Genomic DNA, 72,089 nt, shown 5'->3' on the forward strand with positions numbered 1-72,089 from the left:
GGATATATAGTAAAACATTCTTAAATAATACTTTTGAGTAATAGCTCTATAACTTTTTAAGCCTCTGATAAATTGTCGAAATGTCCCTGTGAAAAATTTATTCACTAGAAAGAGAGAGCGCATCGGATTCAACAGCAGAGATCAAGAAAGGGGGCTCATAAATTTGAAATAAGCTTTAGCAATAATTAATATTTAAATTATGAATAATGGTAAAAAAAAAAAAAAACACCTAAAAGAGGGAAGAGTTCAAATAATTACAATTATCAACATTAAATTGATTTGACGTTACAATAATACAAATAAATAAATAAATATACAAATGAAACAATTAGTTAACATCATGGAAACAAAAATAATGTACATAAGATATGCAGAAAGGGAGATCTAGAGCACCATCATCATGACGAGGTAGTGTTAAAAATATCAACGTGAAAGATCCGAGAGCATTGATAAAATGAGCAGAACACTTCCATGGCCATTAAGAGAAAGAGCAAAATGGCGGCCAACATGGTGAGATATTGCCATGAACAGAACACAGACCGCTTCATGAATCTTTTCATCCTCACCATCCATAGGCCATCATAATACTTGTTCACGTCTTCAATCACCTTATCTAAGAATGGAGCTTTCGTCAACCTAATGCACTTGCAGTTGCTCATCCCATTGAGCATGTTGGCCACTTCTTCATCGCTCTTCAAACGGTTCAAAATAATGCCGCTTTCTCTAAGCAATCTTGCATCCTCCTCCGTGTCGACGATCCCGTTCATCAGCTCTATGTATCGAGTAAAAAGCAAGGGCCCTGATGCACTTGATATTTCATATGCTACCAAGTTTCTGAACATCACCTCACTGTTTGAATCTAAACTAATTGTGGGCAGGTGAAATGCAGCCTTCTCTTTGTCGAAAGCAATGGTTGAGATGTTACCCTTTGTAGGGATGAAGGAAACGCCATATTTTGAGAGCTGGGTGACTGAAGGAATTGTGATCTCTTCTACCAGTGGTGGCTTGCTCTTGCCTGTACTGGAGTCCTCATTTTCACGGTCATCAGGATTTTTGAGTTTAGATAGGATTGTCCAAGACAATTTCAACTTGATCGTCATAGATGATGAGATGTTCTTGAGCAAACGTACTGGCGTTATCTTTAGCTGTGAAACCGTATTCCAAGTCACGGTGAGGAGTTGTTTCACGTAACTTGAATCTACCTCAGATCGTTCTTCTTCTTGCTGACTATCGCTTTCGATCTGGTCTGCAACTTCTTCAAGTACTATCTCGAACGGTCCTTCCACTTTGGGCACGATAATGGCATACAAGAAGTCTAGCAAGTGGGAATGCTCCAAGACTTCCGTAGTCTTTGGCAACTCGATCATCTTGAAAGGGGAGAGCTCTTTAGCTAATCCTATAACCATGGACAGCAGCATTTCATCAGCTAATTCAGCTGACATGTATTGAAACTCGAGCACCTTTCTCAATATAAACTGTGGAACTTGATTCTCGAGCATCACCATATCTCTGAGAATAACATGGTGAGCTGATTTCCTCTTCGAATAATCAAGCAAATGAGACATTCGTGACGGGGCCCTCGATAACATCTTAGTTTCTCTGACAGAATAAATTTGAAGAAACTCAAGCAAGAACGAAACATCCAAAGCCATCATCCACGCTAGCGTTTCAGCGTTGAAATCCAAGTACTTGTGGTAGCATGCCCTAATCTGTGGTTCGAGCTTTATCAACTGCTCGACAAGATTTTCAAATCTGTGGCTTTGAAGTTGGTTCTGCAGTTTCTTGGCTGCTGACAGCTTATACCTCTCCATCTCATGAAGACCAGCACGCCGGTAATGGTACGGGCCTAGTGAAAGTTGTTGTGGAGTATAAGATTCGGGATCGGAAGACATCAAGGTCCTGGGGACAGTAAAAATGCACACCGGGCTTTCATCATCATCCTCTTCAAGCTCTTTCTCGAGTGCTCGTCCGATGTTAATGACCCACTGATACTCGTCGAAATCCGAATTCGAACGAGTACTGCATGGCATGGTGGGCTGGTGAGAAGACATGTCTGTTGATGTTGTGATAAACAGGGAACGACCGCCTTGGTTTTTATACGGTTCATGAGCACCACCGCCACTGATTTTGTGCTTATCACGATGCCCATGCAAGTTTCTTCGAATTTTCATACAAGATGAGTGTCAAAAGGAAATTCCCACATTGGCTTTGAAAGTCAAGATTGTCTCAATTTCTATTGGCAATCAACCACGACCGCAGCACGCAATGGGTTTATCTGTGGTACACAGGTATATTCCATTCCTCTTCTCTTAATGATTTTATATTAATTAAAATTATACCCCTTTTGCATGATAAGGCAGGTGCCGTGGCAGGAGAAACCCTAAATGAAAATACACGGAAAATAATATAATCTTAGCGATGCAGGGACTTCATTGCTAAGAAAACAAGAGTAAAGGGGTGAACTTAACATCAAGGAAATATCAAGAGTGAAGGACGGGTCACACGTACGAATTTTTTTTATTTTTATATATATTCTGGCCACAGTCAAAATACACGATTTGAATAATCAAGGGAAAATAATATAATCTTAGCGATGCAGGGACTTCATTGCTAAAAAAACAAGAGTAAAGGGATGAGCATAACATCAATAAAATATCAAGAGTGAAGGACAGGTCACACGTACGATTTTCTTTTTTATTCTGGCCACAGTCAAAATACACGATTTGAATAATCAAGGGAGAATAATATAATCTTAGCGATGCAGGGACTTCATTGCTAAGAAAACAAGAGTAAAGGGATGAACTTAACATCAAGAAAAAATCAAGAGTAAAGGACGGGGCACACGTACGATTTTCATTTTTATTCTGGCCACAGTCAAAATACACGATTTGAATAATCAAGGGAGAATAGTATAATCTTAGCGATGCAGGGACTTCATTGCTAAGAAAACAAGAGTAAAGGGATGAACTTAACATCAAGGAAAATCAAGAGTGAAGGACGGGTCACACGTACGATTTTTATTTTTATTTTTTATTCTGGTCACAGTCAACGCAAGCATGATCAAGCCCACATGGTGTATTTCTCTCCACAAGCTCAATCTTCATGAAAGTTCCTTGTAACGCAGGGAAAGGGCTTAACTATTTATATTTTTCACTCTTCTAGGGTCAGAATTAATTACTTGACTGCTTCTTCTTCCTCCTCCTCCTTTTCTAGGATAAGGTTTCTTTTACTTTTAACAACACATGCTAATTATTCGAATGACTCTTCTTTATTTATTTTTATTCCAGGATAAGATTTCCTTGACTTTCCACAGCACAATAGGATTATTTAGAATGAAGATTCTAATTTACTTCCTTTTTTTTATTGTTCATAATTCCTTGCACACTTTATTTGTCTCATCTGTATCTTGCAAATTAACTCGTTTTAATACCATCAAACTTTAAAATTAATAAACTAAAAACTAGAACAAGGCTGATGTAAGTGATCCAGAGAGTTCATATAAAATTATTTTTTAAAATTCCATATAAAATTATTTTTAAAAATTCTCAAATTATAATAATTTTTTTTAATATAATATCAGAATTTTAATCATCTTGGACCTACCTTTGCACACCTCTGCTAATCTTTAGGAGGCATCCGCCCCAAATAAACTACCCACCTCAAAGTGTCCCCCCTCCCCCCAGAAAATTTTCGATACGGCGGTTAGGCATCCTTAGATGAAAGAATGGTCTTTTAGGATTGGTCGTTGTGTGTCACCACCTCCCGCCTATCCTACACATTCGATCAATGTTGTCATTGCGAAGCTATAGCAAAGGTGCATGGGGTCTTACCGTCTAGCCGTTGGTACTCCGTATCTTCACGGAGAATTCAATTTCACCAAGTCCATGCCGGAGATAATAGGGCAGTCGTTGCACCATTCGTGCCGGTCGCTATTTATTCCAAATAAATTCGAGATACAGAATTAATATAAAACAATTGTGTCAAGACTTTACCTAGCCACTTAAATAATGATCGTTAAAAACTTGACAATGGTCGATTTAACAGAAATATTTAATTTAATGGTTGTATATCCAATAATTCTTTTAATAGAATAAAATTAGAGTCTCTTTGAATTTTATTTTTCTTAAAGTTAAAATTATGTATTGAGAGAAAATTTCTATTGCATAGCTCAAGACTTGATGACCTAGAAAAAAGATTGTTGAATGTATATAGATAAACTAGCAGGTCATAGCACTTATTCTCTTCATCTCCTATTCATGAATTTGTAAATTCGTGTCGTTTCAACAATCACCAAGTAGTTTCCTGTTTATAGATTCAAAGTAAGTTCCTGGTATCCAAACACTTCTATAATTGAGACAGATTAACTGGATGACTGCACACGCATGCAAAAATTTGTGTTTTAACACTCAAACGAGGAAAACCACAAATCATTATTTATTGAATTAATTTGTGCTCTACATTATTGTTTCAGCTCATTTTTTATACTTGATTTTTCAATACTTTACCTGGCAACTTAAATAATAATCATTAAAAACTTGACAAGGGTATACTTAATAGAATTATTTAATTTAATGGTAATTCAATATTTCTTTTAATAGAATACAATTCGAGTCTCATTAAATGTTATTTCTTTTTAATTCTTTGAGACAAATTAATAAATATGATGTATTATTGATTCTATAATTATACTTACATAGATGTTTTTTATGCAATATTTTTAACAAAGACATTTTTAATTGCAAGTAATTGATGGAATTACCAATAAAGTTGGCTTTACAATTTCTTTGCAAAAGAAGGCATAAAATATATAGGAGATGTAGTATCTTGTATAATCTTTTTATTAATTTCTTCATTCATTTTTTCTTCTTTGTGATTCTTTTCTATTATTATTGGAAAGAGTCTCTTTAAATTGAAACTTGTTTTTGTAACAAATTCATTAATTAAGTTCAAGAAAAAACCCATTTTAGTTCAAATGATTTTTTTTATTGTCTTCATTTAAATGTATCTATTTTTTGTTCAAATTCTTGATAATTAGAAATAAAAAGGATAAGATAAATTTTATTTACCCGTAGCCTCTATGTAATTTTTTATGGAAATTTCATTTATAATTGAGGGTGAAAAAATAACTTTTCCATGATAGAGCCCACTCAAAAAAGGATCATATATTTTAAGTGTGTATTTTTTTTAGTTTCATCATTACACAATCTAGTTTTTTTTTTTTTCAAGTATATTTAGAATATGAAACTCCTTATCTAGAACTTGTACTCTATTTATAAACTCGTAATTTATGTTTTTTTTTTTTTGTTCATTGTTATAATTCCAATAATTATAAAAGGAGAGTTTTTCTATTGTGAACAAAAACATCTTTCTTTGTATCATTTCCAAAACAATTAATAATTGGGTGGATATGTGAAGGATATTTTTTTTTTCTATCACTTTGACATGTAGAAAAAAAAAATTATAACATTTTTTTCTTACAGCATTCTTAAATTAATTGTTTTTTATAAATTTTTTTTTTATTATTTCGGCTTTATACTCTTTCCTGAATGATTGCTGTGAGCGAGCTATGAAAATGCTGTTTTTTGTTTTTCTTTTTGATAAACCAAGCAAGTACAAGCGGCTAGTTACAAACAACACAATATAATAAAGAAGAAATAAGAACTAAACAATTTTTGTTTTTGTATTTGAATTTTATTTCATTTTTTTATGACTCCGCAGACTAAGTTATAATTATGTACTGAGAGAACCTTTCTATTGCATAGCTCAAGACTTGATGACCTAGAAAAAAGATTGTTGAATATATATAGATAAACTAGCAGCTGGTCATATATAGCACTTATTCTCTTCATCTCCTATTCATGATTTTGTAAATTCGTGTCGTTTCAACAATCACCAAGTAGTTTCCTGTTTATAGATTCAAAGTAAGTTCCTGGTATCCAAACACTTCTATAATTGAGACAAGATTAATTGGATGACTGCACACGTACGCATGCAAAAATTTGTGTTTTAACACTCAAACGAGGAAAACCATAAAGCATTATTTATTGACTTAATTTGTGCTCTACGTTATTGTTTCAGCTCATTTTTCATCCTCGATCTTTCAAATATTTCTAAAACAAATACATAATTTTTTTTTAAAATGTAATTTTTTTTGAGAAATTTCTCTAATTCTTCAAAACCTAACGGCCATTTTCTATACTGTTTATATTCTTAGTCTTTTTGTATATTTTATTTTTATTTTGGGACTTTATATTTATGCATTGTCTGTGGTTGTGCTAGGTCTCTCTCTCTCTCTTTCCTCGTGAAAATCAATTTTTGTAGCTGAAGATTTCAAATTCAAAATTGCTCAATTTATTGTAATTTTATTTCCAAAATTCATGAAAATTAACTTTTATGCGTGAGTTCTAAATTTGAAATCACTTTTTTAAATTGCCACTAAATTTGGTTTTATGAGTAAAGTTAGGGGGTACTTGAAAATGTGGTAGCGATTATTTTTTAAAGTGTTTTTTGCTCAAAAATACATTAAAATAATATATTTTTTAAAATTTATTTTTGACATCAACATATTAAAATAATCTGAAAACACAAAAAATATTAATTTAAAACAAAGAAAAAAAAAATTTAATTTTTTTTCAAAATACTTTTAAAATATAAAACAAATAAAGATAAATTTCTCATTACACAACTTTGGCTCCAAAAGCAAAAACTTGTTTCTCGTACGATTTTGATTTTGATTTTCATATTTGGAGCAATTTAATTCTCTTCAATGTGAAAATTCCTCTTCGAATCTTTTATCTTATTTGTTTTGTTTGACAAATATACATGATTTGTGTGCTTGTATTTACTCATCAATGTTTTGCCTGCAATTATTTTCTTTAGATCTTATTGTTTGTCATATCTGTGTGTTCTGTTGTTTTTGTTTCTTTGCGTTAATATTTTCAATTTACAAACATCCATGATTTGTGTGTGCAACATTACTTGTATTCCATGCACGCACGCGTGTGTAATCAAATAAAAACTAAAAGAGATGGTGAAGACAGATGATGGTGGTTTGAATGTGTGTTCAAATGATTCAGTCAAGACGTGAAACTGACTCTGTTTTGATAATTTAAAGCTTTGTACGTATATGTTTAGTATTATATTGTGTGTGTCATAACTCCAGAGTTTTCTTCAAAATTATTATTATTTTTTTTAATAAAAACCATCAACATCAAAGATTTCAAATGCAAGAAGAAACCAAACTAAATTTTTAAACAAAATTAAAAGTCCAATTGTACCCCATTGTATCCAAAATTAAAAAACAATGCAAATTCAAGATTAAATCAAATGATTATCGGATGAATATATACAAAAATTAAGTCTGAAGACATAATTAGATTTTTAATTGATCAATTTGATTAAATCATGAGTCTAATTAAATTTTAGAATTAATTTGGATAAAATTAAAAGAACTTAATTAGGTTTTTAATGAGTGAAATTAATTTTATTATGAACTTAATTGGTGAAAATTTAAGTTTGAAAGCTTAATTGAGAAAATTAAAATTAAACTTAAGAACGTGTTTGTCAAACATACCCTTAAGGTACTTTTAATGCCTTTGAAATTAGGCTAAAGCCATGTCTGACAAACACGTCTTAAGCCATTTTTCTTTGGTTTTATTTTATCTTTATTTGTGTATCTAGCCAAACAAACCTTTAAAAATTAAAAAAAAAAAAAAAACCTGAAATAATTCAGGGACTATTCTAAAAATATTTGTGGGTCTCTCGCATATTTTTCTAACAATTTTGTTTAATATTGGGCCGCAAACTTACACTATAAGATGTTAATTCAATATTAAAAATACCTGATTTTTCTCATTTTTTTTTTTCAATATCCTAAAAACTACAAAAAAAGTTTCTTATTCTAGAAAACACAAAAATAGGTTTTTTCTCTATAAGTTCAATTAATATTGGCTATAAATTTACACTATATGATACAAACCTGATATTAAAATACCTGATTTTTCTATGAAATTTTAGAAAATCTAAAAAATTCAATAATATTCCCTCATTTTAAAAACACAAAAAATATGTTTTCTTCTCACGCATATGACCAAATCATAAATATTTTTCATGCATATTTTCTACAAAAGATAAAATTGTATTTTAATCATGTTTTATAAATGCAAAATTAATATCATAACCAGTTTATAACTATACGTTAGGGTTTGATCAAAATACCAAAAATCTCTCAACAATATTTTGTTTAATTAATATACAATGTTAGGAAGTAGCTGTGGACTTTTATTATCTAGTGGTATAAAATCACACTATAAAATATACCCTCAAGTTTTAAAGATACAAAATAGAAAATAAATGCTATGGTAAAATTTGAGCCTTATAACAGTTATGATTTAACTTGATAAAGTAAAAACTTCCTCATGAAGGGAGATTTGCCTCAAACCGTACATGGGAATGAGACTTAATCTTGTATTATCTATTTATTTATAGAATGCCTCTATGTTGTCACGACCCTGTTTTAGGTTTCAGTAAAATTATTATTTTTTCTTTTATGCAAAAATAAAAAAGGGAAAAGGGTTGAAAAATAAAAATAAAAATACAGGAAGACAAGCGACTTGGTTGGCAAGAACAGGTTGAAGAAGGATCTAGATTTACAAAATGAGGGATGTTGAGACCAAATTGGGTCTTTGACAATTATAAAAACTCAATTGCACCCTTGAATGACCTAAATGTGAAAGACAATGCAAATTTAGGGTTAACTTTAGTGGATATTGGATGAATTTGCATAAAAATTAAGTTTGAGGACTTAATTAGATTTTTAATAGGTTAATTTGATTTAATCATTGTTTAAATTAAGTTTATAAATTAATTTAGGCCAAAATTAAAAGAATTAATTAATTGCTAGTACTTAATTAGACTTTTCATATGTCAAATTAATTTTATCAAGGACTTAATTGGTGAGAATTTAAGTTGGGAAACATAATATGAGCTTAATTGAGAAGATTAGAATTTTATAGGACCAGACTTAATTTTTACAAGCTTAATTGGATGAAATCAATGGTGAAATCGCATGAAAATCAAAGTTTAGGTGGTTAATTAAAGGCAAAATTGAATAAATTTAAGATCACAAACCTGTCTCCAAAAGGTGCGCAACATTGGGGTTGTAATGAATTTTTACAAGGACTAAATTGAAGAAAATTAAAGTTTAAGGCTTAATTAGGGACCAAATTGAATAAATTAAAAAATAAGAACTGCTTTGAAAAAGACATTAGCTTTGAGGGATCTCAATTGATGTTGGACAGGGGCCTAATTGCATAAAATTAATTAGTTTTGTCTCAATTAAGGACATCTAAGCTTAATTTAAACAATAAGGATCAAATTAAATTTGATTAAAACCCTAATTAGAAAACCTTAATTTTTAGGGTTTAAATAGATGACATGTCACTTGTTTTTAATGAAGGAGCATGGTAACACATTGTATATCTTTGTTTTATTGTCTTCTTTAGCCGAGAAGGTTGATCGAGATACCACCTTCAGGCGAATGAATATGGCATCTCCGATCACCTTAGAGACTCCAACCACAACCACTCGACTAATAAACATCTTCTCTATAAGAATAAGCTATCCTTATCACACATTTATACCTCTTTTTTCTTAATAAACTCAATAACATCTTGTCTCTGATCAACCTCCCCAATATTTGATAGATTCAAGCTAATCGATGAATCACCTTCCAATCAAGAAATATGGAGTTTTAAACCTCTAAATCATATGAGATTTGATGTCTGTGTTAGATATGCATCCCCTCTACATGATCTGTATCTTGGTTGGCTTTAATGATCTCCTATTTTCTATAATTAATCCATGGAAGGTGCACCTCTGGTCTATCATTTTTGGCAAGGTTTTAGTTATAAGGATCCCAATATTTTTTAGAAGTTCTAAGAGTTTGTTAGAGATCCAGTGAGAAAGAATTTCCTATGATCTAGTTTTGAAAAACCACTTTCAAACCCATAAATTGTTTCATAATCACCTGCCATTTTAAGACTATAAAAGGAAAATAAAACACAATGTTATAAGAGTAAAGAGGAGGATAGAAAAAAAAAGAAAGCATATATAAGATTAAACCACTAAAGCTTTTTGATAGAAAGTCTAGGAAATATTTATAAGAAGTGGAAGGAAAGATGTAAAAGGCAAAGCTATTGGATCCAAGATTGAACACAAATATACCAAAAGATTTGAAGCTTAAGGAATGAGCAAAAGATTCTAAACAAAGGAAGCAACATTGTTAGCCAAGTTATTCTTCAAACTTTGATGAGGAGGTGGAGCTTAATGAGCACACCTCCTCCCCTTTTGTTTTGTCTTTTAAATTGCTGCTCATAATATTGTTAAGCCATGATTCTTGTTTTGAGATGTTTAAGCATGCATTGAATATAACTTGTATATGTTTAAGTTTTGCTTAATTGCCTTGTTTTAATATGTTAGAATGTGATCATGGTATAATATATGATAATCTACCATATTGTTTTGTATGCTTTAATGTTTGGTTAATCATTTGTGATGCCATGACAAGTTATGTTAAGTTTTGATGTTGTTGTGGATTAGGTTGTTTTAGGATAGCTTACTGAGTTTGTTGAAGTTGTAGGTATGTTGTTTAAGTTTCAAGACAATAAATTTAATCAATAAAACATTGTTTATGTATATATAATTCTACTTTGCTTGCTGTCATTGTCACACCCGGACATCGCAGCGACTAATTAAAAAAAAATCTTGATTGGAAAATAATAGACATCTGACATCTTGTTTTTTTAGGAGAAAATGTCTTGCTTAAAGAGTCGCCACCTAGTATTATGGTTACTATGACTAGGGAAGGTATTAGCACCCCTAGCGCACCCTACCTGAGGTAAGCTACATTGCTACTCTTGTCTTAAATTGCTAAAATTTTGTTGGTTTATGTTATGACGGTTCATCGGTAATATTCCTGACTCTAGCGTTAGTGAATATTTAATTACGGATATTTTCAACTCTAGCGTTGGTAAATATTCCTCTACGAAATAATTCAAAGTTTGGTGTTGGTAAAAATTATAATGTGAATAATTCCAACTCTGGCGTTGGTAAATATTCCACTACGAATAATCTTAATTCTGGCGTTGGTAAATATTCCACTACGAATAATCTCAACTCTGGCGTTGTTCGTAGCTAAAATAAAAAAAAAATTAAAATCATTTTTTTTTTCATTTTGACATCATTAAATAAAATCAATAAAAACATATTTATTTTCTTATTTCTAATGCAAGCTCAATTTCTATTTCTATTTTTTATTTATCTTTATTTATTTTTATTTTTTTTAGGCTGGGTCCAATTCAACCCATGTTGGTTAGGCTTGACCTAGTTGACTTGGCCAAGTCACTAGTCTAGACCAGTGACCCAGACCCGGCTGGATGGCAAACGTGTGCAACATGTTGCCCAATGAATTTATAATTCACTTCCTACAGTAGCAAGTGAATTATAATTCGTTGTTATTGTAGCAGTGAATTAAAATGCAAAGGAAGCGGGTTGTACTTCAATGCAGGAACATAGATGATAACTGAAGCATGGTGGCCCATTATTCTTCTCTCCTCTACTTTACTATGCCTCTGATTCTTGTTTTCCTTTACTTTATGCTGTTTTTTTTTTGCCCACTCCAGGGTTTTTCTCTTGTTTTTTTTTTGTATACACTGAGATCTATATTTATAGTGCAAGAATCCATTTGCGTGTGAGAAACCAAGTTTCAATCAAACTCATTCTCTTCTTTGAAGTTTGATGTTGATTAAGAATCAAATTTGAAAGTTGATAACTATCATTATTTTGAAGACATGAATTATCTTGAAAATAAAGATTATCTTGAAGATAAAGATAGAATGACAAAAGCAAATTGTACTTCTTAGTTTTCACGCAAGTTGACAAATCACACTTTTCATTAAAATAATCTCTAATCTTTTAATTTTACATTTTAAACCGTGTAAAATTAAATTAAAAGTCAATGAGTCAAAATTGGGTTACATCAGTCATCATGGACTTTGCTCATTGTTTTTTCTATCGATTTTTGTTTTTTTGTTGTTGTTTCGATGATTCAAACAATTTGATTTCAGCATGCTTTAAATCTGTTTGCTAGGTTTAACTTGCTTTTTTGGGTTAAATTTCATTTTTTTAGAGGCTTTGTTGCTACATTTCTGGGTTTCTGGGTTGGTATTCTTCAATTGAACATTGCTTTAGATTTTTTATTTCCACATCTTGTTGTTCGATTGTTAGTTCTTATGCATGCACACATGACTTTTTTACCACTAATCTTGAGTCTTAATGATTTAAAAACATTTAAATCCTATCATTTAACTTTTGGTTCTTCTTTCATGTTCTTCCCAAAAATTGAATAATCATTACAATTGTTGGATTGTTGTCCTAATCCAGCGTCAAAATCTTGCTTGAATGTTAGTTTCTTATACATCTGTGCTTTAAATTTGATGTAATCTAGTCTGCATTTGGAATCATGTTTCCGGGTTCATCCTTCTTGTTCATCATGTTCTCAGCAGAGTTTAGGTGCTTTTTCATGTTTATATGCTTGGTCCTTTAGGTCAGTAAGCCCAACACAAGTGGTCGGGCTAAGTCCATTTTCAATAAGGTAGTGTTTGGCATTATCAATTTTTATCAAAGAAAAAAAAAATGCAATATTTTGTCTTTAAAGCATGTTTGCCATATTTTTTAAGCTTCTGATTCCACGGGCCCTGAAGTTAACGATCATGTAAGCCTCTAGTGGCCATCACATGAGCAACTTAGAGTTTGAACTTAGGCCACCACCTAGATGGTTAAGCTTCTGATTCTTAGTTAAGGGCGTGTTTGATAAACACGCCCTACTGACTTTCCAACAATGTTTCTTTTCTTATTTTTTGTGCTTTTGCTAAACATACCTCAAATATTTTCCAAAAGGTTCTAAAAAAATTAAGGGACCATTTTAAAATTATTTGTAGGTCACTCGAGTATTTTTAAACTTTTCACTTAATAACAAAACTGTAGATTTATACTGTAAGATACTAACCTGATATTAAAAATGCATGCTTTTCTTTAAAATCTCAAGAAAAAAATACAAAAAAAAAAAATGAAAAACTCCCAAGTTTGAAAAAAAAATATAAAAAACAAAACATTTTTATTTATATTCTAAAAAATAAATCATTTTTGCATAATTTAGCAGACTAAAAATTACAAAAGAAAGTCTTTTTATTTTACATGCATTTTAGATTTAATAATTAGCTTATTAAAACCATGAGAACTTGACCTACATTTCAAAAAAACTAAAAATATATATATATATATATTTTAATATACGAGATTATGAACTTATACATAAATATATTCTTAATATTAAATAAAAAGACATTTGTTTTCTCTTTTTTATGTTTTTATTTTAGAACAACTAGTATTTTAACCTAATAAGATAAATACTTCTTTACAAAGAATAACTTTTCTTAAATCTTAGCTAAACTAATAAGTTAAAAAATATAACAATATTTTAATTTATATTAGACAAATAAATAATACAATTATCATAATTCTCTTATTCAAACTTTTGCAGATTATTAATTTTTTTAATCATCATAATACATAATACTAGGATATGAATCTTAAACTTTTCAGATCATATATTTTATAATTTTTCAAACTTATCCATAACAACTATACTTGCCATTCGGCGCCAATCACGTCACGACATAACACTATGACCCTTGATTACCGTGTCCCTCGATGCTACGACCCTCAATCATCATGTCTCTTAGTTATTTGGTCTCTCGTTAATTATGTTCCTTAATAATTATCTCATGGATTTATAAATAAATAAAGCATTGTTTTATTTTGATTAATGTTTTTATTAACTCTATACTATGATCAATATATCTAGATATGTGTGTTCTACGATGCCTCTAGTAATACCTTTTTAAGCTGCTCATTCAGTCTTTTAGTTAGCTAGGTCACTTATATGGTGACTTTATTTATTTTTATCAATAATTAATACTTTGATATTTGATTTGATTTTTTTTTTATTTTTATTTCTAATTATTATTTATAATTTTTATATTTAATTTATTAATGCATATAATTTTTAATTTATTTAATTACATATATGGATAGATTTTTTAATTTTGATTTAAATTTTTTTACAACAAAAACGTGTTAAAAACACTTGTATATATCTTTTTTATTTGAAAAAATATATCTGACTTGCAATAAAATACAAATCAAGTATCTAGTGTAAATAAAGATCTCATTTGTTTTTGTATTTTAAAAATATTTTTGAAAAAATTTAATTTTTTTTATTTTTTATTTACTTTAAATTATTTTTTTGAATGTTTTCATATTATTTTAATGTATTTATATTAAAAATATATTTTTTTTAAAAAAAATTATTTTAAAATATTTTTAAATTAAAAATATTTTTAAAAATAATCATTCCTCCTGTATTCCGGAGCACCCACAGAAATGAAAGTTAAGAAGTCTTAATGGGTCCTCCACATTTATTAGCATATATCCCTATACCCATCTTGTTTGGAGAAGGGACAGAGAAGGAATTCTGAAGTTGTACATATAGGATTTGTTAATATAAGAATATTGTAAAGAAAGCAGTAAATAATACAATAAATCAAAAAAGCATAATTGAAAGTCATAAAGGTAAAAAGAAGGGTAGAGCATAATTGAAAGTAAAGTCATAAAGGTTAAAAAGAAGGGTAGAGCATAATTGAAAGTCATAAAGGTAAATTTGAAGAAAAAGTTGAACCATAGTGGAAAAAAATTTAAATAGAAATATGAATAATTCTAGATTTTTTTTTCTCTTGTAAACATTAGTTATTCTGGAAAAATCTCACTGGTGCCGTAAACATTTAATTATTGCCTTACTATTGTGAATTAATCGTTATCCAATTGTAAAGAATGATGTGTTTGTTTTCTAAAAAATAATTTTTTAAAAATTAATTTTTAAATTTTTTTGTATTTGTTTGTTATTAGAAAAGTTGTTAAATCAACGGAAAACACTTTTCAGTTCAATGAAAAATACTTTTCCAGTAAAAAATAATTTGGCTTGGTTTACAGGAAAGTGTTTTCTTTTTATTTTGATCGGAAAACACTTTCCGGAAGTTGTGAAAAATTTATAAATATCATATTATTTGCTAATTATATCAAATTTGGTCCTCGAATTTTTGATTGCTATATATATATATATATATATATATATATATATATATTTTGTTCTGAATATTTGTTTTTCAATTTCATCCTTTAGAATTTAATTTTTATATTAACTTTGGTCTTTATTTTTATAATTGCTATTTGATTTTCCCTTATTATTTTTTAATTAAAGTTTTTTATCTATCAAATTTGGTTCTCATTCTTTGGATTGTTACTTATTTTATTTGAAATAATTTATGAAATGTTAATTATTATTATTTTAATTTCTTTATCTTCCAATTTTTTTATTTTTTAAATTTGATCTCTATTATTTTGATTATTATTTATTTTATTTGAGATAATTTATGAAATTATATTTTTTTCAATTTTATTCTCATTCAACTTTTTTAATTTGTAAGATTTGTTCCTTGTTATTTTAATAAATTTAAGAAAAATAAAATATTAATAAGTTATTTTCCAGGTCATTTTTCATGACATAACCAAACACTGGAAAGTGTTTTCCAAACATATTTTTCATTACACTACCAAACATTGAAAAAATACTTTCTCGGAATTCACTTTTTTAAAAAATAACTACTTTTCAGCAAACAAACGGGGCCGAAAATTGAGGTTTTCCCCTCTTTAGTATTGTTTGTTAAAGTTTTGAATTTGATCTCTAATAAATAAATCATTTTCCAATTTAGCCCAATTGCTCGTAATTAATTGGAAAATATTTATTTTAAATTTATTGGGTTTAGTACTAAACTATCGTGTCCTTTAAATTTATTTATCATCTTAAATTTCCCATGTTTCTTATATTAACTAAACTTGTACTTCATATGTGATAAGCCATATAATATATATAAGAGGAGAATATTTATTGTATATGAGATTTTTGGGTTAGAATATAAATAAAAAAAATCCCAGACAAAGTTCTAATAATAATTAAAATAGTTATGTCGTTATTATTGCTACTATTATCTAATAACACTTGTAATCAAAATAAATATAATTATTATCACATTATTCATCTTTAATGACACTGTCATTACTTTTATGTTAACTTTAACTGCTATGTAATATTATTAAAGTTTATTTTGAAATATAAATACAATTATTTTTTACTTAAAAATATATTATTTATAATTTACTTTTATTTTTGTTTTACTTATTAAAAATAGAATAATATTTTCAATTTAACTTATATATAATTTCTTTATTTAAGTGATCTAAAAAATTTTTTAGTATAAATAAGAATTTTTTTTTTGTTCGTTTATGTTAATCTAAATTAATTTAACAGCACCGGACACCGGAACTAGTGAGAGAAAGCTTCTGGGAATTCAGCAAACCAGAATCATAAATAGAAAACATCTTCACACTACTATTAGAACAAACACAAGTAAAACAAGATAGATTGACACAAACTCCTTCGTGCCATCAATCTTAGAAACAAGAAAAGAAAAGCCAAACGAGCATAGATATGTACAGATAAATAGATAGATAGACAACACTCAAACTAGACATTTGAAGCAATTTTGTCCATGATGTTTCCCAGAACATTGCTGGACTCCCTCAACAACTTGATGCTCACATTCAGCTTCTCACGCTTTGCAGCTACAGCTGGAGATTCCTCTAACATTCTTTCTATCGCACCATCATGTCTACCGACAAGCTCCTGGACGATCTCCTCTTGCAATTCCTTGTTCACAAGATTTCGAACACAAAACTGCAAATGCAGAGCCATAAAATCAACCAACCTCCTCAAAACAATTTTCCAGTAAGCAGTCATTCTCATTTTCAAGTCGAAAGCTTGAAGCAAAACATGCTCCTCATACCCCCTGAGACCTGCAATTGGAACCACTCCCAAACCTTCAATCTTGAATGTAGAAACGTACCCATTTTCCAGGACATCACGCGTGAAATCATGCTGTTGAGCCATGAGCTTGTTCCAGTCATTCATGTATTCAGGATTGCTTGTATAATCTGTCAGTTTCTCCATTTGAACAATCTCTGTGACCCAATTTCTAGAATGCTCTTTCATTCTTGCTATGAGATTATGGCTTGCTCGTCTAGTGGATAGCTGAAGCCGGTGGTAGTTTTCCGAGTGATGCATCAAAACAGATATGACCACACCTTCAATGTAAGTCCATACTTTGTCAACAAAGGCAACTGGTATGTGCGATATCTTTTCAACCTTTTTCTGCAGAATAGCAAGGAAGGTGGTGCGGGAAAGGAAATTTGGCAATTGAATCCCTTTGGCTTCCTCCAAAACCTGAATCTCATCCATCAAAAAGTTCCCTGTAAGGTCATTTTCAGAGCACTTATGAAGTTCATCTGAGTATTGGTCGAGCATTTCAACCAATCTGGCAGTGCAATGCATATTTTTATCTTCTAGATACTCATCATAGTCTCCTCTCACAATGATCTTGTTTAGCGACTCTTTGGCGGATCCAACAATGCCCATGAAAGTTGTCAGGGCTTCACCAACCGACGACAAAGTCTTAGGCATCCTGTTCAGTTCCGAGACACTTGCATTCAGCTTCTCATTACTCGTCCTCACTATCTCTGGCAAGCATCTTGCTATTATAGTTGCTTGAGTGTGAACCAGTTTTTGAGCCAAAACTGGGATGCCCACCATGGATTTATCAAGAGGATGATTTTCAAACGAGTCAGCTTCTTCCTTGCGTGCTTCCTTGTAAGATTTATCACCAATGATCTGTGGAAGTGATTCCACTTCGTTTTCCGAGCTATTCGACATTTCTTCACTCACTGAACCACAATGATTAAGCACTAATTTTGTTGACAGAGAGAAACTTCGAATAATTGCCTTGCTATTTTTTAATTTGTTATGCTTCAAATGAAGAGGGGAAAGTGAGCATTTAGTGAGTCAGGTGGGATGTGAAATAGTGTGGACTCGGGAATCTTTCTTTTTGCGACGACTGAAGATTAGACTTTCTTTTTCCAAAAACGAGAAAGAGATGATCCGTACTAGGGTGGTTCCTTTCAAATGAGTGGCCTTCCCATGGAATATTTAAAAGAGGTTTGTAATCTTGCGTGATGGATGGCTCTCCTTCTCTTGGAAGTTGTGACCGAAATATCTTTAGTCCAATCTTTGAAAAAGTGATTGAGAGCTCAATTTAAGCTTATCAAGTAGAAATCAAAATGATACCATGACGAGGAAACAAGAGAATAAACAAAAAATCACACATAATTTTATATTAATAGAAAGAATTAAATAACTTTTTAAATAATAAAATATCTTTTTTAAAATAATATTATATAATTGTTTTGGTATAATTTTGGAAATTTATTTAATTAAATAACTATTTGATTTTTCTAATTATATAACTATAGTATTTTATATTAATTACATTCTAGTCCTCCATTTTAAAAAATTATTTATAGTCAAGTCACACTTATTAGTTATATGAATTTAAATTTTGACAAAAAATTTTTAATATGTATAACCTATTAAGTCTTTAATAGTTGGTTTAAATATAAATTATTATTTTCATGAAAATAGAATTACTAAATAAATTAACTAATTTAATTTATTATCAATTTAATAATTAATTAAGTTATATTTGAAAATCAAGTATATTATCTAGCAACGTGTTATGATCCTCTAAATATTACAAAAGTCATATATGGTTTAATGTAACCTTTTGTTGACTAGTTTCTCAGTGTAATTATTATCCATTCATAAAAAACATTCTAATTTAGATATCACTAGTTAGGTGGCCCGCGCTACGCCATTGGCCGACATTTTATTTTCATAAAAATATATCAAAAAAATATAAGACAAAAAATGTTGGGTTTGGTTGCAATGCTGGACCCAAGAGCTTTGAGTCTATTTAACTTGTCTACTCAAATTCTTATACTTTTTAATCTTTTTTTTAAATTGATTTTTCTTCAATACTCATAATAGTATTTTTTAAAATTTTTTTATTAAAGATAATAATAATAATAATAATAATAATAATAATAATTTTTAATTTTATCCTTCAAATCAAATCTAAGGTTGTTTTTCAATATTGATAGTAATTTTTTTTCAAATTTATTAATTATTTTATAAATAATATTAATTATAATAAAAATAACAATATTTATAATACAAATAATAATAATTTTTATATTAATACTTTTAATTATATTAAAATAATAATATTTATAATATAAATAATAATATTTAGAAACCTAAGACTTAAGAGCATTAGGTCTTGAAGCAGGACGCATTTTGATTGGGTTTGGAGGCAGAACCCAATTGAAATGGGTCCTAATATAGGATACAATCGTAATGGATCTTGATAGAGGATCCATGAACCTTGGGTCCTAGCGCAGGACCCAAGATAATTGAGTGCGGCTCCTATAGGACCCAACTCTAATGGATCCTGCTAGGGACATGACCTAACACATGATTTATTTATATATTTAATAATATATATAATTCAAAACTATTGAATAAAAAATCTAAAGACAATAAAACATTGATAAAATTTTGAATCTCACACTAATGTCATAAAATTAAAATATCTTCTATTACCCAAAATAATATTATATTATAATATTTCTAAATTATTTTTAATAGATTTTATTATTAAAAAACTCTCTTATATAATACAAATATATAAAATATATGATGTGAATAAAAAAATTATTGAGAGCTCCATCAACTTTAATATGATAATATGAAAGAAAAAAATAAAAAAATTTTAATTTTTTTTTTTAAATTATATAAGAAAAAAAAATTAAAAGAATTGGGTCCTGTTAGGGGTAGGACCCAATGCTGATGGGTCCTACTAAGGACAGGACTCATGCTGATGGGTCATGCTCCCAGCAGAAACCAAGGTTGACGAGTCCAGCTACAACACGACCCAAGCGTGATTGGGGGCGTTGCTTCTCTGTCAAAAGCTATTGGTTCTGGCTTGATAGCCAGACCCAAAACACTTTGAAAATGTATAATAGCGTTGGGCCTTGCCGGCCATCCAGATCCAAACCACTTCAAAAAGGTGTTGGGTCTGGCTGCCCAGCCAGATCCATCGATCTTAGGTCTGGCAACGCAGCCATACCTAAGGGTATTGGATTGGGTTCCACAACTAGATCCAAGGATATTAGGTCTGAGATTTTTTGATCTTCTCTCTAATTTAAATTTAATTTTTATACAATAAAGAGAAAATAAATTGATGTGAGTTTTTTATATTCTAACAAAATTGGTTGATGATAAGTGTTTTTTTTTTATTTGTTTCAGGTTGGGTTGGATTTTCTTATTAAAGTATGTTTGTTTTTGTTTTAAAAAAAATGCTTTGAAAACAATTTGACAATTTTTTATTTTTTTCTTTACTTCAAATTAATTTTTTTTTAATTCATATTAAGATGTTTTTGTGTTATTTTGATGTAATTATATATAAAATAGATTTAAAAAAATATATTATCTCAATATTTTTTAAAAAATACTTTAAGATATTTCCAATTTTATTTTTTCCCTTTTGAATTTTTTTTTCTTTTATCTTATTGATTGTTTTTCATACTTAAAGAGGAAATAAATTAATGTGACTTTTTTTTATATTATATAAAAGTTGGGTGATGATAATTTTTTTTCATTTCAGGTTAGGTTAAATTTTCTTATTAAAGCATGTTTGTTTTTGCATTTAAAAAATGCTTTGAAAAAAATTTAATTTTTTTAATTTTTTTTCTTTACTTTAAATTCATATTTTTGTATTTTTAAAAATATATTGAGATTGAGTCTGGTTGCGCAGCAAGACATAAGAAAAATATTTTAAGTTGGGTCCTGCCCTAGATGTAACCAAAATAGCGTTGGGTGCAGCTGTAGACCCAAGCGAAATGGATCCTGACGCAGGACCCTAGCCAATTGGCTCTTGATGTAGGACCCATGAGATTTGGGTTTTGGCGAGGACCCAAATGAAATGAGTCCTGATGCAGGACTCAAGAGTATTGGGTTCTGACGCTGGACCCAAGAGAATTGGGTCCAAACATAGGATTCAAGACTAATTGGTTCTGCGTTTGGAGCACTCAAGAGAATTATAAAAAATAATAATATTTATAGCACAAATAATAATTTTTTATATGAATACTTTGATTTATAATAATAATAATAATATTTTGAACAAAAATTATAATATTTTTTATATGAATACTTTGAGTTATAATAAAAGTAATAATATTTATAATACAAATAATAATATTTTTGATACGTAGGACCCAAGGCTAATTGGTTATGTGTTTGGAGCACCTAAGAGAATTATAATAAAAATAATAATATTTATAGCACAAAAAATAATATTTTTTATATTAATAATTTGAATTATAATAAAAATAATAATATTTCAAACTCAAATTATAATATTTTTGATAAGAATACTTTGAGTTATAATAAAAATAATAATATTTATAACACAAATAATTATATTTTTGATATAAATACTTTGAATTATAAGAAAAATAATAATATTTTTAACACAAATAATTATATTAATAAACCCAAGACCCAAGAACTTTGGCTCTTGACAAAGGACCCAAAAGACCTGGGTATTGACGCAAGACCCAAGCGAAATATGTCTTGACTAGGACCCATGAGTAGTGGGTCTTGTTGCCAAACCCAACAACATTGGGTCCTGATGCATGACCCAAGGCTAAGGCGTCCTGAGCGGGTCTTCAGACCCGCTTGCCTGGGTCTGCAGCAATAGGCGCGGGTTTGGCCCCAACGCCCAATGCAACCCAGAGCCATGTGTCTTCAGTGTCGCTCGCCTAGGTCTGCAACCATGAGTTCGGGTCTGGCCCCATCGCCCAGGGCAACCCCAGCACCATGTGTCTATAGATTATGGCCTGCAATCCCACTTGGCTCACGGGCACCTATGGTTTGCCTGCCTCAACGCCAGATGTCTACAGTCCGGGGTTTGCAACCCCACCAAAACTGGAGCTGACTATTTTCTCCCCAACCATCCCTTCAATGCCATATACATCCAAGTGAAAAGACAACCCCACCCTTCCCCTACAATCTTTTCAACTCTCTATGGTAAGGGTAGCTCTACAATTACACTTCTCCAATCCACAGTGCTTTGTGTCTATGTAAATAGTAACAGAGGTAATGATCCCTTTTAGTATATTGTATACTTTAATGTGTTTGCTTTGTCAAATCATATTTATTTCTAACACCATAGTCATTGATTCTCTGAATAAAATTTTGAAACTCTTTTCAAATCTCATTTCACCTTGCCTAATAATTTCACAATCAATACTATTTGGGAACAAAAAAAATATTTTTTTTATTCAACTAAGGTGATGGGTCCTCTTTTAATCACTAAACACCTATATATAATTCATGTTATATTCAATATCTTCCCTTTTGTTACCCTTTATTTAGAAAATATGTAGTTAGGATCAAAGTATATTATTCTCTATATAAGATAGCTAAGTAATCTCAAGTCTAAAAATGATTTACATAATTCTTAGGTGAGCCTTTCCATAGACATAAGTGATTTCTCTATATGAAATTCTCATGTGGGACAATTTAGTATAAGTATCATCTAACAAACACCTACATATTATTTTCAAGTATCCTATACCCTAGCTTATAAATAACTGCTATCTTTTATAAAGAAAAGAACATAATATGTATCAATCTTAATGACTCTAATTTTTATCCAGTCTTAATAGAGCAGTAACCATACATATTTAGGTAGTGTTCGGTTGTTGTTCTAGAATTAAGGCAACAATAACATCAAGAGGGGTTTATTAGGTGTTGCACTAATTATGTCAAATAATATAAATAAACACATTAAACACATATATAACACAATAACTAATAATATAATTGAAGTGCTTAAAGTAAAGAGATAAGAAAAAAAAATTGCAAACTTGGTTTTTAACATGGTTCGACTAGCTTTCATCCATACCTCAAATACCAACCATACTTGAGTATTATACTTTTTTACTAATCCAAATGAACGATATAATACCATTGATGAATCCACACCAAGCAATTACACCACTTGAAGATGTTCTCTCTTTAAGATTTTTTTTTTCTCTTGGTGACAATACCTCACCAATGCCAAGAGTTTATTCAAACTCTCAATGCAGGATCAAACATGATTTTCTAGTCTTTATCATACTATTGACTAATACTTAGTAAATTATGTTTTAGATTATTCACAAGAAACACCTTTTCTATTGAGGGAGAAGATTTAGCTTCAATATTGCTAACTCCAATGACCTTTCCTTTTAAGTTGTCTTCAAATGTGACTTTTCTACCATTGATCTTACTTATGCTTGAAAACAATGAATAATCTTTGATTATATGTCTTGAGGAAGCACTATCCAAGAACAATTCTCCATATTCCCTTGATTCCTTTACACATAAAATCAAGATGAGGTTTTTGGCACCTATACCTTCATAAGTCCTTTTTTTTGTTAGTGGTGGTTCATTTTGGAACCCAAGTCATGTTATCAACTTTGTCCTTCTTCATAGGACACACGTAAATCAAATGACCAATGCTTCTACAATAATAACATATTTGGTCTGGATCATATGATATTTTGGCTTTAACAAAGTAATTTTTCAAATATTTTTGGCTTTTTTTGAGTTAATACCCTAAACTTCTTTTGTTAAAAACACATATTTGATTAATAAGCATTGTATTTAAAATATTAGAACCTTGAGTGAACCTTGCTAGTGTGGTTTTCAACTTGTCCACCTTTTCTTTTAAAGATTTTTTCAAGTTGGTTAACCTTATCACTATCAATAACAATGCATGCTTGCTTTTCTAATGTATATTTTTCAGCAAGTAAACATGCATGATTATTTTTCAATGAACTATATTTATGACCTAGGTTTTTAAATTCATCATACAATGATTCAAAGGCATCATGTAGTTCATCATAAGTGAGTTTGGATTTATCATCCGAAGAGAGTACCTTATTATCGATATCAATTGCCATAAAACATATGTTTGCAACATGATCTTTATCATCACTTGAGCTAGAGTCTAAGTCATCACTCCATGTTACTTTCATTGCTCGTTGGTGATGACAATTCTTCTTCTTATTTTAAAAGATAGGGAAATCGACTTTAATGTGTCCTATCTTGTTATTTATTTATTTATTTTTGTATTTTTGTAAGGCCATATTTGGCAAAAAAATAATTTTCCTCGAAATAACACTACCCAAAACAAGCGTAAAGGGTATTTGCCATAATTCTTATGCAAAGGATCCATGTAGGTGCCCTGATAGGGTTCACCTATCTTAGAAGGTGGCAGAGTTTTCCATAACTCATGCGTTGTGGTGAAAAATACTTCCAATTAAAATTAGTGAATATTTAGAATAATTCTGAGAATTTTCTAGTCAACTCTTGATATTTAAAACATACAATGACTTTTATTTTTTAAAACTATATATGGATTTTGTATTTTTAAGAAACTTGGTCATATGTAATACACAAAAATACATTTTTTGCTTTATTTACTATTTATTAATTTATTTTTTGTATTTTTGTAAGGCCATATTTGACAAAAAAACATTTTTTTCTTGAAATAAAACTACCTAAAACAAGCGTAAAGGGTGTTTGCCAAACACATTCTTAAACAAAAAAAACCTTAACAAAAAAAAATAGCAAACCAAATAGGGTCTAAGGACTTACTCAATTTTAACCCTATCGAGTTGACTCGAAAACAAACAAAGATAAAGACCCAAAATTGAAACTAATTCAACATAAGAAAAACATAAAAACTTTAAAATTTTCTCAAGAAAAACAGATTAAACATAGAAAGAATGAAGAACACAAAGAACACTCAAACATAAACCCAGCAACATGAACATCAAACCATACCATATTTCAAGCAATAAAAGAACATGTTTTAATTGCAATCAAGCATAGATCGAGAATCAAATATCAGCTTGCTTTGATTATTCTCAAACATTATGATTTTATTAAAATTAGGTTTTTCAAAACCGAAACCTTAAGATTAAAACCCATAAAAACATGCTATTAAGGACTAAAAGCCCTACATTATTTACTAATAATGATATGTGAACTTATAGAAACAAGAATTAAAATAAAAAAGACTTAAAACTAGCACCTAAGACAATGTTCATTGGATGAGCACGAATCCAGAACTTCCTAGAAAACCCAATATGCTGCTAAACCTAGAAAACATGTTTTAAGATTTCAAACTAGACTCTTTTAGGCTCAACAACCCACATTATCATAACCAAACATACTTGAATAGAAAAAAAAACTAATAAAACAACAAATCATCATAAACATGCAAAACAAATCCAAGTTCCAAAATTGTCAACCTAATAGCCTATATTTTTATGCAATATGAATTTAAAATGTCTTGTAAAACACTAATCTAGAGCCAAATAAAACCCCACAACCCAGAAACATGTAATAACTAATAAAAGAACATAATAACCTTGCTAACATATTTGGAAAATTCCAAATCACACTTAGATACAAACATAACATATTAAACCCTTGATAAGAATCCTCTTAATGTTTTTAAATGTGAGCACATGAAAGAGTTATGTGGTTTTGCGCAAATGGGTGTCTCAGTTAAGGTTGATTGGGTTGGCTACTTTCATGGTTTTGCCGGACCAACCCCGATGTCAACATCGCCTGAGATCACTTGATAATGGTAGAAAGGGTGTATATATTTATGTTGGAACCAATCTTGCTCAATTTAGAGGTCTATATCTCCACATTTATTTGTTTAAAATTGTCAACTCGATCAATATATAATCTGAAAATACAGGGATGACTGATCATGAATAAGATATTGTTGATATCATTGAAACAAATGAGATGTAAACATTTGATTTCATGGAAATGGTGTTATATATGGGGTGTTTATTAGTTAAATGGTGGTGATTATAGCCTTAGAGGTAGTAAAAAACACCACATTCACTCACCTAAAAGTGCATACTTGATCAACTAAAACTGTAGAACAAGAAGCTGCATAGTAGCTGAACGACATCATTTTGGCTAAATCCTATAAATTAAGGTTTTTTTTTTTTTTTTAATTTGAGTTTTGGCGAACTTCAATTTAATCCATATTCTTCTCATTCCTTTTAATTTTACTTGTAATTCCTTCTTGAACTCCTAATTTCATGCAATTTAACTCTTACCAAAATTAATTGACAACTTAGGTGAATAGTTCTTAAAAGTGAATGTTTATCAAGGTTTTATATCATCATTTTGCACTTGAAGTATCAATAACTTCTTAACTAAAGCATGTTTTATAATAACAAGTTTGATACTATAAGATACCTTAATTTATGGTAAATGCTCATCTTAAATGCAGGCCTATCACATAAATGAAAGGATTGATTGATGAGTTTAAGTATTGAAAGTTAAAGGACAAAGAGATGGCCAAACTTAGAAAAAAGATGTTGGTGTAGTCCAAACCAGAACATTGCTCGGTAATTGGATCATATCTGGAGCTCTAGATCTCAGATTTAGATCCATTTTATATGGATGGAAAGGTAAGACAAAGGCCTACAACTTTCATGGGAGCCCAAGATTTAAAAAGGCTGTTTTGAAGCCCAAATTGAACGAACAACGAAGAAGTCCAAAGCTGTCCTGCAGCCCATACACTGTTTAGGGTTCAGCCCATATCTTGAGTTCTAGAAGTCCAAATGACCTCATCTTTTTTTTTTTTGTTGGAAAGCTAAGACAATTTCCTAGAATATTCTTGAGGATTCTGTGCAAATTATGATGTTAGCAATGATGTCTTGTTTAGACAAGAAGATAAGGATTGTCACCAAATCAAGATGTGGCCACCCACTCATCAATTAGTCAACAAATCAATAGTTCCAAATTTTGGCCTATAAAAGGAGGCATTTACCATGTATTGAGGCATCTTGGTTTCTAGATCAAGATCATGCTCTTGCTTTCTCTCTTTGTATTGCTTATGTTTTGCTTTCATTAATATCAAGTTTGTGCACTTCATTTCCTTTCCTTTACTTAGTGAACTTCTTTCTCATTTATGTTCTTGTCTTGTTCATTCATGTTTCTTTCTTTTATTATGTTTAGCTAAGTTAATTATGTCAAGGTGAAAAGGGTACACTAATGGTGTAAAAATAAGTATAATATAAACTTAACATGGACCTTAACGTTGGATACTAACATGTTTTATATTTGTTATCTTGTTCACTTTTAATACTTTGCTTGTTAAGTGGTTAATCTAGATTTATGTTGTATAACACTTGGCACAACAAATACTTGACACTTTCATAACCCATATTGTATGGTATAACCGACACCTAAGTTATGAAAGGAACTTGATTTGTTGTTAACATAAGTTATAATCATGAATGCCTGCCAACATTTACAAGTATTAGCTTTATTCGAATAAGATAACTAATGTAATCATGTTAACAATTTATAATCTGATTGAAACCTTCTTTATGTGTGGTTTCCAATTGAGTAATAAGAGTTTATACTATACTTTTTTGAAGTACCATTAGTGGATCCTCTAACCTTTACATTTTTTTTTATCATTGTTTAATCCTTACATCAATTTTACATCTCAAAGCTTTCTTTATTATTACTATTACTATTATTAATATTAGTACTACTACTATTATTATTACTATTTATAATTATTATTAGTATTATTATTACTATTATTGTTATTATTGTTGTTATTGTTGTTGTATTGTTATTTATAATTTATACAATTAACCTCTCTGTGGTTTGACCCCGGTCTTGTCGGGTTATTTATTACTTCGACACTCCTGCACTTGGGAGAAGACATCAAGCTTTTGGTCGTGTCATTAGAATTTCTTTAATCAAGTCTCTAATTGCTCATCAAATTTTAATATTTAAGCAATTAAACCCATGATTTGACAAAATTAACTCTTGAAATTTGCAATTTGACCCCTATACTTTAATTTCTTCCAATTAAAGCTTAAATTGATTTCAAGAATTAATTTTTCTTGCAATTAAACCCTAAATAAATTCAATTAAACATTGAAAAATTCCAATTGAGTCCTTCAACATATAATGTTAAATTTTCTTCCTTAAAAATTGAATTCTCTTTATCAACAGGGTCAAATTTTCTAATTTTGTATATTTTGACCTTCCTTAACCAATATTTGGCAATTTCCTAGGAGTTCTTGTATGTTCTACTAAACTAATAGATACATGTTTTTTCATTTGTTATTTTTTGATTTTTTGTATTTTCCTTTTGATTTTGATTATTTTTTTTTGTTTATGTTGAGCTCTAAAATGGGTAACAACATATGCTCTCTCTTTATAATACTTACGGAAAAAAGACTTTGTTAAATGCTTTGCATTGTAAGTTTGTAAAGACAAAAAAAAGATTCTTCCTTTAAAAAACTTTTAGTTCGGATGACCTGAAACTCTGTCTTCATAGCAATCCTCTTTAACCAGAACTATTATCAAAATTGTTTATAGCTCGGTTAACCTAAAATTTCAATCTCGAGACTCCTTTTAACCAGAACTAAAATGTTGCTTTCAACGTGGTTAACTTGAAATCTCAATCTAGAGACCCCCTTTAACTAGAACCTTGGTCATTTTCTTTAGTTGGGTCAACCTGAGCTCCCATATAGCGATCCCCCTTAGCCAGAACCAAAATGTTTCCTTTAACTTGGTTAACCTGAAATCTCAATCTAAAGACCCCCTTTAACTAGAACCTTGGTCTCTTTCTTCAGCTCGGTTAACCTGAAATTGCATATAACAATCCTTTTTAACCATAATTAGAATGTTACATTAAGTTTGGTTAACCTGAAATCTCAATATAGAGACCATTTTTAATCAGAACCTTGGTTTTCATCTTAAGTCGGTTAACCTGAGATCCTATTTGGTGATTCTTTTTAACCAGAGCCACAATGTTTATTACTTCCTGATCATGGGGTTGTAAAAACTCAGTGCTTCCTGAAGATTCTTCATAATGATAGGGTTGATATTTTTTTCTTAATAATTTCCTAATAGTAGGGTTCTTCTCTCTTTTATTTTTTGATTGTAGGGTTTAATTTCTTAGTATTTTCTGATTGTAGGGTTGACCTGAAATTTCTTGATTGTGGGGTTTTGACTTAGATTCCTTGCTATCATAGATCAAAGATTCTTTATTTGTCAACTCTGATTCATCAAAATCTTGCTGAATTCCAATAAGAATCTTCCTAAAAAAATTCAAAAACATATATGCAATGATTTGGGGTCAAATGCATGCATTCTTACCTAATTTGAAAATATAGGTCCCACCTTTTCTTTTGGTTTCCTATGAACTCTTTTTCTAGTGTGAGTTTGTTCATGTGTTAGAAATTATATGCTTGAGTCGGGATTTTTTTCTTGTGTTGCCTTTCATACCCATCATATTCTTGGGAAGAAGTCTTTAACTTTTTGTTTCTTGTGGGGACCATTCTTATCCCATTTAGTATGTGCTTTGACACTGTTTCCTATAATGCTATTTGCTGATGCTTTAATTGCCTTTTTCATTTTAAGGGTTTATTGGTTTTGTTGCAACACAAAAACTTTTCAAGAAGAAAATCTTTAAAAGACTTGGTTTTGTTCATGAGAATAGAAACTTTCAATGTATGCATCAAAACATTTCGTTAAGCAATTTCCTTGAGGGTTTCATCGGATTTCAGAACATGGGTTGTCTTTAGGTCAGGCTTTTATCAGAGGTGACCTTCTGCTTTAGTTTTTCTCGAAAAGGTTTCAAGTATCTACTTGAAAAATCTATGTAGAATGCTAGAAGTTTTCCTTGCATAGATAAAAATGCGGGTCGCTACTCATTTATCACGTCATGTGAATAATAAGATCTTCATTTATCAACTCAGGTTGTGTGAGCTTCATTAACGTAGGTTATGGTATGGGTTAAGAATGAAATGGATGTTTTTTTAAGCTTAAAAGGTGTTTGGGAGTTAAAATACTTAGGATCACTTTTCTTTTGTCTATTTTTCTTTGTGAAATAGTCTTATGGACTTTGTTTGGATAAACTCTTTCTTAATGAAGAGTCCTACTTCAGAATCCTTGCCTTAGTCTTGGAGCATCATCAAACCATCATTTTCTTTTCTTTTCTTTTCCTTCTTTTCTTATATATATTTCTTGTTTCCTTCTTCTTGCCCTTCTCTTTTATAATGATGCCCCCTAGTGTTAGGTTTGGACTTTCATAGATCCATGCATGTATTCCGATATTTTGCTCACATTTTCTTTTGCTCTCAGTATAGGGTGTGATCCTAGTCAGAGTTTTTATGAAAAAAGATTTATTTAGGCTTAAATGGGGACCACATGAGATATATATTTTTTTAGAAAGTAAAGGGATAACAAAGATGATATTTTCTCATTTCAAACATTTATTGTCAGTATTGATAAACCTTTTCCTTTTTCTAAAAGAATTTTCGGGTGATTGTAGAGCGACTACCAACCATTCGTCCATACAATTCAAAATACTATTCATAGATAGGGTTATATCTCATAGTGGGCTTTGGTTTGTTTTTTTTGGTCACCTCTTAAAAGAGAATTGCTTAAAAACTTATCTTGAATGCTTTTATGATCCAATTCTCGAACTTATGCACAAAACCAATTCTTTTAAGATCTTTCTTTTAGGAAATTGATTTCAAATGTTATGAGATCATGCAATTTAAAAATGAAAGGTTCTTTACACAAAAACTTCATGACAAAACTTTATTTTTATTGACTTGGAAGGAAATGAACATATTATACAAATATCTCTTTATAGAATCAAAATTCACTAGTCTAGCTAGATCTTCTCCATCCATTCTAGACAACCTTAAAGTGCCTCTTGAGAAAGCTCTCTTCACTACATAAGGACCCTTATAGTTTGGCATCCATTTGCTCTAATCCTCTCCTAGTAAAGATAGTATTTTTTTAGTACCAAATCTCCTTTCTAGAACATTTAAGGTCTAACTTCTTGTCGTATTCTTTCGCCATCCTTTTTTGGTAAAGTTGGTGATGATAAATTAAAGCTATCATTTTCTCACCAATCAGATTTAGCTATTCATATCTCACTTTAACCCCCTATGCCTCTTCAAACTTAGAATCTATCAATACCATCAAAGAGGATATTTATACTTTTAAAGGCATCACCACCTCTATTCCATATGTCAAGGAATATGGGGTAACTCCCATTGAAATTCTGACTGCATTGTGATATGCGTAAAGAGCAAATGACAACATCTCATGCTAAAGTGATCACCATTTTTTAAATAATCTTCATGACATTCTTGTTGGCAGCTTTCATAGTGTTGTTCATCTTTGGTCTGTACGATGAGGAATTGGAATGCTTGATTTTCTATTTAGCACAAAACTTTACTATCATCTTGCCGTTGAAGTTCTAAGCATTGTCAGTCACACTCTTTCCTCGTGGACCATATCAACAAATTAAGTCCTTTTCTATAAAATGTTTCACCATTTTTTGTGTTACATGAGATATGAATTGGCTTCTACCCATTTTATGAAGAAGTCAATGCATTCTGAGTTAATTTCTCCACCTGATTATACACGTGTGATGTAAATCACGCGTGGCCTTTATTGCCTAGCCGGGTCACTGGCTTGGGCCAGTGATCGGGTTGGGCTGGCTGGGTCCAGTCCAAAAAAAAAAAAAATAAAAAATGTATATGCATGAGTCAGGAATAAAAATACCGATTTAAATTTATATTATTTTTATTTATTGCATTTTATTTTATTTAGCTAGAAAAATAAAAAAAATATGTGCATGCATAACAATAAATTTATTTTATTTGTTTATTCACTAATGCCAGAGTCAGGAATAAAAATATTGATCCAAATTTATTTTATAGCTACGTAATATTTACCAGTGCCAGAGTTGAAATTATTCGTAGTTGAATATTCACGGGCGCCAGAGTCAAGAATATTGCAAGTAAACCATCAGAGCATAAACCAATAAATATTTAGCAATTTAAGACAAAACCAGCACTGCAGTCTGCCTTAGACAGAACGTTTAAGTTGTGATAATATCTTCCCTTTTACGTAACCAGTCCCGAACCATAGAATCTCTGTTGACCAATTAGGGTTCCTAGTGACCATAATACTAGGTGTTGACTCTTTAAACAAGACATTTTTTCTAAAAGAACAAGATGCCAGAAATATGTTCTTTTTCCATAATCAAGATTTAATTTTAAGGCCGCCGCGATGTCGGGTGTGACAATCTAGAGATAACCAACCATTTGTATTTTCCTTGCCATCACGTGCCCATTAGTATGAGTTGAGGAAATCTCTTTATAAACATTTTGTAACACATTTCTAGCGTTAGCCTCATTTAAAGATCTTAACAAGGTTTCGTTGAATGATCTTTTATATAAAATTTCTCCATCTAAGTAGAAATCCATTTCAATCTTCTCAAGTTCTATCTGCTTTTAAGGTTCCCACGGGATATTCCTGGTTTTGCATAAGATTCTTAGTATCATAGTACGAAGGGTTTCCATCTCTCTCTCATTCAACTAAGCAACATTAAGCTGAGAAATTTATGATATCAATGTGTAGCGGTTGTACCTTATATCTAAAATCAATTTTGGCCATAAAAGCTGGTGTGGCAAAAGCATGTGCAAAATGGTTCCCTTCCCTTTTTAAATGGGTAAACATCTCTTCAAACTCTTCTACTAGTTTGGATAGATATTCTTGGTAGGGTCTCAACTTTTCTTTTTTGGTTTGTCATTCCCCTTTCACTTGATAGATAATCAACATTGAGTCACTGTATACATCGATCTTTCTGATTCTAAGCTCCAATGCAGCTTCTAAACCTAGGATACAAGCCTCATACTCAGCTGTATTATGGGTGTATTCAAACTGTAGTTTAACCAAAATTGAGTACTTCTTATTATGAGAGATTATTATTGTGTCAACTCTGTTTTCATATACATTTACCGCTCCATCAAAATACATGGTCCGCCAATCTATCTTCTTTTCTTCCTCCCCGATTAACAATATGTCTTTATCAGGAAAATCAAAATCCAATGGCTCATAATCTTCAATGGCATTGTCAACTAAATGGTCAACTATTGTGCTTCCTTTTATGACCTTTCTCATCCTATACATTATGTCATATTCTACTAATAGAACTTGTCATCTTGCAATTTAACTTGATAAATAAGGTTTGTCATATATATATATATATATATATATATATATATATATATATATATATATATATCTCAAGGGATCCACATTGGAGATCAACCACGTAGTATGGTACAACATATAATGTTGTAATCTTTTTGCTAGCCATAACAGCGTACAACATAGCTTTTCTATCAACATGTATCTAAACTCAATTGTGTGAACTTCTTACTTAAGTATTAAATAACCTTTTCTTTCTTTGTAGTTTCATTGTGTTAGCCTAATGCACATCCCATGACTGCTTCAATCAATATTACATATAGTATTAAAGGTCTTCCTGATATTGGTGGAATAAGTAGAGGCAAGTTATGTAAGTACTGCTTGATTTTATTGAAGGCTTCTTTGCATTCTTCATTCCAAGTCCCATGATTCTTTTTCCTTAGTAACTGGAAGATAGACTCACATATTGTTGTTAATTGGGATATGAATCGGGCAGGATAGTTTAATCTCCCTTGGAATCCCCTCACCTCCTTTTCTGTATTAGAAGATGGCATAGATTGAATGACTTTCACTTTATCAGGATCCACCTCAATCACTTTGTCAGTCACTATGAATCCTAGCAACTTCATGGAATTAATTCCAAATGAACATTTTGCAAGCTTAAACCTTAGTTTGTACCTACTTAATCTCTTAAACAACTTCCTTGAAATCTGGACATAACTCTCTCCTTTCTTGGACTTGGCAATCTATCATCTACATATACCTTAATTTCTTTGTGCATCATATCATGAAATAACACCATCATGGTCATCATGGCCATCTAGTGGGTGGCATTTACATTCTTCAACCTGAATGACATCACCTTGTAGCAGAATGTTCTCTATGGCATGACATTTTTTTTTTAATCTTATAGAGCTATTTTTATCTAGTTATACCCTAAGAAGCCATTTATAAAGCAATATGTTGAACTATATGCAACAATGTCAACTAAAACATATATTTGTGGCAAAAAAAGAAGTCATCTTTAGGGCTAGGTTTGTTTAAATCCCTAAATCCATACAGACTCTAATCTTTCCCTCTTTCATTGGAATGACAACTATGTTAGATATCCATTACAAATATTTAACTACTTTTAAAAAACCAATGTCTTAGTACTTTTCAATCTATGTCTTGACTTTAATCAGGATGAGTCCTTAACTTTTATTTGACCAATTTGCATCCTTCTACCAGTGGCATTCTATGTGCTATGATATCCATATCCAAACCAAATATATCTTCATAAAACATCTGTATATTTCTATAATAGGGTGATCATTTCTGCCATATCCTCGAGAGTAACTAGGGCTTCTATTTTTAGTTCCTTCTTAAATTGATCATTACCCACATTTATGTTTTCAATTTCTTTTATAGCAGGCTTCTAGGTCTACTCATGCTACTTCATTAATTTTATGAATTCCTTGATATCGTTTTCATCCTCTTCTTCTCCTTCCATAGCTATTACTTGTTTGTTATATTTTGGTCATTCATTCTCGGTGCAAAGTGTATATGGTGTTATAGAATATCTGTTTTTAGGTTTCTTGAAAGCAAAAAGTGTTTAGTGTAAATGCACGAGAGAGAAAAATATCAATGAAAAAACAATTTTAAAAATACAATGATCTCATTAATTAGAAAAGGTGGGCTCTACAACAAAGGCAAGATCCAATCAACATCTAAGCCTTCAATGTCAACCAGGGAAAACAAAGCAAATAAAAGCAACAATAAAATGCTTAATAAAATCAGTAATGCTAAGTTACATTTTAAACCCCAATAAAGCTTCCCCGATCACTCAGTTTTGAAACTTCTCGCTCTTAGCCAGCTTTAACATGAAGGTATTATTAGAGACTTCTTCTATAATGTGGATGGTTAGCTGTTGCGACACTTCATAGTCCTTTACAACCTCTGTCTTTTCATCGTCCCCTTTAACCTTATCTTCTTCCAAGGTGTTTATGTTCTTAGTCGAGAGTTCCTAACCAGGATTTTCCAGTCTTTTATCATGTTGCATTACATATGTAGCCTTTGGGAACGAAACCCTAAGGGTAGGGATTGCCAGCTCTCCCTCTCCAGGCTCTCTTCCCTGAATTCTGGCTATTTTTCTCTTTATTCTCACATTAACAACCTATCTATAATATTTCTTTTAAAGCTTGTATCCAAGCTTGGATCTTTGATAAACACATTTGACCTATATCAATCCTCTTTGGCATTCTTATGTCAAGGTCGTGATGAAATGGATTTTCATGTTTCAAGAAGCATTTAACTGCCATTTTTGCTACTTTTGAAACTCTTGGTCTTGTCAGCATTGTGCTCTTAGGAACACACTAAGTGTTTACAATTTAAAAGCATAGATATCCCTATTTTTGTAATCTCTTACTTCTATAAATGGTATAACCACATTCTTTATCATGAAAATTGTCTCTTCGGCCTTGATAGTTGCCAACATCTCATTCATGATGTGCTTCAAACATTAGTGTAATGATGAGATTACTGTCCTAGTTGTATGAATTCAAGGCCTTTCTAACAACATGTTATAGGAAATATGAATATCCATAACTTGTAGTATTATCAAGAAAACCTGTGGCCCCACATATAACTTCACTTCTAGAGTCCCAATAATCTGTCTAGGTGAGCCATCATATGCTCTCGTCATCAAGGTGCTAGGTTTTATGTGCGATTCATCGATAGGCATTTCTTTTAGCATATGTTTTGGCAACACATTAAAGGTTAAACCATTATCGATTAGCACTTTACCTATAAAGCAATTTTTGCATCTAATAGTGATGTACATGGGCGTGTTGTGTCGAGTTCCTTTAACATCTAGCTTGTCTTTTATGAAGTACATATAACTACTTGCATATATCCTCTCTATAGATGTTCCATGGTTTTCTGCTCAATATCTTGAGTTACATAAGCTTGTTCAACACTTTTTGTAGGGCATTTTGGCATGGTTTGAAGCTAAGTATTAAGGACATAAAGGAGATCTTGACTGAGGTGCTTTTTAGCTAATCCACTATACAATATTCATTATGCTCTATCAACTTTAAGAACTCATTTGACTCATCCTCAATTACAAGTTTTGTAACCTCAAGTTCTTTGTCAAAGCCCGTTACTTCCTTCCCTTTAGCTTTCCTTAGTTCTTCAGGCATGAAATAACAACCACTCTAGGTCATCACGCTGATTTCATTTTAGAATAAGGCGGCATAACTTTGGTGAATCCTCAAAATTTACCTATCCTATCTTAATAAGCTCCAAAAACTTTTTCTTAAAGGCATAACAAGTTTCAATACCATAGACGAGATTGCCAGCGTGGTAGTGACAAGTTAGATCTGGCTTATACTAGACATGAAATGATGGGTGCATTGGTTGTAAAGGAAGGAGCTATGTGCCCGATGCTAAAAAAATTAGCATACAAATCTTTCAAATGCATTGGTACAAGTGGAAGTTGTTCTAGGGTGTTTTTGGTGTTTTGTCTTTTTTAGTAGTTCTGGTTATTTGCTTGATTTGTTTGATTCTAGGTAAAAAACTGATAACTTGAGAGGTATATGTTTGGAGGTTATGGTAATTTACTTTTTTTTACCCTTGTACCCTTCTTCTAGGTTGTTCACATTATTCTTCCACATATAATTTCATGAAATAAATTGAGTTAAATCATATAAAGAAGAAGGGCTTTAGGTTTGGCCATAGAAAAAGAAATTAGAGGATGAATTATTTTATTTAAATTATGTGAAATTATAAATAAATTAATAAAATTACAGGAGAAAAATTATATTTTGTGAAGGTTAGGTATTGAGAGCTTGCATATGTTACAAAAGAAAAAACAAATGTGTTAAAGTCTAGGTAAAGTTGTTAACGTGTGAACTTGGCAAGAATATGGATTGAAGTTAAATGTAATTTAAATAAATAGAAGAGCTTTAATAGTTAAGGTTTTTTTATGGTTGATATCATGTTGGCTTAATGTAAGATTTAATAGGAGTGATATGTGGAAATGTTAGGAAATTATGTGTGGGTATAGACATGGGAAGCTTAGAGTTTTATTAGTGTTGATTAATGTTAGTATGTAAGATGATAAATTTTGAAAGGGATTAGAATGCTAGATGACATAAAAAGAGTAAAATATTTTTATTATAAAGGGAAGAATGAATTAAATGGGAGTTAGTTTAAAACAAAAAAGAATAGGGAAATTTTACATACAAACTTGGAAATATTTTGACTTGAAAGGTTAAATTAGTTAGTATGATTAAATTATAAACCAACAAGGGTTTATGTGAGATTTAAAAAAAAACCTTGAATTAACAAGAAATAAATTGTTTAGAAATTGTATGAAATTAACATATGTGTTATGACAATAATAATTAGAAATGGATTAAGTTTCTTTACAAGAATTTAATTGATTTTACTAGTATAATGTGAATTAGAGTATATGCGTGATATTGAAAAGGAAAATTGTGTTACTGATTTATAATTTATGAATTTAGTTAGATTAGCTTGTTGTCGATGTAAATTCATGAACAATTGACATCCATCAATGAAAGCCACCATAGAAGGTTGGAGAAAGCTGTATGCATTGCTTAGCTATGATAGGTTTCTTTACATGCTTGTATTTGCCAACCATTTTTTTAATTTGGTCTCTAATCAGATAATTTTTTTTTATATATTTTAAATCCTTGATTCTTTAAGAATTCTTTAATGTTTTTATTTGGTCTCTAATTATTTGATATCTCTTCAATTTAGTCCCTCATTGTTTGATAGACCTTCAATTTAGTCCCATATTTCATCCCATCCAATACTAAAAAAGGCATAACAAGGGGTAAATTAAGAGAATAGAAATGAAACAGATGGATGACCAAACTAGGTTAACTCATTGTGGTTATGTCCATGATAGAGCCATGAATTTAATAGATTGACTAGTGTCAATCCAATATGGCATCATATTTTTGTTTCACTCTCTCTCTCTCTCTCTCTCTATATATATATATATATATATATTAATTTTTTAACAGTTTGTTGATTGATATTTTAGCCTAACTAGGTTAGGCAAAGGTTAAAATAACAATGACTTTGAAAAAACTTTTGAACCTAGATTAGGTTTCGAACATGACAACCAAGTCACATTTGGACATGCTTGGTTAAGGGACCATACCGAGCAAACTCTAACATAGTTGAATTTGAAATCCAGGTCATGGAAGGGACCACACATAGGATGATGTTAGATAAAAAAAAAAATCAAAAGAACTATGTATGCTAACAAGTTTTTTTTTTTTTTTTCAACTTGATTTTTTTTTTTCTTTTATCAAACATAATGAAGCATAATTAAATAAAGATGTTAAATAGCATGATGTGTCGCAAGATCATATTTCTTTATGTATATAGCATCCCAGTTCAATCTTTGTTTATCTTTATTGATAAATAAAAAAACAAAAAAAATTTGCTAACAAATTATTTTGTTACGATTCAATTTTTTATTTTCAAATATATTGACACATAATTAAATAAAAAATGTTAAATAACATATCATGTTGCGAGATCATATATATATATATATATATATATATATATATATATATATATATATCAATCACTTGGAATCACAGTTCAATCTTTGTTTATCGTTATTTTTTTTAATGATATTGAAGGGAAATTGTGTTATTGATTTATAATTTATGAATTTAGTTAGATTAGCTTGTTGTTAATGTAAATTAATGAACAATTGATATCCATCAATAAAAGCCATCATAGTAGGTCGGAGGAAGTCGTATGCATTGCTCAGCTACGCCAGGTTTCCTTACACGCTTGCATCTACCAATCATTTTTTTAATTTGGTCTCTGATCAGATAATTTTTTATATTTAATCCTTGATTATTTGATAACTCTTCAATATTTTTATTTGGTTTTATTTGATATCTCTTCAATTTAGTCCCTCATTGTTTGATAAACCTTTAATTTAGTCCCATATTTTATCCTACCCAATCCCAAAAGAGGCCCAACAAGGGGTAAATTAAGGGCACAAAAATGAAACTTATAGATGACCTAAACTAGGTTAGCTCATTATGTGGTTGTGTCAATGATTGGGCTGTAAATTTAGTAGGTTGACTAGGATCAATATAATACGACATCATATTTTTGTTTCACTCTATAAAAATTTTTTATTTTATTTTATTTTTTAACAGTTTGTTGATTCATATTTTAGCCTAACTAGGTTAGGCAAATGTGAAAATAATAATGACTTGAAAAAACTTTTAAAGCTATATTGGGTTTTGAACATGGCAACCAAGCCACGTTTGGACATGTTTGGTTGAATGGACTATACCGAGTCAACTTCTATTATAGTTAAATTTGAAACCCATGCAAAGAACCACACATAGAACAATATTAGATAAAAAATAAAAACAAAAAAAATATGCTAACAAGTTATTTTGTTTCAAGTCAATTTTCTTATTTTTCTTTTATTAAACATAATGATACATAATTAAATAAAGATGTTAAATAGCATGATGTGTTGCGAGATCATAAATTTTTTACGCATTCCAGTCGTTGTAGATAAATAAATAAATAATTAAAAGAAACTATGCTGACAAATTACTTTGTTTCGATTCAATTTTATTTTTAAATATTTAGGCATCCCGGTTGACAAACTATGCTGATAAATTATTAAATAAAAATGTTAAATAATATATCATGTTGCGAGATGATATATATTTTTTAATCTATATTGGCATCCCGGTTCAATCCTTGTTTATCGTTAATCATACAGTGAGAAATTAATTTTATTGAACACATTCATCACGCATTTAAAGTAATTGAATTGATTTTTGATCCGGCAAGGAGGGTAGCACGGACACCGGAACTAGTGAAAGAAAGCTGCTGGGAATTTGGCAAACCAGAATCATAAATAGAAAACAAGATAGATTGACACAAACTCCTTCGTGCCATCAGTCTTAGAAACAAGAAAAGAAAAGCCAAACGAGCATAGATATGTATAGATAAATAGATAGATAGACAGTACTCAAACTAGACATTTGAAGCAATTTTGTCCATGATGTTTGCCAGGACATTGTTGGACTCCCTCAGCAACTTGATGCTCACATTCAGCTTCTCACGCTTAGCAGCTACCGCTGGAGATTCCTCTAACATTTTTTCTATCGCACCATCATGTCTACCGACAAGCTCCTGGACGATCTCCTCTTCCATTTCCTTGTTCACAAGATTTCGAACACAAAACTGCAAATGCAGAGCCATAAAATCAACCAACCTCCTCAAAACAATTTTCCAGTAAGCAGTCATTCTCATTTTCAAGTCGAAAGCTTGAAGCAAAATATGCTGCTTATACCCCCTGAGACCTGCAATTGGAACCACTCCCAAACCTTCAATCTTGAATGTAGCAACGTACCCATTTTCCAGGACATCACGCGTGAAATCATGCTGTTGAGCCATGAGCTTGTTCCAGTCATTCATGTATTCAGGATTGCTTGTATAATCTGTCAGTTTCTCCATTTGAACAATCTCTGTGACCCAATTTCTAGAATGCTCTTTCATTCTTGCTATGAGACTATGGCCTGCTCGTCGAGTGGATAGCTGAAGCTGGTGGTAGTTTTCCGAGTGATGCATCAAAACAGATATGACCACACCTTCAATGTAAGTCCATACTTTGTCAACAAAGGCAACCGGTATGTGCGATACCTTTTCAACCTTTTTCTGCAGGATAGCAAGGAAGGTGGTGCGGGGAAGGAAATTTGGCAATTCAATCCCTTTGGCTTCCTCCAAAACCTGAATCTCATCCATCAGAAAGTTCCCTGTAAGGTCATTTTCAGAGCACTTATGAAGTTCACCTGAGTATTGGTCGAGCATCTCAACCAATCTGGCAGTGCAATGCATATTTTTATCTTCTAGATACTCATCATACTCTCCTCTCACAATGATCTTGTTTAGCGACTCTTTGGCGGATCCAACAATGCCCATGAAAGTTGTCAGGGCTTCACCAACCGAGGACAAAGTCTTAGGCATCCTGTTCAGTTCCGAGATACTTGCATTCAGCTTCTCATTAATCTTCCTCACTATCTCTGGCAAGCATCTTGCTATAATAGTTGCTTGAATTTGAACCAGTTTTTGAGCCAAAACTGGGATGCCCACCATGGATTTATCAATATTGGATAGAAGAGGATGATTTTCAAACAAGTCAGATTCTTCCTTGCGTGCTTCCTTGTAAGATTCATCACCGATACGATTTCTCACACAGACATAACCCAGACCTATATTCACATCATCAGCCGTAACCTTCTCAAGCAGTCCTTCTGGAGCTCTGTCTGCTTTGGTGACCGCGGCGAGAGTCCTCTCACCATTCTTATCCACTTTCTGTGACATCCTAATAGATTCACAAGTGGTGAAATCAACAGTTGCAGACAGAACATTAAGGATAATACTCTCATCAGGCCTTATGTACTCCATAATGATATCCGCTATCTGCTCATAGATGTTTTCAGGCTGACCGTGGACAGGAACTCTAGTGATTCCAGGGAGATCAACCATTGTAAGGTCCGGAACGCCATTCTTTTTCACTACCAAAGTCAATGGCGTGTTCGATATGCCCTTAGCAGTGCCTGCAATCTCATCAGTGGCAAGACTTATGGCATCGGCCATTTTGGCTTCACTGGTGGGTACTGTTTTGCCATTGTACTCCAAGGAAAGCTCTGGTTCTGGAGCTGTGTGATGTTGCAACCTCATTATGAGAGGTACTCTGGTGCAGATGCCCTGGCCACGAGGGAGGCTGATACCAGCTAGTGATTCAAGAACACTAGATTTCCCTGAAGATTGATCACCAACAACAACAATGGTGGGGAGTTGTATGCCTTCTTTCATGACCTGGAGATGCCTAAGCTTGTCAACCGCATCAAGCAGAGGTCGAATACGTTCATTGAATGATGATACAATGGGGACATGGCTGACTCCCAGCTCTTGATGCTTTTCTTCAGTGATCTGTGGAAGTGATTCCACTTCATTTTCCGAGCTATTCGACATTTCTTCACTCACTGAACCACAACGATTAAGCACTATACTCATTTTGTTGACAGAGAGAAACTTCGCATAATTGCCTTGCTATTTTTTAATTTGTTATGCTTCAAATGAAGAGGGGAAAGTGAGCATTTAGTGAGTCAGGTGGGATGTGAAATAGTGTGGACTCGGGAATCTTTCTTTTTGCGACGACTGAAGATTAGACTTTCTTTTTCCAAAAACGAGAAAGAGATGAGCCGTAATAGCATCTTCCAACCGGAGAGGTAAATGAATAGGCAAAATTAAAAAATGTTTTTTTAGCTTTTGTTTTTTTTAATTAAGAGCATCTCAATACAAAATGTTATTTTGAAAAAGTTAAATTGATAAAATAGATTTTGAATAGTATAATATACTTTTTTTACCATATCGTATTCCAATGGAAAAAACCCATTTGAAGAGCCATTTATATTGGAAAATAGAGAAACAAGTGTTTTATTATTTTTCTACAAGTGATGTTATTTTTTTTTTCCACATGACTATTTTCTGGTTTATTTTTTTAGGAACACTTAATTGTTTTGGTCTTTGAAGAGATATGTAGAGACTTTGTGTGGGAAGGTATTAGAGCAACTCTCCTAAGGGAAATGCCATTGTTTTAAGAGCTAAAAAGAAAATAGCTTTTTTTGAATATGCCTTTTGGATTTGTTTACGGTTTAAGAAAAGCCTTTAATATCCTTATCTTTATGTAAAAAAACTAACTATTCGAAGTTGTAAAAATAATATTTTTATTAATATAATACGATTTATGTAATATAAAATTAATGAAGTAATATGAAAGTTCAAAAATAATAAAATTTATTTATATGTTTTTGAGATTTCGTTTGTTATCTTTCAAGTTAATAATCCTACTTGTTATTAAAGCCTTTAAAAAATACATTGCTAAAATGTATTTTAAACAAGAATTTTCTGACATATGAAAAATACATATAACAATAAATCAATTTTTTAAATTTGAATTTCTAACTTTCGTATGCACAAAAATTTTCATAATTTTTTTTTTTTTCAATCTTGTCCAATTCTTTTTCTCTTGACTTTTTGAATCATCATACTTTTGCTCTTAATTTTTGTCTTGTTTTTTCCTCAAAATCAGGTATTTTAATACCGGATTTATATTTTTACGTTTAAGTCGTTCCATTAGCCTTCTGACCGATATCTTGATAATCAAAATGGTTCACATCTTCTCCTAAAAACTAAAAAATTATAAAATGGAGTCTGATGAAAATTGGCATGACCTTTTTTTTTTTTTTTTTTTTATGCATGTTGACCTTTGATGTTGACTTGCACGAAAACCGGGTATTTTAATACCGAATTTATATTTTTGCCAACAATGAAGCATACAGACCGAGCATCATTAATTAAAAAAATAAATTGATAAAAACATGTGCTAAAAATTTATAGAAATGAATATTAAATTACCCTTGATTTTTCGGTCATTTTTGCTGACGAAATGGATTGAAATACAAATTTACCGACTCTATTTATTTTTGCCAGTGAGATGCTGGGCCAACCTGTTTCGTCCATTCTCTACAAACTAAGCATTATGGGCTCGGGCCCAACCCACCTTAGCAGCTTCACCTCGCCTGCAGGCGTGCACCGTGCACGTCCTGCATGCGAGAAGAAACGAAATTTTTACTTCTTTGTGATTTTTTTGCCGAATGGACATTTAAATTTGAGCATGTTAAGTCATCAATTAATTGATTAGAATCACTTGGTTGAGAGAGAATATCTTCTGACTCACTCATAAGAAAGTTGGTAAAAGAGCTTGGAAAATTTAAATCCAACATTAAAAAAAAAACTCAAGTTAAAACCTTATAAGAGAGTGTAAAAGAAGCTCACATTCAATGTCTAGCAATTTTGTAGTTTTCATACATGCGAATTAATAATAAGCATTGCCTTCTACTTGTTCTAACATAACAATTTGACCATTTTTTGGAACTTAAAAGAGAATCGATATACTGGTTTAATTGCATTTTCAAGAAGACAAAATATAATTGACCTCAATTAAAACAGACAATCAAAAATAAATTTTAAATATGAAACTCTATTTTTTATCAATTCAACTACCATTATTAATTTCTCTCAATTTTATCAAAGATAACAACATAAATAAAAATTTGTCTTCCTTAACCCATATTAAAAACATAAAATAATAAAGAAATAAACTCATCACAAAATTTAATATTAACAACATATTAAAAAAAAAGCCATTTATATTGGAGTGAAGAAACAAGATGTTAATTTTAATTATTCTTGTTTTTTAATAAGTTTGATATTATTTTTTTTTTCCACATGTATTTATAGACAAAATTTTTATATTTAAAAAAAAAGAAAAAAAAAAAGGTTTGGCCATTTTTTAGTGGCCCCCACTTTATTAGTTTTTGGCCTCTTTCGTTGAGAATACAAAAAGTAAAGAAATAAAAGGCAAAGTAAAACCTCTTCATTTGCCTGCTCCATTTGAGCATTTTATTTGGTTTTCCCCTTGGAGTGTGCAAAACAAGCAAAGAAAAACTAAAATATTAGTTTTTTTTATTTTTGACTTTCCATTTAGCTTCTCCATTGGAGATGCTCAAACCATTCCAACAGCAGCAACTAACATGGAAGCCAAAATAGCTATTTAAATTGAGAGGAGCTATTTCTACAGGTTTATGTATAAATAGCCAAAAAAAAGTAACGTTGCCAATGACTATTTTTTTTTTTATAGCCGTTGGTCAACAATATTTTTTTTTCTTTAAAAGCAAAAAAAGAAACTTGTTCTTGTTTTAAATTTTTTCAAAACATCAATTTTTTTTAAAAAAAATTGAAAATCAAAATTTAAAATATTGATGGTTTTTTCAAAGTTTGAATTTGAATTTACTTTTAAAAAATTAAATCTTTAACAGTAACATATAAAACTGAAAATTAAAAATATTCATATAAATAAATTTTAAGTTTAATTTTAAATTATATCTTTTAACTTTCATATTATTTCATTAAATTTTATATTATTTTTATAAATTACTCATATTAATTATATAATTAATAACATCATAATTATATTATATATAAAATATCTAAATTAGTTACATAATTATATAAAAATGAATTTAACATTAAATATATTAAAATATAAATAGCTTTTCTAAATAGCTTTTTATCATTGGAATGCATATAATCAAAAAAACTATATTTATACTATTCAAAAAGCCATTTTATCAAGTTACTTTTTAATTTGACTTTTTTACATTGGAGATGTTCCTTTTCAAATGAGTGGCCTTCCCATTCGAATATTTTAAAAGAGGTTTGTAAGCTTGCGTGTTGTTTTCTAGTCGTTTTGGATTGGCTACAGAACGTGATTGTAATTATTTTTTAAAATATATTTTTTATTTTTTAAAATTATTTTTAATATTAAATATTAAAATAATTCAAAATATATAAAAAATAAATTTTTTAATATATTTTTTTGTTTTTTTAATCAAACGCGGTTAACATGGAATTCCAAATCGCTTTCTATGCATGGATGGCTCTCCTTCTCTTGGAAGCTGTGACCGTAATAGCTTTAGTCCAATCTTCGAAAAAGATGATTGAGAGCTCAATTTTAAACTTATCAAGTACAAAGCAAAATGATACCCTGACGAGGAAACAAGAGAAAAAACAAAAAAATTACACATAATTTTATATTAATAGAAAGAATTAAATAACTTTATAAAGAAATTTTTTTTCTTCTAAATAATATTATATACATTTTTTGGTGTAATTTTAAAAATTTATTTAATTAAATAACAAGATTTTTCTAGTTATAGAACTGTAATCTTTTATATTAATTACACTCTAATCCTTTATTTTTAAAAATTATTTACAATCAAGTTACATTTATTAGTCATATGTGTGAACTATTAAGTTTCTAATAGTTGATTTAAATAAAATCATAATCCTCATGAAAATAGAATTACTAAATAAATTAAATAATTTAATTTATCATCAATTTAATAATTAATTAATTTATATTTGAAGATCAAGTATATTATCTAGCAATGTGTTATGATTCTCCAAATATTACAAAAGTCATATATGGTTTAATGTAACCTTTCGTTGACTAGTTTTTCAGTGTAATTATTATCCTTTCATAAAAAATATTCTAATTTAGATATTACTAGTTAGCTGGCCCGCACTATGCCGCTGGTCAACTTTTTATTTTCATAAAAAAATATAAGACTAAAAGTGTTGGATTTGGACTGCAACGTCGGACCTAAAAGCTTCGAGTCTATTTAACTTGTCTACTCAAATTCTTATTTTTTAATCTTTTTTTTTTAAAATTGGTTTTTCTTCAATAGTCATAACAGTATTTTTTTAAAATGTTATTAAACATAAGAATAATAATAATAATTTTTAATTTCACCATTCAAATCAAATCTAAGGTTGTTTTTCAATATTGATAATAATTGTTTTTCAAATTTATTAATTATTTTATGAATAATATTAATTTTAATAAAAATAATAATATTTATAATACAAATAATATATAATACTTTTTATTATAATAAAAATAATAATATTTATAACATAAATAATAATATTTAAAACCTAAGACCCAAGAATCTTAGGTCTTGAAGCAGGACCCATTTCGATTGGGTTTTGATGCAGAACCAAAGAGAATTAGGTCTGGAGATAGGATCCAATGATAATGGGTCCTGACGCAGGACCTATGAACCTTGGGTCTTGATACATGACCCATCACCATTAGGTTCTGACACAGACCCAAAAAAATTAAGTCTTGACACAGAACCCAAGAGAATTGAGTGTGGAGGCAAGACCCAATTGAAATGGGTCATAACGTAGGATCCAAGAGAATTGGATCCAGAGACATGACTAATTTCCTTTGGGTCCTAACGCAGGACCAAAATTAGATCCGGACTCAGGACCCATTAGTCTTGGGTTTGGACGCCAGACCCAAGAGAATTGGGTCCAGACCAAGTGCTTTTGGATTCCCAAACTTATTGGCTCCTATTGTGCAGTTGGATCCAAAGCTATTTTAGGTCTTACCCCTTTAGGACCCGACTATAATAGATCTTGCTGGGGGCATGACCCAACATAGATTTATTTATGTATTTAATAATACATATAATTCAAAACTATTGAATAAAACATTGATAAAACTTTTAATCTCATACACTAATGTTATAAAATTAAAATATATTCTATTACCCAAAATAATATTATATTATAATATTTCTAAATTATTTTTTAATGGATTTTATTGTTGAAAAAGGTCTCTTATATAATACAAATATATAAAGGATATGATGTGAATCAAAAATTTATTTAAGAGCTCCATCAACTTTAATATGATAATATTAGAGAAAAAAATTAAAAATTTTTAAATTTTATAAAACAAATTACATGAGAGAAAATAATTTTTTTTTTAAAGCATTGGTTCTGCTAGGGACATGACCCATGCTGATTCATCCTGCTTGTAGCAGAAGCCAAAGTTGACGGGTTCAACCGTAACACGACCCAAATGTGATTGTGGGCATTGCCTTCTTTGTCAAAAGCTGTTGGTTTTGGCTTGGTAGCCAGACCCAAAACACTTCCAAAAGGTGTAATAGAGTTCGGTCTTACTTCCAAGCATGACCTAATAGTGTTGAGTCTGGCTGGCCAGCCAGATCCATACCACTTCAAAAAGGTGTTGGGTCTCGCTGCCCAGCCAGACCTTTTGATCTTGGGTCTAGGAGCGCAGCCATACCAAAGGATATTGAGTCTGTGATTTTTTGCTCTTTTATCGGATTTAAATTTATTTTTCATACAATAAAGAAGAAATAAATTGGTAAGAGTTTTTTATATCATACAAAAATTTGATAATGATAAGTTATTATTATTTTTTTGTTTTAGGTTGAGTTGAATTTTTTTTATTAAAACATGTTTGCTTTTGTTTTTCAAAAATTCTTTGAAAACAATTTGATAATTTTTTATTTTTTTTTCTTTACTTCAAATTAATATTTTTTCTTAATTCATATTAAGATGTTTTTGTATTATTTTGATGTGATTATATAAAAAATAGATTTAAGAAAATAAAAAATAGTCTTAATATATTTTTAAAAGATATTTTAAGATATTTCCAATTTTATTTTTTTCTCTCATCAATATTTTTTTTTCTTTTCTCTTGTTGACTTTTTTTTTTTCATTCTGTAAAGAGGAAATACATTAATGTGATTTTTTTATATCGTATAAAAGTTGGGTGATAATAATTTTTTTTTTCATTTCAGGTTGGGTTGAATTTCATTATTAAAGCATGTTTGTTTTTGTGTTTTAAAAATATTTTGAAAAAAATTTGAATTTTTTTTATTGTTTTCTTTACTTCAAATTCATATTTTTGTATTTTTTAATTTTTTTTTATAAATATATTGAGATTGGGTTTGTCTGGGAGCCAGACCCAAGGAGAATATATTAAGTTAGGTTCTGCCCTAGATGACCCAAAATAGTGTTGGGTCTAGCTGCGGTCCCAAGGCAAAATGGGACTCGACGAAGGACCCAAACGAAATGGGTCCTGACGCAGGACCTAGGAGCATTGGGTCCAGACACAAGATATAAGGCCAATTGGTTCTGCATCTGGAGCACCCAAGAGAATTATAATAAAAAATAATAATATTTATAAAACAAATAATTATATATATTTTTTATATGAATACTTTGAGTTATAATAAAAGTAATAATATTTATAATATAAATAATAATGTTTTTTGATACGCAGGACCCAAGGCCAATTGGTTTTGTGTCTAGAGCACTTAAGAGAATTATAATAAAAAATAATAATATTTATAGCACAAATAATTATATATTTTTTTATATGAATACTTTGAGTTATAATAAAAATAATAATTTGTCAAACAAAAATTATAATATTTTTTATATGAATACTTTGAGTTATAATAAAAATAATAATATTTATAATACAAATAATAATATTTTTGATATGCAGGACCCAAGGCCAATTGGTTTTGTGTCTAGAGCACTTAAGAGAATTATAATAAAAATAATAATATTTATAGCACAAATAATAATATTTTTATATCAATACTTTGAATTATAATAAAAAATAATAATATTTTGAACACAAATTATAATATTTTTTAATATGAATACTTTGAGTTATAATAAAAATATTAATATTTATAACACAAATAATTATATTTTTTAGATGAATACTTTGAATTATAAGAAAAATAATAATATTTATAACACATATAATTATATTAATAAACTCAAGACCCAAGAACCTTGGGTTATGATAAAGGACCCAAGAGACTTGGGTCCAGATGTAAGACCCATGTGAAATGGATTTTAACCAGGACCCATGAGTAGTGGGTCTTGACGCCGGACTTAACAACATTGGGTTCTAATGCAGGACCCAAGGCTAAGGCGTTTTGAGCAGGTCTTCAGACCCGCTCGCCTATGTTTGATGCCATAGGTGTGGGTCTAGCCCCATCACTTAGTGCAGCCCTAGTGTCATGTGTCTTCAGACCCGCTCGTCTGGGTCTACAACCATGCGTGCGGGTCTGGCCCTAGTGCCCATGGCAACCCCAGCGCCATGTGTCTGCAGATTGTGGCCTGCAACCCCACTTGGTGCACGGGCACCCAGAGTTTGGTTGCCCCAATGCCAGATGTCTGCAGTCCGGGGCTTGCAACCCTACCAAAATTGAACTGAACATTTTCACCCCAATTATCGCTTCAATGCCATATAAATCTCAGTGAAAAGACAAGCCCACCCCCCCACTGCAGTCTTTCCAACTCTCTGTGGCAAGGGCAATTGTGCCATTACATTGCTCCAATCTATAGTGCTTTGTATCTATGTAAACAATAATAGGGGCATTGATCCCTTTTAGTATATTGTATAATTTATTGTGTTTGCTCTGTCAAATCATATTTGTTCCTAACACTATAGTCATTGATTCTTTGAATAAAATTTTGAAACTCTTTTCAAATCTCATTTCACCTTGCATAAGAATTTCACAATCAATACTATTTGAGAACAAATAAAATATTTTTTTTCTTATTCAACTAGGTGATGGGTCCTTTTTTAATCACTAAACACCTATATATAATTCATGTTATATTCAATATCTTCCCATTTGTTACCCTTCATTTATAAAACATGTAGTCAGGATCAAAGAATAATATTTTCTATATAAGATAGCTAAGTGATCTCAAGTCTAAAAATGATTTACAAAATTCTCACGTGAGCCTTTCCATAGATACAAGTGATTTCTCTATATGAAATTCTGATGTGGAACAATTTAGTGTAATTGTTATCAAACAAATACCTATATATTATTTTCAAGTATCCCTTATACCATAACTTATAAATAACTGCTCTTTTTCATAAAGAAAAGAACATAATATGTATCAATCTTAATGACTCTAATTAATATCCAGTTTTAATAGAGCATCGACCATGAATATTTAGGTAGTGTTTGGTTGTTGTTGTTCTAGAATTAAGGCAACAATAACACCAAGGGGAGTGAATTAGGTGTTGCACTAATTATGTCAAATAATGCAAATAAACACATTAAGCACATATAACACAATAACTAATAATATAATTGAAGTGCTTAAAGTAAAGAGATAAGAAAATAGAGATTGTAAACTCAGTTTTTAACATGGTTTGACTAGCCTACATCCATACATCAAGTACCAACCATACTTGGGTATTGTACTCTTTTACTAATCCAAGTGAAAGATACAATACCATTGATGAATCCACACTAAGCAATTACACCACTTGAAGATGTTCCCTCTTCAAGATTTTTCATTGGTGACAATACCTCACCAATGCCAAGAGTTTATTCAAACTCTCAATGCATGATCAAACATGATTTTGTAGCCTTTATCATACAATTGACTAATAGTTAGCAAATTAAGTTATTTTCATCCTTATTGAGGTTTAAGAATTTTTTATTCCCTTGCTTTTTTCTTGGAAAACTTCAAAATTATCTTGTTATAAGTGCAATGTGCTCCTCCACTTCATCATCATCATCATCATCATCATCGTCATCATCAACATGGCATACGATTTTGAATGCCAAATTTTTATTTGGCTTCTCTTCTAGTCCTTTCTTTTTTGTCATTAGTGAACCAATGAGCTCTTCTAATGGAAGTTTGGTGAGATATTTAACTTCTTAAATTGCATTCAGCTTTTCTTCCTAAGACTTTGGCAAGGACCTAAGAACTTTGCTCATAATATCAACATTAGTATAAGTCCTACCAAGAGCATCCAAACTATTAGTGATAGTTGTCATTATGGTAGATCTACTAGTTATAGATTTATTTGGAAACATTTTGAATAACTTATTGATGTACAAGCATATCAATTTTGAATTCTTTAACTTGATTAATACTTTTATGAGTTACTTCTAAAGCATGTCATATATCCCTAGCATTTTTACAAGATGATATTATATTTAATTCACTTATACTTAAAGCATAATACAAGGTGTTCATAGCTTTAACATCCATAGAAAACAACTTCTTATCACTATTCGTATACTCACTTCTAGGTTTAGAAATTTCCATATCATTTTTAATTTTAGTAGGCTTGTGAGGTTCATTTTTAATAGGTAGCTATAAATCATAATCAATAGATTTAAAATATATAATCATCCCAATAGACATAATCATTGCCATTAAAGAAGGGTGGCCAGGTAGCACTGGCACAACACAAGGACTCATACTCTCACGAATGTACCCCTTCATCATCAACTCATCTACTTGCCTTTGAAGCTCCTTTGTCTCCTCGGGGTTGCTTCTATAGGCTGGACTATTAGGAATCGAAGCTCTGGGCACAAGGTCAATTTGATGTTAAATCCCCCTTAATGGTGGTAATCCATTAGGGATGTCTTCAGAAAATACATCATCAAACTCCTGCATCAAAGAAACAGCCACACTAGGAATAACAAAATCAAGATCGTTAGTGTTAAAATAAGCCTCTTTATACACAAGTAAGATCATTGGCTTATTAGTGAAAATTGTAAATCTGATTTGAGATCCTTTTGCATAAAAATTATATTGTTTCTTTAATTTTTCCACACTACTATCATCACACAAGCTTACCTTCTTCACTCCTCGGTTTTTGCCTCCACTCTCAACCAGTTTAATTAATAATTTAGGTTTAGTCGGATCTGATGGTTTTCTCTTAACATTGTCCTCACGTGAATTTTCACTCTTCCCATCCTCACATTCTTTTTTAATGTCATTTGATCATCATACACTTGTTTTGGAGAAAGAGGTACAAGAGTGATGGTTTTACCATCCTTTACCATAGTGAACCTATTTCTAAACCCATCATGAACCGCTTTCCGATCAAACTGCCATGGACGCCCTAAAAGTAAGTGACTAGCATGCATTGGGACTACATCACACAAAATCTCATCAGAATACTTTCCAATAGCAAACACAATCAAAACCTGCTTAGTAACCCTCACTTCACCACATTCATTCAACCATTGCAATCTATAAGGCCTAGGATGCTTAATACAACTCAGATTCAATTTCTTCACAAGGGTATCACTAGCAACATTAGCACAACTACCTCCATCAATTATCATGCTACATACCTTGTTTTGGATATGACATCGAGTGTGAAATATATTTTCCTGTTGCTGATTTACATCATTTTTTTTTATTTGCATGTTCAACGCACGCCTTGGTTACAGGATATGCAATCTCCTCATCACTATAATCCACCAAAGGTGGCATCTCTTCACTTTCAGATTCAACCTCCCTATTGTCTCTTGCAAGCATAACTCTTTGGTTTGGACACTAACATGCAGTGTGCCCCTTCCCTAAACATTTAAGGCATTTAATATGTTTTCACGAGTAGGTTGATATTTAGATTTAGCTTTCCCATTTGTATGAGTATCCTTTTTGGCCTTTGCATAAGGCTTTGGTTGGACAACCCTCTCTCTCTTCAAATTCGGCCTCTATATTGAGGAAGATGAAGTTGAATTGGTCTGAAAACATGCACTGCCCCTTCTCTTTATTTGCCTCTCCACCTTCGTTGCCATATGGACCATGTCCTTTAATTTCACACAATGTTGTAATTCTACAACATTCGCAATGTCCTTATTCAACCCATTTAGAAATCTAGCCATAATAGCTTCCTAATCCTCAATCACATTGGCCCGAATCATGGCGATCTCCATCTCCTTAAAATACTCATTCACAGACCTAGAACCCTGATTCAAACCCTGCAATTTCAGATACAAATATCTATAATAGTGGTTAGGCACAAATTGCTTTCTCATCAACACTTTCATCTCCTCCCATGACACTATCGGTCTCTCTCCACTCCTCCTTCTACTAATAACAGTCTGATCCCACCAAATCAGTGCATAATCCGTGAATTCGATGACAACCAATTTCACTTTCTTTGCCCCCGAATAGTTATGGCAATAAAAAATCCAATCCACCTTTTTCTCCCACTCCAAATACGCCTTGAGATAGTTTTTACCTTGAAAAGAAGGTATTTTCAGTTTGATAGCATCCAAATCACCATTTAAATCAGAATGTCCCCCAATACTACAGAAATGTTCCCTTTGGCTGAATTGGCCCCTAATTCTATTCCCAAAATCCCTTCGGTTTCTAGGTTGCCAAAAACCTTCCCGATGGCCTATGGTCTCATCCTCAAAACCACCATCACCAATATCATCAACGGCCTCCTCAAAATCCTCATAATCAGCCCACATTGGCCTTTTGGCCTTACTGCCACTGTTTGCTTTTGGTTTAGCCCCAAGCTTCCTCACATTTTGGGTGCTTGTACCAGCCTTGTTACCATGTTTCTCCACCCTATCAAGTCTTTCACACACGTTTCCCATCATAAAATTCATCCTCTCCATCATTTGTGTCATGGCTTGCACTTGGAATGTAAGTTCTCCCTCGAGATTGGGTGGTGTGTTGTTTTGATCTGACATGATAGTACCTGCAAAAATTGGTTAGTGGTAAAAAAAATTATCCTCATGTTGCTCGTGTTTCGCTCAAACACTCTTAATGTCCTCACACATCTCATCTCACCTTCTTGCAGTTATTGCGAAACTGAAACCAACACCAAATAAAACCAACTTGGCAGCGCAATCCAAATATATATATATGAATCAAGAAGCAATAAAAACCAGAAAACAAGCAAAAAAAAACTGCGATGATAGTCTCGCTAGTAGCAAGCGAGTCTATCCGAAATATGAACGAAACTGAAGACTCGAATAAAAAACAGAAAAAAAATATGAAAATGATGAAACAACACCCAAATATGTTGGATATGATGAAAATAAACTGCAAGAAATGAAAACAACAAAAAAAATCTGAATTTTAAAAGTTGACACAAAACAGACTTGTTTACAACGAGTTAAGTCGAAATCTGGAACCTACAGTAAATGATGTCCAATTGAGTTAAAATTTCAGATATAGTGCGATATCAACGCAAATAGACAGAATATAAAATTTGATGAATTTATGATAAGGTTTGATAAACTGACGCAAAAAGGTTATGAATCAGACCTAATTAGACCCGAATTTGAAACCCACAGCAAACGATATCCAATTGATCCCAAAATCAATATGTGGTGCAATTAGGGTCCCATTAATAATAGACTCAAATTTGAGCTCATTCCGAGTTGATTTGGTCAAATTTTCCTTTGTTTAGTTTTATGTGGTAGAAACAAATAAATGCCTTTTTGAACAACTTTTTTTTTTATTTTTTTTTATGCCACCGGTATTTTTTGGTCAAGAACCAAACAAAATAATTTTTTTTTCGTTTATTTTTTTTTTCTAATATGCTGCCAAATCAAGAGAAGAAGAAATTGGACACTAAGGAATTTTTGCGGAAACAACAAGAAACAAAAATTTCAGAAGGATATAACCTGATTAATGGAACCAAGCTTTGATACCAAATAATGCGAACCTCATGATCACGTGGTCACGCAACCGACACGAAAAGACACCAATTCCCAGAAAGCCAAGTAAATCAGGTTTGATAGGAGTGTGACACAAAAATAACTTGTACCTAGGCACTAGCACTATTGAAAACGTAAACCTTCACCCAATGAATATTGATTCACGAATGAGAAGTATAAGGATGACACCACGAAGCCAGTTGTTCTTCGATAAGTCATTTTCAGCTCTTTAGAGAACTAAGAAAGGGAGATTATCCCACCAACACACAACAAGTGCAGCAAAGAAGTTTATTGATCTAAAAATTACGTAACCTTACATATTTGGTTATACTTTTATTTATACTGACTCTAGACTTAAAGAAACCCTAATGAACCCCTCTTAGGTGGATTTATATGAAGCCCACTTACAATTGACCCAAATAAGTAATAATAACCCAAAAACTAAGAAGAAAATAATAAAAACAATAAAAATATGAAAATAAGCATCCTAAATATGCTAGAATCAGATTTGTCACCCTTAAGAAGTCCTACATAAACTAGGAAAAATCTGATTTTTTGGGAAATTTGTGTTGCTATCCCCTTTCCTTTGATGTCCTTGATTAGCTTGGATTTCCTTGTTTAACTTGGACAAATAAGAAAACAAATTTTCTCCTTTGTTGCTGATTTAATTACTTTCCTTCCTATGTTAGGAAAATCATTAAATAGTCCTCCCCTCTTTAGGAATAAGATATGGCCAACTTCCTTAATTAGGAGAATAAATTGCTGACTTTTTACCCTTGTAGCATTAGGAAAAAAACAAGCCTAATAAGGCTGGTATTGGGCTGGACATATCAACCCCTTGTTCCACATGAATTGGGCTCTTCTTGGACCTGAACTAGATGAATTAAAGGCTGTCCTTCATGCTCTTTAAATGTCCCAAGCCCTTCTAGGTTCATCTTGCATCATAAGTTCTGAATAAGCCCATTCAATGCTTCTTTAAGCTTTTCTGAACTAGCTCTTGTGATTGGCCCAATTGGCACCTCCAATGGATCATTGACATGATTGCACTTGGTGTTGGGCTGATCCACATCACAAGGTGTTCATAGCTTTAGCATCCATAGAAAACAACTTCTTATCATTGTTGGTATACTCATTTCTAGGTTTAGAAATTTCCATATCATTTTTAATTTTAGTAGGCTTGTGAGGTTCATTTTCAATAGATAGCTATAAATCATAATCAATAGATTTAAGACATATAATCATCCCAATAGACATAATCATTGCCATCAAAGAAGGGTGGCCTAGAGGTAGATGCTCCATTTTGAACATTATAGCTAGTGGTTGCTATTCTACTCAAGTCTAAGCAAACTTATATATATATATATTAGAACTAAGTTTTGATACCAATTGTTGTTCTAGGATTAAGGCAACAATAACATCTATGGGGGTTGAATTAGGTGTTGCACTAATTATATCAAATAATGCAAATAATCATATTGAGCACATATAACATAATAACCAACAATATAATTAAAGTGCTTAAAGTAAAGAGATAAGAAAAGAGATTGCAAACTCGGTTTTTAACGTGGTTCAACAAGCCTACATCCACACCCCAAGAATCAACCGTACTTAGGTATTGTACTATTTTACCAATCCAAATGAAAGATACAATGATCTTAATGAATCCACACCAAGCAATTACACCACTTGATGATATTCCCTCTTCAAGATTTTTCTCTTGGTGACAATACCTTACTAATGCCAAGAGTTTATCCAAACTCATAAGTGTTTATAATTATGATTTGTTTACAATAAGATTCACTCTTTCAAAGACTAGATTATACAATTGAAAACTAAAATCTTTATAACTCACTGAATAATATTTAGAATGATTGAAAGTGTGTAAGTGTAATGAGTGTGAGATTTTATACTCCCGTGCTAGAATATAAATATTTAATAAAGCATAACTTGTAGTATGTTACGATTGATGATTTCTAGTTGATTTTTATTTTGAAATAGCTTTTATATCATGTAAGTTCAGAATCTCTCTTTAATTTTGCATAAAAGAGAGCTATATATATATTTCTAGAAAAAAACTAGTTATTTATAGCTATTGGAATGCCTCTGATGACTAAAGTTGTCGACTAGTAGCATATCATTTGATTGACCAATTACTACAAAATTCTCAGGTATTCATCATGGAAAGTGGTCGATTAATTCAATTCAAAACCTATTTTGGAAATTTTAAACATGGTGAAACTTGAATTGATTAAATGTATGTCAATCTTATTTATGCAAGCAATGGAAAATGTGTGAGTTTATTTTAGTTTGTTATTGAGTAAGATATAAAGATTTAACAATAAGTATTAAAATGAATCCTTAAGAAACATGTCTTCACTTTCTTTGCATCTTGGACTTGTTGATGGATTTCTTAATTCAATTACTTATGCTTGTTGATATGATCTTTGTCGCACCCGACATCGCGGCGGCCCTAAAAATTAATTCTCTTGAATTATGGAAAAAGAACAGATTCTGACATCCGGTTCTTTTAGAAAAAATGTCTCATTCAAGGAGTCGCCACCTAGTATTATGGTCACTAGGAACCCTAACTGGTCAACAGAGATTTTATGGTTCGGGATTGGTTACGTAAAAGGGAAGATATTATCACCCCTTAAACGTTCTGCCTAAGGCAAACTGCATTGCTGGTTTTGTCTTAAATTGCTAAATATTTATTAATTTATGTTGTGATGATTTGTTTAAATATTCCTGACTCTGGCGCCAGTGAATATTCGAGCTCGAATAATTCCAACTCTGGCGTTGGTAAAAATTCGTAGCTACGAAAATTAATTAGATCAATATTTTTTATTCCCTACTCTAATGCCAATGAATAAATAAATAAAAATAAATTTATTTTTACACATGCACATATTTGTTTATTTTTCTAGCTAAACAAAATAAAAAATACAACGAATAAAAATAATATAAATTTAAATCGGTATTTTTATTCCTGACTCTGGCGTCAGTGAATAAACCAATAAATTTACATTATTTTTATTCATGCATACACATTTTTTATTTTTTTATTTTTTATTTTTCTGCTTTTTATTTTTCTATTTTTTCTATTTTTTTGGGCTGGGCCCAGCTCAGCCCACATGGGCTGGGCTAAGCCCAGCAAGCCCGGCCCGGCCACTGGCCCAAGCCAGTGGCCCGGCCGGGCTCAGCAGAACTGTGCAAGTGAATTAAAATTCACTTGCACAGTGTAAGAGATGCTTAATTAAAAAGGAGAGCTTCTTACCTGGTCTGCGAGGCGATGGAGACGGTGGCGAAGCTCTGGCTGGCCGACTACATCCTCTGCTCTTCTCCTTCTTCTGCTTTCTTTTGTTTCCTTTTGATTCTGTGGTCGTATACTTCAGTCTTCCTGCAGCTCTTGGGATGATGAAGGAAACAATAATGAAGAGCCGGTTTACTGTGATGTTCTTTGAATGAATACTGGTCTTTCCTTTGTTTGCAGGGACGAAAACGGTTTCAAAGATAATTCTTGTCACTATGTGTGTGTGCTGCCCTTTTTCTCCCTTGCTCTCTGCGTTTTTATTTCTGCGGGTCTCTCTGTTTTTTCCCTGTTTCCCCTCTTGTTTCGTTTGTGTTTTTTTTGTTTATGTGATTCCCCCGATTCTGTGTTTCTCCCTCTTTTTTGTCCCCCTCTCCCGTCGCTCTCTCATCTTCTCTGGCTTTATAGCCAGGGAATGCCAAGCGTCTCTGCAATTGAAACGGCTTCAAAGCCATTACTGCAGAAACCGTTCCTATGGAAGGAGACGAAGAAGGCGATGGTTGGTTTCTAGAAACGGCGCCGTTTGTGTGATGGGAATGGCCATTTGCATTTTGGTCCTTGGAATTCTGAAATCGTGCAATCAAGCCCCTGTATAAAATTTAAATTTGGACCCCTTTATTTCGACGCTTTTCCAATGTAGTCCTTGGATTTTTAATTTTGGAATTTGGACCCCAAACCTTAATAGTTCTTCAATTAAGCCCCTAAATAAGTTAATTTAATTAAATCCAAAGTCCAATTAAGTCTAAAACTTATCAATTATCTAATTAAACCCTTGATTGAATTAATAAAATTAATTACAAGCTTAATTAAGTCTCCAAACTTATCAATTCTTCAATTAAATCCTTAACTGGATTAATTAAATTAATTCCAAGCTTAATTAAGTCTCAAAACTTATTAATTCCCCAATTAAATCCTTGATTGGATGAATTAACTTAATTTCAAGCTTAATTAAATCTCAAAACTTATCAATTCTCCAATTAAACCCTTAATTGGATTAATTAAATTAATTCCAAGCTTAATTAAATTAATTCCAAAACTTTCAATCATTTTGCCATTAACCCAAATTTTAATTCATCCTTCATTTATTTCATTTTACTTATTTTTTCATCATTATTATTTTTCATCATCATTTTTTTTTATCATTTTCAGTAAATAAAATAATAATAATAATTAGAATAAAATGGTAAAAAATTGGGTTTATAACAATCTTCATATAGACCTGTTTAAACTTAATCTCATTCAAGCATATCATTGGTCCATTTTCAATGAATTGTTATAATCAAAATACATAAAATATTAACATTATCCCCAATGGAATTGTCATTCCGTCACACATAGAGGCACGATGAAGATTCATTCGTGTGGACAAATCTGGGCTTTTCGAATTCATTATGGGCTAGTGTGCCCAAAGAATTCTTATAGAAATGATCCATATAGATTCCCTAACAGGGTTCACCTATCCTAGAAGATGAAATGGTTTTCCACAACTCGTGTGTTGTGGTAAAAAATACTTTCAATTAAAATCGATGAATATTTAGAATAATTCTGAGAATTTTTCAGTTCAACTCCTGATATTTAAAATATACAATGTCTTTTTATTTTTAAACTAGATATGGTTTTTTATTTTTATTTTTAAGAAAACTTGGCCATATGCAACATGCAAAAATGCATTTGTTGTTTAATTTATTATTATTTATTTAATTTTTTTTTTGTATTTTTGTAAAGCCATATTTGGCAAAAAAGTAAATTTCCTTGAAATAAAACTGCCCAAAACAAGCGTAAAGGGTGTTTGCCACAATTCTTATGGAAATGATCCATGCAGGTGCCCTAACAGGGTTCACCTATCTTAGAAGGTGGAAGAGTTTTCCACAACTCATGTGTTGTGGTGAAAAATACTTCCAACTAAAATTGATAAATATTTAGAATAATTCTAAGAATTGTTTGGTCAACTCCTAATATTTAAAAACATACAATGTCTTTTGTTTTTTTAAACTAGATATGATTTTTGTATTTTTAAGAAACTTGGCTGTATGCAAACACAAAAAAATACATTTTTTGTTCTATTTATTATTATTATTATTTTTTTTGTATTTTTGTAAAGCCATATTTGGCAAAAAAGCAATTTTCCTTGAAATAAAACTACCCAAAACAAGCGTAAAGGGTGTTTGCCATAATTCTTATGGAAATGATCCATGTAGGTGCCCTAACAGGGTTCACCTATCTTAGAAGGTGGAAGAGTTTTTCACAACTCATGTGCTGTGGTGAAAAATACTTTCAATTAAAATCGGTGAATATTTAAAATAATTCTAAATTTTTTTGGGTCAACTCTTGATATTTAAAACATGCAATGTCTTTTATTTTTTAAACTAGATATAATTTTTTTATTTTTTAAGAAACTTGGTTGTATGCAACACACAAAAATACATTTTTTGTTTTATTTTTTATTTTTATTTTTTTATTGTATTTTTGTAAGACCATATTTGTCAAACAAGAAATTTTCCTTGAAATAAAACTACCCAAAACAAGTGTAAAGGGTGTTTACCAAACACATTCTTAAACAAAAAAAACTTAACAAAAAAAAAAATAGCAAACCAAACAGGGTCTAAGGACTTGGTTTTAACCCTATGAGGTTGACTCGAAAATAAACAAAAAATAAAGACCCAAAATTGAAACAAATTCAACATAAGAAAACCATAAAAACTTTAAAATTTTTCTCAAGAAAAACATATCAATCACATAAATAATGAAGAACAATAAGAACACTCAAACATAAACCCAACAACATGAACATCCAAACCAGACTAGATTTCAAGCAATAAAAGTAAAGGTTTTAATTGCAATCAAGCATAGATCGAGAATCAAATGTCAGGTTGCTTCGATTATTCTCAAACATCATGATTTTTTTTTAAAAAAATTAGGTTTCGAATAAAAATTGAAATCCTAAGATTAAACCCCATAAAAACAGGTTATCAAGGACTAAAAGCCCTAGATTATTTACTAATAATGATATGTGAACTTAGAGAAACAAGAATCAAAATAAAAAAAGACTTAAAACTAGCACCTAAAACAATGTTCATTGGATGAACACGAACCCATAATTGACCAGAAAGCCTAACATGCCGCTAAACCTAGAAAACACTTTTTAAGCTTCCAAACTAGACTCTTTTAGGCTCAACAAACCACATTATCATAACCAAACATACTTGAATAAAAAAAGAACTAATAAAAACAACAAATCATCATAAACATGTAAAAAAAATATAAGTTCCAAAATTATCAACCTAAAACAACCTATATTTTTATGCAATTTGAATTTAAAATGTCTTGTAAAACACTCATCCAGAACCAAATAAAATCCAGCAACCCAGAAACATTGAGAACTAATAGAAGAACAACATAACCTTGCTAACATATTTGGAAAATTCCAAATCACACTTAGATACAAACATAACATATTAAAGCAATAATTAACATATCAACACATTCAAAACATTGCATTTAAACAATAAAAATCAATCTAGTAAGCCTCATGTACTCCACTTTCAAGGCTTGCAAGAATATACCTTCCAAGCTTGAAATATTTAAATATGAATGGATTTCTGATGCTACTTTCTTCTTTCTTTTCTGCAAACTCAGCAAAACCAAGCTAAATTCTTTTCCTGAGATCACGAACTTGGTTGAATCACTTGAACCTTAATCAAAATTTCTTTTCCTTTTATTTCTCTCTTTTCTTCCTCTAATCACCTCTTATTTATAGGTGGATTCAGAGCTTCTAGATGAGTTTGTTAGGGTTCTAACAAACCAAAACTAGGCTAGTTTCACCCCTGGATCAATGATTTTGGAGGTATGTGGTCTTGTAATAAACTTAGAGGCCAAGGTGAAGTGTTTTTGACCTTTTGATCTTGAGAGAAAGGTTTTAAACCCTTGATAAGAATCCTTTTAAAGTTTTCAAATGTGAACACATGAAAGAGTTAGGTGGATTTGCGTAGATGGGTATCTTAGTTAAGGTTGACTAGGTTGGCTACTTTCATGGTTTTGCCGAAGCCACCTCGATGTCATTGTCACTTGAGATCACTTGATCATGGTGGAGAGGGTGTATACATTTATGTTTGAACCAATCTTGCTCAATTTGAAGGTTGATTAGTACTTAAAAGTGCATTTTTATCAAGGTTTTATATCATCATTTTGCACTTGAAGTATTAATAACTCCTTAACTAAAACATGTTTTATAATAACAAGTTTGATACTATAAGATGCCTTAATTTATGGTAAATGCTCATCTTAAATGAAGGCCTATCACATAAATGAAGGGATTTATTGATGAGTTTAAGTATTGAAAGTGAAAGGACAAAGAGATGGCCAAACTCAGAAAAGAGATGCTGGTGTAGTCCAAACCAGAACATTGCTCGGTAATTGGATCATATATGAAGCTCTAGATCTCGGATTTAAGTTCATTTTATATGGATGGAAAGGTAAGACATAGGCATACAACTTTCATGAGGAGCCCAAGATTTAAAAAGGCCGTTTTGAAGTCCAAATTGTAGGAACAACAAAGAAGTCCGAATCTGTCCTGCAGCCCAGACACTGTTTAGTGTTCAGCCCATATCTTGAGTTCTAGAAGTCCAAATGACCTCATCTTTTTTTTGTTGGAAAGATGAGACAATTTCCTAGAACTTTCCTGAGGATTCTATGCAAATTATGATGTTATCAATGACGTCTTGTTCAGATAAGAAGATAAGGATTGTCACAAAGTCAAGATGTGGCCACCCACTCATCAATTAGTCAACAAATCAATAGTTCCAAATTTTGCCTATAAAAGGAGGCATTTACCATGTATTGAGGCATCTTGGTTTTCAGATCAAGATCATGCTCTTGCTTTCTCTCTTTGTATTGCTTATGTTTTGCTTTCATTAATATCAAGTTTATGCACTTCATTTCCTTTCCTTTACTTAGTTAACTTCTTTCTCATTTATGTTCTTGTCTTGTTCATTCATGTTTCTTTCTTTTATTATGTTTAGCTAAGTTAATTATGTCAAGGTGAAAAGGGTACATTAATGGTGTAAGAATAAGTATAATATAAACTTAACATGGACCTTAACGTTGGATACTAACATGTTTTATATTTGTTATCTTGTTCACTTTTAATACTTTGCTTGTTAAATGGTTAATCTAGATTTATGTTGTATAACACTTGGTACAACAAATACTTGGCACTTTTATAGCCCATACTGTATGGTATAACCGACACCTGAGCTATGAAAGGAACTTGATTTGTTGTTAACATAAGTTATAATCATGAATGCCTGCCAACATTTACAAGTATTAGCTTTATTCGAATAAGATAACTAATGTAATCATGTTAACAATTTATAATCTGATTGGAACCTCCTTTATGTGTGGTTTCCAATTGAGTAATAAGAGTTTATACTATACTTGTTTGAAGTACCATTAGTGGATCCTCTAACCTTGACATTTGTTTTTATTATTGTTTAATCCTTACATCAACCTTACCTCTCAAAGCTCTCTTTATTAGTACTACTACTACTATTATTATTATTTACATTCTTGTTATATTTTACGTATGTTAAGTATGCTCTGTGTTTGATCAAGGATTCTGACATTGTTGGTCTTGCCTTGTTTATTCGCATCAGAAATCTGTTTATATTATATAATATATCTCTTTGATCTTTTCATAAACTCGGTATATAGGCTGGAAACCTGTGACTCGATCTTTTAGATCATTCTCAGGTATAACAACGCCACGTACTGAGTATTATTATTATTATTATTATTATTATTACTATTAATATTATTATTACTATTACTATTATTGTTATTATTGTTTGTTGTTGTATTGTTATTTATAATTTATACAGTTAATCTCTCTGTGGTTCGACCCCGGTCTTACCGGGTTATTTATTACTTCGATACTCCTACACTTGGGAGAAGACATCAAGCTTTTGGTCGTGTTAAAGGTCTATATCTCTACATTCATTCATTAGAAATTGTCAACTTGATCAATATATAATCTGAAAACGTAGGGATAACTGATCATGGACAAGATATTGTTGAGATCATTGAAACAAATGGGATGTAAAAATTTGATTTCATGGAAATGGTGTTATAGAGAGGGTGTTTCTTAGTTAAATGGTGGTGATTATAGCCTTAGAGGTAGTCAGAAACACCACATTCACACATCTAAAAGTGTCTACTTGATCAACCAAAACTGTTGAACTAGAAGCTGCATAGTAGCTGAACAACATCATTTTGGCTAAATCCTATAAATTAGGGTTTTTTTTTATTTGAGTTTTGGAAAACTTTAATTTAATCCATATTCTTCTCATTCCTTTTAATTTTACCTGTAATTCCTTCTTGAACTCATAATTTCATACAATTTCACCCCTACTAAACTTAATTGATAGCCTATGATTTCTTTAATCAAGTCCCTGATTGATGCAACTTTATTATTTGATAGTTTCACCCACATTTAACTTGTGTTTTACCTATTTTTTATATATAAAATGCCTTGATATTCTTTGTTTTATGTTTTGAAGGCACTTTTGGATGAAAGATGCAAAAATGAGTAAATTAGAGGTAATTGACAGATTTGACCTTCAGTCGATGTTTTATGCAGAGTGTGAGCTCTAGAGGTCAAAATAAAGTGATTCTAATGGCATTAAAAAGCTAACATCTATACCTTTCTGGATATCTAAGGCAAGAAAATAAAATAAGGAAGAGAATGGAAATCACAACCTTCAAAATCAAATCTCGCAATTTGCCAATGTTGACCTTCAGTTATTCCGACTTGAATATCTAGAGCTACAAAATCCAATTGATGCAAACTAAATTTTATTGGATTTATAGCTCAAAGAAATGTCAACACTCCAAATTTCAGCCAAAGATGATGTCATATGAGGGAGATATAATTTTTCAAAGATGACAACTAAAATCTGCCAGCAAACTGGTTTTGTGAAGAAATGAGTCCAAATTATGTTTCGAAGCATCTAAACCGACATTCAAGATTTTATTTCTGCAATTTAGCTCCTCTAAGTCAAAGCTTGATGATTTCATGCAAGGCTATTTCTTTTTTTTTTAAGGAAAATTGTTATTGAATTATTTAAATGTAAACTGTCTACTTAAGGAAGGATTATTTTGTAAAATATAGACTAGGGTTTTCTAGGATATAAAAAGAATGAGAGAATAGAAGGGGGGGGGGCAACCAACCAAGATGGGAAAAACACCCCCTTCCTCTAAAAAACCCAAAATCATGCATTCCTCCTTTTTGATTAGTTGTTCAACAAAACATGCAAGGCTAACTTTTTTTCTTGGTTGCAAGGATACCAAAACCTTCAAATTTTTAGAATTGTGAGATTTATTTTACCTTTTCTTTCTAGTTTGTATGATGAATATGTTTGTTCTCTTATGCTTATTTTTCCTATAATTGTTTATTTTAATTGCTAGAGCGGACTCTAAGTTATTATTGTAGATAATCTATTACTAAGTTTGATATCAAAATCGAAGTTATGGTACATGAACTTGTGAAGCAACTGAGTTTAATAATCGTGGTGGATCTACATTATTAATCTTAGGGAGAACATTCAACCAAATCAAACATAGATTGCGGACAATTATGTTTTCTTGATTAGTTAACTTATCTAGTTCTTAAAGATGTTATTAATTTAAATTATTAGTGCAGAAACTATGATTGTTTGATGGTTATGGTTAGTTATACGGTGGATCCGTTAACTAACCAATGTTAAGAAGAGAAAAATATTCAGAATATAAATTGATGCTTCGTTTCCATGATCAATTTTGATTTCTATAGGTGGATGTGTGCTTGCGACCAAGTTTTGTTCTCTTGATAATTTTCTGATTTTATTTAATTTTTCTTGATAGTTTTCTATTTTCTTTTGCTTTGGCCTAGATAACGTCCAAACCCCTCTAAATTGCATATCATCTAGCATAAAAATCTGACTTGAACCTTTCTCATGAGATCGACCCCTTGTTTGCTCTATACTATCTTGTGTGTTGTGTTTTAAGCTAGGGTAATTAATTTATGTGGCCGTGAAATCGCAACACTAATTGCGCATCAAACTTTAATATTTAAGCAATTAAACCCTTAATTTGACCAAATTAACTCTTGAAATTTGCAATTCGACCCCTATTCTTTAATTTCTTCCAATTAAAGCCTAAATAAACTTTAATAGTTAATTTTCCTTGCAATTAAGCCCTAAATAAATTCAATTAAACCTTAAAGAATTCTTGTATATTTTACTAAACTAATAGATACATATTTTTTGTTTTTCATTTGTTATTTTTTTGATTTTTTTGTTTTTTGTATTTTTTCTTTTGATTTTTTTTTGTGTATGTTGGGCTCTAAAATGGGTATCAAAATTATGCCCCCTCTTTGTAATACTTATGGAGGAAAGACCTTGTCAAATGCTTTACGTTGTAAGTTTGTAAAGACAAACAAAAGATTCTTCCTCTAAAAACCTTTTAGTTTGGATGACTTGAAACTATGTCTTTATAGCAATCTCCTTTAATGAGAGCTATTATCAAAATTATTTATAACTCGGTTAACCTAAAATCTCAATCTCGAGACTCCTTTTAACTAGAACCCAAATGTTGTTTTCAAGTTAGTTAACTTGAAATCTCAATCTAGAGGCCCAATTTAACTAGAACCTTGATCGTTTTCTTTAGTTGGGTCAACCTGAGCTCCTATATAACGATCCCTTTTAATCAAAATCAAAATGTTTCCTTCAGCTTGGTTAGCCTGAAATCTCAATCTAGAGGCCCCTTTAACCAGAACCTTGGTCTTTTTCTTTAGCTAAGTTAACGTGAGATCCTATATAGCAATCCTTTTTAACTAGAATTAAAATTTTATCTTCAGCTTGGTTAACCTGAAATCTCAATCTAGAGACCCCTTTAAACCAGAACCTCGATTTTCATTTAAAGTTCGGTCAACCTAAGATCTCATCTGGCGATCCTTTTTAACCAGAACCACAATGTTTATTACTTCTTGATCGTGGGCTTTTAAAAACTTAGTGCTTCCTGAAGATTCTTCATAATGATAGGGTTGATCTTTTTTTTCTTAATAATTTCCTAATAGTAAGGTTCTTCTCTCTTTTCGTTTTTAATTGCAAGGTTTAATTTCTTGGTGTTTTCTGATTACAGAGTTGACCTGAAATTTCTTGATTGTGGGGTTTGGACTTAGATTCTTTGCTATCATAGATCAAAGATTCTTTATTTGTCAACTCTGGTTCATCAAAATCTTTTTGAATTCCAAAAAGAATCTTCCTAAAAAATTCAAAAACATATATACAATGATTTGGGGTCAAATGCATACATTCCTACCTGATTTGAAAACATAGGTCGCACCCTTTCTTTTGGTTTCCATGAACTCCTTTTCTAGTGTGAGTATGTTCATGTGTTAGAAATTGTATGCTTAAGTCAAGATCCATTTCTCATACTACCTTTCTTACCCATATATTTTTGGGATGAAGTGCCCGTTTGGCACTGTGGTTGAACCTGCTTTTTGAAAAATTTCAATTTTTTTTTTTTGCTAAAATTGAGTACGGTTTGTACTTTCTGGATCGTTTTGATGTGCTGATATCAAAAATGATTTTTAAAAAATGAAAAAACATTATTGGCATGCTTTTCGGCATGAAAAGCTATTTGAAAAGCAGCTGCTACCACACTCCCAAACACCCTCGAAGTGTTTAACTTTTGTTTTTGGTGGGGCCCTTTCTTATCCCATTGAGTATATGCTTTGACATTGCTTCCTATAATGCTCTTTGTTGATGCTTTAATTGCCCTTTTCATTTTAAGGGTTTATTAGTTTTGTTTTAGCATAAAAACTTTTCAATAAGAAAATCTTTAAAAGACCTGGTTTTGTTCATGAGAACAGAAACATTTAATGTATGCATCAAAACAATTCTTTAAGCAATTTCCTTGAGGGTTTCATCGGATTTCAGAACATGAGTTATCTTTAAGTCAGGCTTTTATCAGAGGTGACCTTTTGCTATAGTTTTTCTCGAAAAGGTTTCAAGTATCTACTTGAAAAATCTGTGTAGAATGCTATAATTTTTCCCTGCATAGATGAAAAAGAGGGTCGCTAGTCATTTATCATGTCATGTGAACAATAAGATCATCATTTATCAACCCAGATTGTGTGAGCTTCATTAACGTAGGCTATGGTTATTGGTTAAGAATAAAATGAATGCTTTTTTAAGCTTAAAAGGTGTTTGGGACTTAAAAGACTTAGGATCACTTTTCTTTTGTCTATATTTCTTTGTGAAATAGTCTTATGGACTTTGTTTGGATAAACTATTCTTCCTTTCCTTCTTTTCTTATATATATTTTTTGTTTCCTTCTTCTTGCCTTTCTCTTTTATGATTATGCCCCCTAGTGTTAGGGTCGGAATTTCATAGATCCATGCGTGTATTCTGGAATTTTACTCACATTTTCTTTTGCTCTCAGTGTAGGGTGTGATCCTAAAAAGGGTTTTTGGGAAAAAAGATTTATTTAGGCTTAAATGGAGACCACATGGGATATATATTTTTTAGAAAGTGAAGGGATAACTAAAATGACATTTTCTCATTTCAAACATATATCGTCAGTATTGATAAACCTTGTCCTTTTTTGCAAAGAATTTTCAGGTGATTGTAGAGTGACTACTGGTTGGTCGTCAAAACCACCAAAATATAATTCTGACTTAATTATCACAAACAAAATAAATTTGTAGTATGATTGTGAAAACCAGGTCGAACCCAAGGGAAATGGGCTCAATCTTCTAACAATATACCAAAATGAGAAAGAATAGGAGATGTGAATGAAAAATTCAAGAAACAATAATTCTGAAAATAATAAATTGATATGTCATTAAATTAGTTCAAGGGTCCAAACATCCATTCTCTACCTTACGATTTCCAATTATGCATGGTATAGTGAACATACCTGGGTCCTTGCATTTCTGAGGCATCGTATGACTGTGGACACATTCTCTCCAACTCTTATTTTCTCATCAACGTTCAATTTATTTTTATTGGTGCAAAGTTCTTGGAGAAATTTTGCATGTCATGGAATTTGCTTAATTGCATCCAACAGTGGAACGTTAACTTCAACCTTCCGAAAGTTTTCAAAAATATCATGCTCTGGCTCTTCCTTCCTTGCCTTCGCTAATCTGCCAGGAAATGGAGGTGCAACCAGATTCTTAGTGATAGGAAAGATGGGCTTACCACTTAACTCTATTCTTGGTGCATCCAAGATTGCTGGTTCTGTTTCCAGCTTGCTGTTCTTTATTTCTCCTGATTCTGGCGTTGAAGTTGGCAGCATATTTGCTACTGATTCTGGTGTTGCGGCAGGTTGGGTAGTCTGCACTGCAGTAGCTGCTGAATTTGTCTTTGTTCTTGGTGTTGTTTCCAGCTTGCTGCTGAATTTGATGTTGCAACCAACAGTATGGTCTGCACAACAGTAGCTGTTAATCCTGGCATTACAGCTGGCTAGGTTGTCTGTACCACAGTAGCTGCTGAATCTTGGGTTGCTATTTGCGGTATATTTCTTGCTGGATCTGCTATTGCAACTCGTAGCACAGAGGCTGCTGAATCTGGGGTTGAAACTGGCAGCATGGTCTGCACTTCTCTTCCACTTTTAAGAGTCATGGCACTTTTAAGAGTCACTTTTAACAGTATGGTGTTTTCTCTTGGATTAATTTCAGCTTGAGATGGCAGCTTCCCTACATTTGTCTCAATGTTCCTCACAAACGATGCAAGTTGTGAAATTTGAGTCTCCAAATTCTGGATGCTAGCTCTTTTTTCTTGTTGGAACATCTGCGTATTAGTGGCTAAAGATTTCACAATTTCTTCTAAAGACATACATGATTTTAATGCTTGGTGAGGAGGAAAAGCTAAATTTCCATTGGCATATGACCAGAAGGGTTGCTGATTTGGAGGATGACCATACTTCAGGTTTGGGTAGTCTTTCCAACCGGGCTTGTAATGGTTTGAGTATGGTTCATACTTCCTTGTTTGATTACAAACCCTCCTATTGCATTCACCTGAGGGGCTGCATCTTCTTAAAGTTATGGACACATATCAGTAGCATGTTCTGGAACTACACAAATACTGCACGCTCTGGATTGCCTAACTTGTCCCAAGGCTACTTGTCTCATAAGAGAAGTTAGTTCTGAAAGTTGTGTCTCAGTATTAGAATGCATCACCCCATTTACCTTTTTAGGAGTGTGGTCTGCTCTAATTCCAAATTGCTATGAGTTTGTTGCCATTCTAGAGATCAAATATTTTGCTTCCGCATGAGTCTTTTTTACAAGTGCACCTTCACTTGCAGCATCTATCATGATTCAGTCCATGGGCAATAATCCTTCATAAAAATATTGCAATAACAATTGGTCAGAAATTTGGTGATGTGGGCAACTTGCTCACAACTAATCAAAACGTTCCCAATATTCATATAATATTTCCCCATTATTTTGGCGAATTCCACTAATTTCTTTACGAATTGTTCCAGCTCGTGAGGCTGGAAAGGATTTTTCCAAGAACTTTTTCTTCAAATCATTCTATATTAGTATTGATCCTGAAGGAAGGTAATAAAGCCAATCCTTCGCCTTGCTTGCCAAAGAGAATGGGAAAGCCCTCAATTTAATTTGTTCCTCAAACCACATGGAATTCCTTTAAGTGCTTGTAGGGGTCTTCACCTGCAAAGCCTTGGAAAGTTGGTAGTAATGAATCAAACCAAATTTTAACTCAAAGGCTACATTAATATTTGGAAATTCAATGCATAATGGCTGCTGTTTCACGTTGGGAGTTGCTAACTCCCTTAATGTTCTATGTTCTGCCATGTTTCCAAAAACTTATGCTTCTCTTTCACTTTCAGAATTGCTTGTTGAAAGTGTTAAGGTTGGCAAGTTCTCCTCTCGTCTCTTTGCCTTCCTATTTTCTCTTGCAGTTCTCTCAACTTTTGAATAAAAAACTAGTTCACTTGTACAAGAAGATCTTGGCATAAATTAGTTTACTATTGAAAGAAAATTAGATAAAAAATTTCCTGGGAACAACGCCAAAATTTAATCGGTCGTCGAAACCACCAAAATATAATTCTGACTTAACTATCACAAACAAAATAAATTTGTAATATGATCATGAAAATCAGATCAAACCCAAGGGAAATTTCGCTTAATCTTCTTACAATATAACGAAATGAGAAAGGACGGGGGATTTGAATGAAAAATTCAAGAAATAATAATTATGAAAATAATAAATTGATATGTCGTTAAATAAGTTTAAGGGTTGATGGGGACACTGAACCCGAAATATTATTTTTGCACACGAATGATCATAGACGATGAAGGATAGCCCAAACAATTGAGCGATTTGGCTTTAACTTATGTTTTGGGTTTAATTTATATGAACTTTTAGATGAGTTTTATTAATTTGGCTTTATTTGTTGGGTTTGATTTAATTATTGTTGGGTATTTTATTTAGTGGGCCATAAGCCCAATCACTTATTTTATTTAGGGTTT

At 31.3% G+C, this 72,089-nt stretch overlaps 3 protein-coding genes across 3 annotated transcripts; all 3 read right to left on the minus strand.

Moving 5' to 3' along the window:
* Positions 1 to 398: 398 nt before the first annotated feature.
* Positions 399 to 2,051, minus strand: LOC118053799 (putative UPF0481 protein At3g02645). The gene has a single exon (XM_035065173.1). It carries the CDS (start codon positions 2,049 to 2,051, stop codon positions 399 to 401), a length of 1,653 nt encoding a protein of 550 aa, XP_034921064.1.
* Positions 2,052 to 16,540: 14,489 nt separating this feature from the next.
* Positions 16,541 to 18,190, minus strand: LOC118053744 (dynamin-related protein 4C). Its single transcript, XM_035065089.2, has one exon. It carries the CDS (start codon positions 17,939 to 17,941, stop codon positions 16,700 to 16,702), a length of 1,242 nt encoding a protein of 413 aa, XP_034920980.1. The 5' UTR covers positions 17,942 to 18,190; the 3' UTR covers positions 16,541 to 16,699.
* A 21,973-nt stretch (positions 18,191 to 40,163) lies between these two features.
* LOC118053743 (dynamin-related protein 4C) lies at positions 40,164 to 42,536 on the minus strand. Its single transcript, XM_035065088.2, has one exon. It carries the CDS (start codon positions 42,347 to 42,349, stop codon positions 40,304 to 40,306), a length of 2,046 nt encoding a protein of 681 aa, XP_034920979.1. The 5' UTR covers positions 42,350 to 42,536; the 3' UTR covers positions 40,164 to 40,303.
* Between the last annotated feature and the right edge of the window lie 29,553 nt (positions 42,537 to 72,089).

This window comes from Populus alba, chromosome 9 (genome assembly GCF_005239225.2).
Source record: "Populus alba chromosome 9, ASM523922v2, whole genome shotgun sequence".
NCBI classification, from domain to species: Eukaryota; Viridiplantae; Streptophyta; class Magnoliopsida; order Malpighiales; family Salicaceae; genus Populus; species Populus alba.

What these genes read in the sequence shown, in the direction of transcription:
- LOC118053799 (XM_035065173.1), bottom strand. Translation starts at nt 2,051, where the DNA reads ATGTCTTCTCACCAGCCCACCATGCCATGCAGTACTCGTTCGAATTCG.
- LOC118053744 (XM_035065089.2), bottom strand. Translation starts at nt 17,941, where the DNA reads ATGTCGAATAGCTCGGAAAACGAAGTGGAATCACTTCCACAGATCATT.
- LOC118053743 (XM_035065088.2), bottom strand. Translation starts at nt 42,349, where the DNA reads ATGAGTATAGTGCTTAATCGTTGTGGTTCAGTGAGTGAAGAAATGTCG.